Source organism: Buteo buteo, chromosome 6, assembly GCF_964188355.1.
Source record: "Buteo buteo chromosome 6, bButBut1.hap1.1, whole genome shotgun sequence".
Classification (NCBI taxonomy): domain Eukaryota; kingdom Metazoa; phylum Chordata; class Aves; order Accipitriformes; family Accipitridae; genus Buteo; species Buteo buteo.
The window spans coordinates 36,459,794-36,531,882 of record NC_134176.1 but is presented as its reverse complement, the minus strand read 5'-3'; positions in this window follow the sequence as shown (position 1 = coordinate 36,531,882).

Below are 72,089 nucleotides of genomic sequence, written 5' to 3'. Positions count from 1 at the left end.
AACCAGTAGGAGACTGGTTTAAAATAGGTAAAAGGGCAAAAATACTTCTTTACACCATAGTAAACTGCTGGCCACTGCTGTCACAGACAGTTGTGGATACAGAGAGCATTTGCTGGTTCAGCAGGGTTTAGATAAATCTGTGGATGATCAGTCCATATACAGAATATGAGGAGGAGTGCCAGAGGGTTTCTCCCTGCTTTATCTACTCTGGATGTTGGGAGAGTGCAAGGGAAATGCATCTCACAAAATGGCAGGGTCACATCCTTTCTCTACGTATCCTCTCCTTCAGCCACTGCTGGGGACGGACTTCCACACTTGACCCAACAGGGCATTTCTTATGGGCTAGTGGTTTTGACTCCTCTCCTTAACACTTTTCCATTACAATTAATTTGAAAGCTTCAGGTCCATCTTCTGGATTTAAACTTATCAGGGAAGTCAGAGAGAGTATGCACACATGTATCATTGGCAGATTATGTGACAAACTGTCCACACTGAAGCACTGGATTGTGACCAACTGTCACTGCTCTTATATCTTCTCTAGCTGCATACCATGACTGCTAAAGTGACACTTAGAATGACCTGCTGGAGCTCTATTCTGGGTAGGTACTTCAAATCTAACTCTATTCAGATATCTATAATTGCGTGAGGCAAATATTCAAGACGGAGAGCAGATAACAGGGATGGAGGCAGGAAAAAAAAAAAGAGATCAAAGGAGGACTTGAAAACTGCAGCAAAAGTAGAGGCAAAAGGAACAGAGAACATGAAAAGCAGAGTCAGGCAAAATAAGGAGGACCATGAAGCAGGGAATATTCCCCCCACCTCTACCTAAAGCCATGGGAGACCTTTTCTTCCTAATAAGCATCACTTCCCTACATGGTCTGGCTCTGCACAGTGAGAGCTTTAGTCTTTTCTGTCTTTTAACCATGAATCTGTGGGATGCAGGATTAGACAGTGGCCATCACATATGAGCTAAGCAGTCCTGAGATAGGGACAGGACCTATATGCAATCTTTGTTCTTATTATAACCTGTGGCAAGTTAAAAAAGTACACCTTCTTACAATTATTTTACAATAAATTCAATTAAAGTAGAATGAAACCTGAGGAAACAGCTATTCTCTTCTTAAATAAAGGAGAGTTGTTTTTATGGCTTTCAGATAAGAATAATAACTCCACCTAATAATTTTATACAGAGTACAGACAGTGCAACACCCTTTATTTGGGTGTAAATAAGTTTGAGTGTTTGCGGTAAAAAACCACAAACAACAAAACCCCAAAGAAACAGAAAAAATGAAAGCCTTTAAAAGAAGTGTTCTATTTAATATGGACATAGATTTTATCTTATTTAAAACCATTTGACTATCTTGCCTGTCTATTGATTAGACAGAGGAAAATTTGATAGGTTTGTTTTCTTAACTTACTCAGATGAATAAGTGAATCAGTGAACAAGTAATGTGGCTGCTTGCTCCCTCAATCTGTGTTCAATAATACCAAAATGGGCTTACTTTTGGCTGAGGGAAAATATTTGCACAACAAATGAGTGGGCAGCCACTGTGTCCAATACCAGGAGTCAGCCATCTGGATTTAGCATCAGGTGCCCGAAGGAAGAACAGAAAAGCTCTTTGTCCTACATAAATCTCCAGAGAAAAGTTTTGATCCAGATCCTCAGTGGGATGCTGCTTTGGATACCACTAAAAGCTTACCTTCAGTTGTTTATTAGTGTTGTCTGCTTCTGGATTTGCAATGATTCTCCCATTCTGTTCCTATGGTTGGGGTGTTTGTTTTCTCTTCATTTGTCAAATCAATAATGCCAGAGGAAATACTAACCTTCAGTGACCTACAGATATCTTTATATCTTCCCTGTCAAGCCGTACAGAAACTCAGGGAACAAAGAACCCTCTTTCAAGTCCCATTCTTTTGCCAGAATATGTCCATGTTTTCTGGGAGGGACCAGCAAGATATTCAAGGTGAAACTGCCAGATAAGATAAGCTGTCACTTAACACAGATCTTACTGATTCAATCAGGAGGGAAGATTTCTTTTGTGTCAGGCAGAACTGCTACTTTCAGACCAAAAGTTTCGGTTTAAATATCATCAGGAGCTACTGTCCAGGAAGCGTACACTGGGAGATTAAACACCGGATGGGGAGAGCCCACTAAATCATTAAGTCTGCTGGAGTGTCTGGCCATCATTCGACAGACACTGCTGGGCCACATGGTATAATAAAGTTCAAGCATTATAACAGATTCCTTACTGGGACCACAATGCAGAAGGTGGTTGGTTTTTTTCTTTTCTAATAATATATTGCCAGAAATATCTGAGCTGTTATTTTTATCTTTTTTTTTTAAAGCCTCTAAAATTATGCTAAAACCATATGACTTGCAGAGATGTGTCTTCAAGTCTAATTGCTGTCTTTTTCCAAATACAGTTTAGTGAAATTACCAGTATAACTAAGGAACACGTACAGTGCCAGTTCCTCGAGAGGGTGTGAATACATTTTTAAAACTAATTTCTTTCTCTCTTCCTTTTCAGAGAGACAATGCAACATAAGGCAGATAAATAGTGATTAGGAGCCAAGTTTTATGCAAGAACTTCTATTGCTTAAGCAGAGAACAGACATCCAAACGTAGTTTGCACATCTGTGTGCAAATGTAGTTTCAGACCTTAAGATCAAGCTATATACCTCAAGATGTTATATGCAAGGCTCAGACTGGAGCTTTTGTATAGATATATGTGCTTGTATACCTATTATTCCTGTTGTGTCTTCCAAACTGAGAATTTCCTGGAATGTTAATTGATGACACTCTTGCTACTGCAGCCCCAAGATGATCTTGAAATATAATAGATTTTGCATGGTTCTTGTGTATAACCAGCTGCAGAATGCAAGAGATATATCACTGTACTTTCTAAGCCCTGTAGTAAAAGTATCAGATCTTAGAATAATCATAACCATAAAGTTAATAATTTGAATTATTGTGTATAGCTTGAAATCTAGCTGCTTCTCTGGAGCAGGTATATAGCTCTACAAGAAGAAACATCATTTTTCAAGGACAGGGGTTAAATTTTTTGCTTTTTGTATGTGTGATAATTATTTTCATGTTATGTAATACACCTAACATCTCTTTGGCACAGTGCCAATGCATATGCCTCCCTTAAAAAGGCCATCAATCTGAGGATCTGTTAGAAATCTTCTTTCCTGAACTATTTACATTGCTGAACAGTTAATTTTCTTCCTTTAGATGGGTAGCTGCATTTTTAGTGTTTATAAGCATAATTCAGTGCTGATACAATTGAGTTTTCCATAACTAATTATCCAGTAGTATACTAAAAAGCATGCAGTTTACGTAATGACAATATTCTGTAAATGAATCCTGAAATGGAAACTGCAGTCCATCTTTAGAAAGCTATCATATGCTGCCACTGAAGCAAGATAAAATGGTTTTCATGCCAGCTTTGTACTGTAAATCTATTTTATCTCAATTAACTGAGATTTCTTTACCATTCTATTTCCATCTATGGATTGCAGAGCAATCCACTTTTTGTCAGTGAATAACAGAATTATATTAATCTAATAATCCAATTCTATACATACAAAATATCGTTTGATCCCTCATTGCAATGTTCAGTTTCCAAGAGTGCCCAGTAGCAGCAGGTAATCGGTGAAAGATACAAAATAGAAAAGTTCTGTAGTATATTGCTTCACATGGTGATCTCTCAGAAAGATCAAACATGCCAGATGTTAAACAAATATCCATTGAACTATTTTCCTTTTGAGAACACTTAAAAGATTACACTGCAGAGATGTTTTACATTTCCTGTAATATAATTTGCAACATATAAAGTAATGCTAGAAACTCAGTTTGAGGTGAACACCCAGAAGCAAAACTTTATTGCAGTACATTTTCAGGTCAACCGAGGATGAAAGGATAAGGAAAACATGCTACTAGAAATACTGTTCAATACTGGGCAGGTCCCATCTCGTAGCCTTCTTCCCTCAGCCTAACTTAGAAGCAGTTGAGGCAAGTGAGACAGCAGAGGATTGCCTGTGCTTCTTTCTTGAAATTACTGCAGTCTGGTTTGCTACTCCGAGACAAAGATATACTGTCCTTCCTGACCTTCTCCTTTTCTTATAGCTCAGACATTTAGGGGAAGGATGGGCTCTCTGCCATGAGCACTGAGTTGTGAAAACATGACAACACAACATATGACCTGTTAATTTGGGAAATGACTGTCTGTAATAAATTAATATAATTTCTTGTTCTACATGCATTGTCTTGTTCTGTATTCATGCTAGCAAAGTAGACAATGTCAGCCACTGCAGGTGCAGTGGTGCTCTGGAATAACTGTTGACTCACTACATAGATTTTTCTCAGGTATGCAGTTCCCTGAACTCTGTCACTATGTGCCTCATTTGGAGCTTGCTTGCATGGTTGCTTGACAATAACTACTATTGAAAACCATAGGCACAGAAACACACACTTAGTGGGTCAGAATGCATGGAATTTCTTCACTGTGACATAGCTATTTTAGAAAAATTGCGGCATGAATTGTAGTATTTATTTTCTATTTGTTTCTGGCTCCCATTCACTTGTATGCTCAGAGTGATTAAAATACTTGTTCTGGGAAGATGCTAACACACCCTTCTCCTCCCAAATCCCCCAAATCCAAAATATACATGAAGAAGCTGAAAAAAATGCTTCAAAGCCACAGAAAAAGACATTTCAGGCTGCTGAAAATCAAATAGTTTAAAAATATTACCAAAAAATGTCCACAATGTTTCCAAATGCCTATGAGGAAATATTTGGCCATGAGAACTCAGAGGATGTCTCTTTTTTGTGCCTCATGTACCCTCTCAGTTGGGCACAGACAACATGGAGAAGGAAGATGTATGTTACAAAAACCAGAGACAGCTAACCTGGGAAGGGAACAAATAAAGGAGCTTAAGGGATGCATTGCAAGCAAAGGCTGGTAATGTCTTAGCAGGAAACCAACGCCTGGGTAGTAGCTGGCCAAGAAGTCTGGACCTGTGAATTATTGGATGAAATGTAGGAATGGACTGACATGGGTCCTGGAAACTGGAACTGACTGGGCAAAAACACCAGGGTAAGGCAAAGAAAATGGGAGAAAAAGAGGGCAAAACAAATGAAGGTCAGAACTGAGTCACGGGAATAAATGTTATTGATGGGGTTGACAAGGCAGGCATGTATTGGTTATAAATCTCTATTTGTTTTATAATCTAATGGTGGACTGTTTTTCTCTCCTGAGAAATTATTATATAAATTTGAGTTGTGCTATGCTGAGAAAAGCCTCAGAAATATAGTTTCTGGTTTTCACGTAAGCATCCTAGTCATCATAGCGTTTTAGAGAATATGAGCACTACCCTGTAGGTTAGGTGTTTGCTCAGTAGGACAAGTCAAGCAGTCAAATAGGGTTCTGGGATATGAATCCCAGTCTTGGGGAGCCGCCTCATCCAGAAAGGAAAGGAGTGCAGACCAACCCCTCAGTTCAGTGCTTCCTAATGACTTATTTCCATTCTGTCTGGTGTTGTGACACCTGCTCACAGCTGTCTCAGGCTCCCCACTCTACAGGGACTGGAGGGAAAATAGGGACGTAACTTAGATTTTCTCTCCTGAAGCCACATGCCTAACTTACAGTCTTTTCAGTGTCAGTGGTAACATCTAAATCTCATCGGTACCTTAGTGCTTGGATATAAATGTTACTCAGCAATCCTTTGGCAGAGGCAGGGATAGAAACCCGTTCTCCTGGGGAACACGTAACTCCCTCAGTCACGGGACCTTCTTTTGCTAATCTCAACACTTCTGGCTTCTTCCTCTGTGCACCTTCTCGTTGATGAAAAATGATGCAGAGGTCTCTGTGTATGAGATGCCTTCACCTGTGACACTTTGATTCACCTCTCCCCCTGCAAAAAGAAACCAGGATTCTTCTACAGGCAAAAGATACAGGAGGAAAAAAATGTGTGATCTTGCAAGTAAAATCTGAATCAATACATGGGATCAAATTGAAATTGTACGGGCAGATTTTTAATTTTTAATTTTTTAAATTATAATTTCATAACATGAATTATGTTATCTTAACCTTTTTTAATGTGTGTTATGTATAATGCTTGTGAATATTTATGTTGGTTTTTATATTGGACTAACTTTCTACCACCTCCCTTTCTCCCCATTCACTTGTAAACACTATGACAAACAGGCATATAGTATAAATGCTTTTGGGGGAATTTCTTCTGAAATAAATTCCATTTGGATTTAAGTAATTCATTCTATACTAAAAAGACCAGAGAAAAATCACTCATACAGAATATAGCCCTGTCATTTTTTCTCACGTCTTCAAAAAACCATCAGTGTAGCATCTTTATTTGCTTATTTCATTTGAAAAACACTGAAAATGCTGTCCAATGAAGACAGGAGGTGATGGGATTGTTAGGTGTATTTTTCTGGTTTTACTTGTAAATTCTTTATATCACTGGGATTTTAGGAGAAGTAATTAAAAAGTAACTCTAATGTGGCCAGACTACATGCTGCTTGTGTCACAATTTTTTATGTCAGTGTGTGTTTCACCTACATAGAAGTGATTTATCAGCCTTGCTAGCCATACGTCTAAAAAAAAAAAAGTGTCCTAAACCTAAACACCTCCTCACTTGTACTGATGATAACTGGTCTTGTATACTTTTAAAGAGGCATTTATGTTGTAAAGAAACATACGTGCTAAAGAGGAATAATCCAGCTAGCAGTTGTCAGATTTGCATGCCATTTGTGACCTTTTCTAAATCATGCTCTTCCTAGGAAGCACACCACGTTTGCCACAGTTTCCTTGGAATGAGACCACACGTGCTTTAAATTGATACAAGAAGATTATTTGAGAAGGTCAGTTGTAGCTGTCACAGAGAACCAAAAATAGGTTCTTCAAACAGAAAGCCTGTTCCTTCCAAGAGATTTTGCTAAGCAGATGTGGCTTCGACCACAGTTTGAATTTACATCTCACCTTCAAAATTCAGGAAAGTTTCAAAACCGTTTTGCCATAACTCCTCTCCAGTTATGTCTTGTGGTTGCCATTCAAAAGATAATCAGTCTCTGTTGGTATTTTAATGGTATTCATCAGAGAGAGGGACTGAGGAGCCTGCTAAATCTCACTAATTTCTCTACCACGAAGGCAAAGCTGTATGCAGCAGAGCCACCACGACACAGGTGGCAGAGCTCAGGTCTGGAGCCTGTTCCCAGCTCAGCTACCAGTCCTCTGGCTGGTCCTTGGCAGCTGGTTTCCACAGCCCTGGGCATCTGGTTTTGCACCTGCAAGGCACTAAAAGTCCTGACTTCCATTATGCATAGTGTTATTTCTAATATTGTTATTTTCTATATCCATGCTTGGCTATTGGTGTCTATTCCTACATGTGGAAGCTTTTGTGTGTTCTTGAAGAGCATCAGCTGTTGCGACTGAGGTCTTTGGGGTGTCATACATACTTACGGTAACAACACCATGCATAAGACAATGAGACTTTGTATGTGTTTGGTGTCCTCGCTTGGGTGGATACCTGTTGATCATGTCCTAACTCATGGGGCAGTCTCGTTGTGTAAGAGCTACAGGAGAAGACACTATCTCAAGATGCCATTTTCTTTGTCAAGGAAGATTATGGGAAAAAGACAGTAGAAAACACTAGTGGTTTTTAAAATAGTGTTCTTTGCACTTGTGTTTGGCAAAAAGGCTGAGATTTGGAGAGAAGCTACAAGAGGCTGACACCAACCTTACTACAGAGTTAATATTGAATCTAAATGCTCATGTCCATTTATAAGTAAAATTGTGCCCTTGTTGTTAGAATGAGCATAGGAAACTTCAAAACCAAGCAGCAACCTCGATTATGTAAAAATTACTAGTCACCCAAAATTTCCTTCAGCATTTTACTGCAGACTACTATGTCCCTAATCCTACAAACCAGTCTCCTCTGGTAAGGCTCATCTGGTGTTCATAGTGAAAAATGGCAAAATGGAAAGTGTAAAAAGATATGCATTGCACCTACCAATGCACAGTTCAGAACTATGTGCAAACAAGTAACTGTTCACAGAAAAATGGCTCATTGTGAACAGTAAAGTTTTAATTCTGTGAACTTTTTTTCTATGTTTTGATGTTATTTATATTCCTTTAAAAATATTTTTATTACCCAGAATTGTTTTCTTTATAATGTATTATCTTTTCCATAAAAAAACCCCAATGTTAAAACAAACATGCTGTTTGTCATCCAGTTTGTAGTGCAACTTGGAAAATACAGGAAGGATATTGCAGTGTTTTCACACATGTCCCTTTCTCATTTTCCTACAGCATATTGGAAATCTGTGTCACAGTCTGTCTCTTTGGCTGACCTTCAGGAAGACTCCATTAATATGTTCTGGTAAGGAAAGATCAAATATATATGTGAGATGAATGAAGCAGTAGTGAGGCAAAAACCTGAATGCTTAGAAAGGAAGTGAAAGACATTTATTCTATCTGAGACTGTAAGACATCTTCTAATAGTTTTGATGCTTGAATTATATGAACATTAGAGAGTTGCAAATATTCTGACTACTTTAATTATTTGAATTTAAGTGCTCTACACACCAGACAGCGAGCACCCATGTTTCATAGTGCAGACTATATTAACATCTCAAATGCATCTTCTGTTTGCAAAGGCTCTGAATGCACAGTGTGTTCTTCAGAGTTCAATTAAAGAGCTTGCCTGTAAATCAAGAACAAAACCAACACAAAAAGCACAACTCAAGTTCTGTGGAGGTATGATGTTGCCAGCAATAAATGTGGAAAAAGCCATTAAAATGGTTATGGAGTCAAATAAAGGCTCAGGATTATTGGACTGTTTGCACTGGCTGTACATACAGTTTCAACAAAATCAACACCTACATCAAACATATGGCAATTACACTTCAAAGAACGTTTGATTACAAAATAGGTGAAAAACCTGTAAATTTTGGTGCACTGCTATTAGTGTGCATTTTCAATTTCTTTGCTTGGAAAGGTGAAGTTTGTATAGTTTCTGACTGAATTGTGGCTGATTTATTTTAACTCTTGAAAATCAAGTTTTAATTCTGAATACACATTTAGAGGCTATTTTTTTGTAAACACTTGTTCAAATAGACTTACACTACTTGTTTTCCCTGTCAATAAAAAGCTTAGTTATAATGCTGTGCAAAATTCACCATGATTAGGATGCACACAAAGCAAGCAGAGTCTGGAATTAAATTTCTAATGAACCTTCATATAATATTGTACTAGTGTGACCTGTGATACACTCCTAGTGATATACTAGAGGCAGGAAACAGCTGATGTGGAGACTGTGCCTCAATTTTATTGAAGAAACATACTGTCAACAGAAGTGTAGCCGATTACAGCCACAAAACTCCAGGGGTCTCTTGCAACATCTTGCTTGTCTGTGGAAAGGTGAGTATTCCACTTCTTGCCCACAGTTTTCACATCCCAGCCACTACTCATGCTCCTGCTGGAGCACCTGACTTTAATTAGCAGCCTTCATCACATCCTTTTTGTGTTCATTATTGTACAGGACTTGTAGTGCTCATGAGTAGTAGCTGCTGCATTTCATGCCCTCCCAAATGTAATATATTACAATGGTAGATAAAGGCAGGGGAGGCAGTACAAGGAAACAAGACAATGTAAGAAGGATTCAGTTGCCTAAATGAAGGTGTCCAGTGTCATTTAGGATGCCCTCCACCACCCAAGATAACTGCAGAGGGCTGACACAGGACTTAGGGGGACTCCGGCATCTCTCTGCAGCAGCAGCAGAAAGTGCGCAATACCTAAAATGACACTGTTTGGGTAAGCAAACCTCACACTGTCAGTCCTATCAATGTGCAGTCCTTAGAGCTGGCACCTTAAAACTTGTCAAGTTTTTCATAGGCTTCACACTGGTTAAAAACTGAGGGATTGAAGGATGGTAGTAACACAGCTTTGCAGGTTAGTACGGGACAATCCCCAAAGCAGAATGGAAGAAAACAGAAAGGGTGCTTGCTTCAAATGCTAGACTATAATATAAATGATCATCTGGGGTGGCTGATGGAAGGACCTGACCCCTTATTTTCAATACTGAATGAGGGACAGCAGATGGACATGGCACTTAATGGCTGGTGAAATTCAAAGAGAAGTATGGTATGACCAAAAGAGCAGATTAGGAAGCTTCTCTGTGTAGGAGCATTCAGAAGAGGCTTAATGAGGAAAAGCCTGCATGTATAAAGGAGAAAGAAAAGGATGCTTTTTTCCTCCAGACAGAAAATTAGGAGAAGCCAAACGATGAAAATGTCAAAGGCTTTGAGATGCTGTGCAAGAACAAGTGTAATATTTAGACACTGATTGAACGTAGGGTCTTGACTGAGATCTGAGTCAAAGAAGCTGTCCAGGACTCTGGGCAGGCATAGGCAGACTGGCAGCATTCCCCTCCAGGAATGAGAAGATGGGGAAGTATGCCAAACGCTGCTTAGCAAATCCCTAAACAGTCCCTTCAGTGACAAATTCCTGAAGATGAAATGCATTGACATTGCTAGCCACTTGCAGCCCTTTCATTTTGCAACAATTTTATTGGACTGTTACAGGTTTGTGACAACCTTCAGCAGGGTTTTACGTGGCAGCTGTGCCTAAACTGTAATCCTAAGTTTCTACTCAATTCTGCAAGACCTTTTGTAGCTTCAGTAGCACATTGAGCTCAGGTTTCTAGCAGACATAACAAGGAGGTAGAAAAAAAAGAAAAAGGTTATTTGAGACAAACCCCAGTTGATTTACCTCAAAAGGTTTTCTCTTCTCCAGGAGATAGCACATCTAAGATAGAATGACATGAGTGCTGAGTCAACCTGATGGTTTTCCAGTTCAGCACAGGCTTTTATTGATGCTGTAACACTGCTGCTGCTTAGAATGGTCTTTTGGATACCTCAAGAGTTTAAGACACTTGTCAGCTGCATTTTGCAGATCCTATTTGTAACACAGGACTCTTCTGATTCAAAAGCTTTACACATTAGCCTTTTGGCTTCAGACAGAAGCTCACTATTGCATTCTTTTGCCCTGAATAGAGGCTTTTACAATGTAAATGTGCCCTTATCTAATTCCTAGGGTTACTTCCAGCCAGCCAACACAACTGCACATAACTGTGCAGTTGTTAAGAGGCTATTTTATTTCATCTTGAGCAGGTTGGGTTTTTTTTCTTTATTTTTGTCTCCCGTCAGGGTAAGATGAAGAAAGGCTGGAGGTATGGGGCATGTACAAACTCACTTTATTTAGGTCTGTCTTTGATATGAATCCCTACATCACTGAAGTTATTGCATTAGATCTTCCCATAATATCTTTGTTGCTGATTCTGGCCTGACTTCTTTGCTAGTGATTGATTATACCTTTCCATTACATTATAGCTTTCATTCAGAAAGATTGCAATGCATTCTTTTATTTGTGTAAAACCTCTCAATTTAAGCACCCAGTTGAATGAAGCCTTTTCCTGAATGCTGTGGTTATTCCAAAGCACCAAATTCCCTATTCCCTTTGCTTCCCTGCTCCTTCCGCTGTGCCCAGGCATATAGGACACCTTCTCACTTCTGCCAGCTCTGGCTTTCACTGGGTGCCCAGTGAAAAGCTAATTCATAGCTTAAAATAAAGCTTCTGAAGTGACACAAAACTCATCCAGCAAAAGAATGAACATTTTTCAGCTGGTTTTATGAGCTGAACTGGCTCACCAGTAAGTCAGAGCTGGCACAAGGAATAGGGCAGGACACTGCACCTGCAAACAGGTCCTAACCCGATGGAGCCAGAGCAGGGAGGCAAAGAAGTTGAACCACCCCTCTGGGAGGTGTTTTGATTGCATAAGTGTTTTAGATGAGCTCAGCTGTCTAACTGCAGACAGAGGTTAATTAATGGCAATTGTCTGAGCTGGACTAGTCTTGGACCAGAGTTCAAACAGAGACATGTGCCCTTTAATGCAAGCGGCCACATGTGCAGCTTCTGCTGTCCTTGACAGTAAGGCAGGTTCACTAACACTGCTTCTTGTTAAAGTCTCCAGTCCAGTTTAACACCTTGGCTCAAATGAGAAGTTATCAACAACATCCCCTCCTGCAGCAGTCTAGTTAAAAAAGAAATTAAAAATCTTCCATGTTGTTACTGACAAATCTATCATTAAGATGTGCTGAGAAAGCAGCTCCATGTGATATAGCTGTAAGTAGTATATTATATTGCTTGTATTTTTGAGACTCCATCTGAACTGAAAGATCCGCAAGAATGCCACCTGGACAGAGTAGTGAATCACTCAAATAGTGAGCTCTGCCCTTGCTATTGAGGTATTTCTCCTGTGTAGAGAGCAATGTAAACAGAGAGAAATAAAGCACTAAGAGGAGAGTATTTCTGTAGGCTAGTGGTTAGGCTACTCATCTGAGAGCCCTGGGCACTGGTTCTTGCTCTCTGGTCTGCTGATACAAATGGATATCGAATATCAGCTGCAGATGAAGTCTCAGGCACTGAGGCTAGGACACAGAACTCCCCAGCCTTGTCAGTGGCTGGACTGGATTGCTGATTCTTCATTCTTGGCTGCCTACAAGCACAAGTTCATTAGTGTTTTTGGAGAGTCCTCAGTTTCCCCAACCCAGCCCAGCCTACTGTCTGGTGATGAGCACACTATCCAGGCAGCGTAGGCTTGCATGCCCTTGGGCAAAAGATTCCAGTGCTTGCCACCTGGGTTGTGGCAAGTCAGTGAACAGTATTTGGGACAAAGTGGATTCAGTGCAAATGTCTCTGACAAGGATGGTGCAGCAATCTGCTTCTTCCTGGCACCCCTGTCTTCTCATCCATCCGTGATTCCCTAGCTGTCCTCTTTGCTGGTCTGAGACTTTTGTGACAATCATTGTGAGAATATATTGCCTAAAACACATTCAGAAGAGACACACTGTTATGATTGGCCTGATCTCTACAGTTGCTGCGTATATGATGATCAATTCTGGGATAAGGATAGTGGGACATCTTGGGGGGGGGGGGGGGGGATCAGTGTGCCACTCTTCATGGGTTGGGAGGAATGGAAAGTGATAGGCCAAGACAGCAAGGAGCCCCCAGCACTTCTAGGAGTGCTGGTAAATCAGCACAGGGGCTCATTTGGGGACATGAGCAGTGGGTGTGAGACAGCATGAAACTTTAGTGTACTGCTGGGCCAGATCTGGGCAGGGAACAGAACAAATCCATGCAGGGAAGCCAGCAACACTCAGCTGAGTCAAATGCCCTTCCTCCTTCCCAAAACATGGGGATATTTCCTTCTCTGCGTAATGAATTTAACAGCAACCCTTCTACCTCACCTTTTTTTACAGTTAGTATAGCTACACACTGATATACCTGCAACCTATATAGCTCAGTGGTTACAGACCTTCTCATGGGAGATCTAGAGATAGAAACAGAGCACTCTTAGTTGAGACAATTTATCTCCAGAGAAGAAAATTCTGGACTCAGAGGCACGGTAAGGTCACTGTGGCATAAGAAGTTAGTGCATGCTAAATTCGGTTCTGTAGCTGTTGGTATCTGTCTCTGTGAATGCTCTCAGCCAACCTCTCACATGTCAGACCCTACATGAGAAAGGCTTAAGCTGTGGTACATCATGCTACTGCCAAAGTTGGCTAAGTTTCTGAACAGGGATAATTGTTCTGCCTTACCTCACAGATGGCAACTTGATAATCTACAGTCTAGGCCCTGACCCAGGAACTCTTGCAGCATTCTACAAGACCTACCTTTTTGATAAATTTCTAGGCTTTGAAAGGCTGTGTGTTCATAGCATCTTGTGACCAGCTTGTCTTAGAAATTAAGGAGCATTTTTCTTCTGAACATAAACATGAATGTAGTGTAATTCAATGAACTTCACTGAAGTACTTCTGGATTTACTTTGGTATAGTTGACAGCAGAATTTGGCTCTATATGTGTTGGCATGCACTCTATGGGACATTGTGAGAAAAAACAACAAAGTTATCCTTCTTAAACCATGTTTCAGCTTGCTGGTGGATCTAAGCTTCAAACACTATACTCTAGTCTAATGCCAGAAATTTTACCTACTTTCAGATCTCCCCATTGTAAACTGTCTGCCAAGGCTTGAAGACTGTAGGTGTAAAATACAGTTAAGGAGTTTTACGCTCTGAGACTTGCCAAGCGAAGTAGAGTCCATGTCTCTCCTGTATTAATGACTTATATTATAGCATGTCTGGAAAACTAAGGCTTTAATTAGCAAAAAATAGAAAATACTTTAAAACATAGCCAATTTTAGTACATTAGTGCTACTTCTTAGAATATAAGTTTAAAAAGATTTTCATTTACTCTTACCAAAGGAAAAAAAAGTGAAGGTAGTATCATGCTGCAAGTTTTGATTCCTACTGCTTAGCCAGAGAACAGGTATATGCACAAGGAAGATTTCACATGATGTAACTGCACATAAGTATCTTACCTAGATTTAGCCTTTGTGAGCAAGAGGTTTGTCCTGTTTATTGACTGAAGGCTAACCACATACTGGCCTGTATCAATAGGAGCATAGCCATAGGAATTGATTATACTCCTGTAGCCAACACTCATTAGCTCACGTCTGAAACAGTACATCCAGTTATGGGCCTGCAATACAATAAAGACATTGACAAGCTGCAGCAAGTTCAGCAGAGAGCCACCAAGATGGCTGGAGGCTGGAGCATTTACCCAGTGAGGAGAAGCTGAGGGAACAGGGCTGGATGAGCCTGCACACGAGACAGCTTTTAATAGCAGTCTTCTAATACCTGCAAGGAGGTCACTGTGAAGGCAGAGCAAGGCTGAGCTGCACAGTGGGAGAATGAGAAACAATGACAATAAATTGAAACAGGGAGATTCCAACTAGATAGAAGGAAAAATTGCCTCCATGGGGATAACCTGTCATTGGAACTGGTAAATTAGAGAGGCTGTGGAACTGAACAACCTGATTTGAATCCAGTGTTGACCCTGCTTTGAGCAGGAGGCTGCCCTAGAGACGTCTCTGAGGTCCCTCCCAACCTGAGTGAGTCTGTGATGTTGTGATCTTACAGAGACATTTGCATCAGTGAAAGTGAATGTAGCAAGCTACCAAAACAAAATAGAAGTTTATTTTGTCTGGATGCAAATTCTGATACATTGTGCAATTTAAAGCGATAACAAATGACTAGGCATCATCTTGACTTAGCTTTCTCTGCTCTGTACCTATGGAGTTTGTCATGAAGTTAGTAATGTAAAGCCAAATTAAATGAGAGTAGACTTAGTCCATTAAGTTACTTCTGATTTACTAAGCAAAGTAAATAGCTGTATGAGCTTAAACAAAATTATACTGTCAACTGAAGGAAAAGTGTAAAAAAAACCCAAATGCATAAGAATGAAGAGAGCAAAAAAGATCAAAAATGAAGGGCCAAGTTGTCTTTATTATTTTCCATGATGTTTCAATATATTTTGGACATTTAAATTAGTAGTTTACTCCTCTATTCTTTGGGTCACATTTGAACTTCACTAGTTGTGTCTACCCCATAGCTGCAGTATGAATTTCAGGATGCTTGACAGACCTATAACCTGGTGTCAGGGACACCAGTCTGCATTTAGCTTCAGCTCAGATTGTCTAAAATTTAGGTTGTGTCAGAATTTAGAATGGACTCCAAGTATTCTGCAGGGCAAAACCATCCTTAGCATTTCTGCTTGAGCTTATCATTGCAAAGGCTGATGGGATAGCTGGAAGCCTTGATTTGGTGGGGCTGCAGTTCAGTGTGAATTTGAGGTTTTCCTATATTCTCTCTGCAATAAAAGTGTGGCCTACTGTGAGAAAGGCAAGTATCATACAGACATTTATTTTGGTTTCTCATCCACCCATTGGGACAGTTTACAAAGCGATGCAGATGCAGGAGTTTAAACAGCAGTCAATGTTCAATATTCTTGTGACAAAGTCTTCTGTCTTGTGGTATTAATATGTAATGAGTCAGTTGTATATGAAGATGCATATTCGATTCACAGTTGCATTCACATTTAATTGCCAAAACTAGTCTGATATACTTTTAAAGTTTGCTTATTATGGATTCATATGCCATTATTCTTATTGGTCTAAGTATAAAGCACCACAGAGAAATCTGACCAAGAATTAAAAACTGATCCCGATATCTCCAGTTGTGTACAAGTGTTGTACATGGATACCACTGCTGATTTTGAGGGGGAAAAATAGCTATGACTCACTGTTGATCTTGTTAAGAACAGCAATGGATAAATGGTTGGGTTAACATAGATTTCTAAGAGGGAACTTTCGTTTTACTTGGCTTATGCTGCAATTATTTTAAAAACAGCTAGATAAAAAGACCCATTAATCTACTTTCCTTCAGTGTTTTCAAACATGCTGCAACATAAAATGCCTGATAAAATTATTAAGATTATTTATTTCACAGTCTCAGTGCCTTTACATGTCTGAATGGCACCCAGCCAGCAGTCTACTCAGAGTAGTGTTTGGTGTGCGCATGCAAAACAAACAAAAAAAATCTATTTTTTTAAAGTAACTTGCTAGAGTATTCTGGTTTGTACTTTAAGCATTCTCACAAAAGGTAAATTCACTCACATTTCCAGACAATTCAATGAGTAAGAAGCACAAAATACTTTAAGAAAATCCAGGACTCTTTTCTTTTTGATTTTGTAAAATCTTGATAGGTAATGTTTTTATTTAGGTACTCCCTGCTATCATCTTGTAATCTAAAGATACAGAAAAGAAGTCGGGGAAACTGACTTTAAAACATAGGTATTTTGGTGAAAGGTAGCAGTCCTGGATCAAAACACAAACAAACTGCTTATGTTCCCCAAAATACGATCTGCTATAGCCAACAATTAACTGACTCACATAGCGTAAATCTGGTTAGCCAAGATTTTACTTCTTTCACTTAGTAGGTCTTTATGAGTCTCTTTTTGCTGCTCTGGCTCAAACTGAGCTGTACCTTACTCCTCAAGGCATGCCTTTGATTCTAGTTGCTCTATCTAGATTCTACTCAGGATGACTAAAACTTCCAGAATCTGGTTTCATGTGTTATATTTAATATTTTAAAGATAACTTCAGGCTCGATTTTGATTGCCAAGACTTTGTAGCAAGTAAATTCTGTAACCAAAAACACAGAAGATAAACCACAGATACAACCACAACAATTTCTTAATTAACAGAAGCCACCCTCAAGTTGTGTTTTTAAACTGAAAAGTGTTCTCTTTCTTCCCATTTTCACCATTGTGGCTGCTTTAAATCTCCATGCTCTGGTTACCATAGGATATATGGCCACAAACACACAGATCAGTCTCGGCATTGGTGCTAGTAAATAAATCATAGTATAGGGTGTGATTCTACAAGCCTTGTGTTGTGAATCCAGGTACCCAGGCTATAATACAGTAGGAGTGATTTAATTATTTTGGTTTAGGATACCAGGGGCTAGGGTACATTCTGTATAGTTTCTCAGAGACCTTCAATATTATGAAACTTAGAGGTCTGGTTCTAAAGAGGCCTGATGTTATAAAATTTAGAGGTCTACATTGCTCTGTAAGAACTATAGCACATCCTCCAAATGCGAGTCATAGTAGCCAGCAACTTAAGTGGGAGTGGCTTATAATAGTCAATAGGAGATGCTGAAGAGAAGAATATATCTTAACTCATTGAATCATATAGTAGTTTACATTGGAATTTCCCTCTGAAGGTCAACTAGTCCAACCTGCTTCTCAAAGCAACTTAGAACTTGTTAGGGCAGGTTGTCCAGTGCCATATACGGTTGAACTTCGAATGTATGCAAGGATGGAGATTCCACAACCTCTCTGAGCAACCTGTTTCAGTGGTTTATCACCTTCCTGTGAAGACTTTTTTTTCCTTGTATCTATACAGAATTTCCTGTGCTGCAATTTGTGTTCATTGCATCTCATTTTTCCATTGTATACACCTCTGAGAAAAATTTGGCTCCATCTTCTCTATAACTCCTTCCATTCCCCTGCAAGTTGAAGACAACAATCAGATTCCCCTTTGATCTCTTCTTCAGGCTGAACAAAAGTTATCTCTACTTCTCTCTTTACTTCCCAGATCCTCTGATAATCTTGATGGTCTTGCACTGGACTTGGATCACAACTGTACATAGCACTCCAAACACAATTTCACAAGTGCCAAACAGAGGGGAATAATCACTTTTCCTGAATGTTGCACACTCTTGCTAATATACTCCAGGATGCTGTTGATCTGCTGCTAGCTCCTGTTCACCTTGCCATCCATGATGCCTGGTGGTCTGACCAGGTTTCCATCCACTTTATACTTTATTCATCCAATCTGTATCTCTCTAAAGGGGAACTATGGGAGACTGACTGTCTGTAAAGCCTTGCTAGTATCATCCACCTTACACATACCCAAAATAGAGCTCGGCCAAGTGTTCCCCATTCACTCCTAACATGCCTGCCTGGTTTCTTGCACAATGGTATGAATTGCTCTTGTGCTTTCAGGAGGTTGTCTTTGAAAGCCAGCCAGCTTTTCTAGGCCCCTTTGCTCTTCAGGAAACCCTGAATAAACTGAAATCAGATCTCTTGGAGCCTAGGTTCATTATTCTGCTATTTGTTGTCCTTATTTCCCCCAGGATATTAAGCTCTACCGTGTCATTGTCATTGCAGCCAATGCAGCCATAAACCTTCATATCAACTCTTCCTTATTTGTGAACAGTGGGTCCCCCTAGCTGGTTGGTCCAACATCACCACCACAACATTTTCCTTGCACTCCAAATATCTCCCAGATTCCTTGTGCCTCCTGATGTTGCCTTTCCAACAGATGTCATGGTGGATAGATTTCCCTATGGGAACCAGGTCCTGTCATCATAAGGCTTGTTCCAGTGGTTTATAAATGACTTTATACAATTCCTCCTGTAGCAGACACCCACTGCAATGCTCCCTTTGTTGGTCTTCTTCCTTTTAATGATGTATGTGACTAAATGTCATGGAAACACTCATGTCAGAATGGGACTCAGCCTGAAACAGTCTCCTGGATTAAGATGCTTGCAGGCATGTCTCAGTAGAGTGCTAACCCATCTTAGCAGGTTCACACCTGGACCTGATTCATCACCTACCACCTGTGGATATCCACATCCCCCCATATAGATATGTCCTTGATCATGTGCTCTCAACTTACGGCAGCCTCTAAAGATGTGTGCGGAACTGGGTTCAGCTTCTTCCTCTCCCTGCCACCTCTTCATCAGCTACGGTGTTTTAAAAATCATGATGGTACTGATTTATGTCATTTTACATACAAGGGATTTACCTCATTTACATACAATAATCTGAGAATTGTCAACCAGCACTAAGCTTTGTCATAATGTCTTATGTTCCAGGCACACAACCTACAGCCCTTGACTAGCAAAAACCTGGACTTCTGTAGACCATGGATACCCATGGGGCTAGGCAGAGTTTTTGACAATTTCACTCTTAGATTCAGTGCCTCTGTTCTATAGAAACTCCACTTTAGGCACTCTGTGGATTTTAACCCTGGCTTTTAATCCTTCGAAATATTAAATGAAGACACTGGATTTTTTCAGGGACAATATATTTATTATAGTAATATGGTTCTACACAAGGATGGCATTGTGAGGCAGCATCTGCGAATATTCTCTCTTGAATCTTTAAATCAGTTAGGCTAAATTAACTTTAGCTCAAGATTACTCTTCTGCCTTGAAAATCCAACTTAAGATCTCCTTTCTGTGGATCAATACCAGTGCTAATGGTGACAAATATAAGACACTTGAGGTGACTTCTCTGCCATCCTACTGCTTTTAGTAATTGTGCCTTAAATTCAAACATGGACCAACAAGAATAAAATTAGTTATCTCTGCATTAGCTCTGCAGTGCTAATAGAAACTAAATGTAGTCAGATACTATTTTTGTCTGGGAACTAAGCAGCTCAGATGCCGAATGCAGACAGAGAACTCTTCTGCTGACTAAGAAGCTGCTTTTTATATACAGTCATGTCTCATAGATGAGATAGATACACTTAAAGCAGTAGTGTTTGTATCAATGGTTGACACTGAATTAGGAGAAAATTCAGTATGTCTCATCATGTGTGGTGATGAGATAGTCGTGCACCTACTTTTGTCAGTGTTGTGGTGTTGCATTTTTGGACATGACTCACCTATGTAACCCTCTTTCTGGAATAAAGTTGCTAGATTAGTTTGTAATTTTCATTATAAGTGGAGATGCAACATATGATTCTGTGAAATCATGAGGGTTTTTTTTCACCATAACAGTATATTTTTGACATTTTTGGTTTTATATGCTGTGTGAAGGAGACACAACAGTAATTTCTGGCAGGTTCTTGTATTTGCAGGCACTCTTGGTGTAGCTATTTGTGGTAGGTTGACCCTGGCTGGGTGCCAGGTGCCCACCAAAGCCGCTTTATCACTCCCTCTCCTCAGATGGACAGGGGAGAGAAAATATAACAAAAAGCTCGTGGGTCAAGATAAGGACAGTTTAATAAAGTGAAAGCAAAGGTCACGTGCGAAAGCAAAGTAAAACAAACGATGTTATTCTCTACTTCCCATCAGCAGGCGATGTCTGGCCACTTCCTGGGAAGCAGAGCTTCGGTACGTGTAGTGGTTGCTCTGGAAGATGAAAATGCCCCCCGTCCATCTCCCTTTACTTAGCTTTTATATCTGAGCTGACATCATATGGTATGGAATATCTGTTTGGTTAGTTTAGGTCAGCTGTCCTGGTTACGTCCCCTCCCAAGATCTTGCCCAGCCCCAGCCTGCCATTGAGGGGGGCAAAACTGTTGGAGAGCCAGCCTTGCTGCTGTGCCAGCACTGCTCAGCAGTAGCCAAAACACTGGTGTGTTATCAACACCTTTCTAGCTACCAATGCAGAGCACACCACTACAAGGGCTGCTCTGGGGAGAATTAACTCCATCTCGGCCAGACCCAATACACTATTATAGTCAAGAATTTAAGCAAGACAAGATTTGAAGGTAGTGATAATATCTCTAATAAGAGAAACTAATATAGCTGGAAAGATTAGGCACACAAGAAGTCACTCTTCTGGTCCAAACAGAAGTAGCAGATGTCAAAGCTAAATGCAAGCTGAGCACAGGGTTTAACTAAATAAGTATCAATGAGGCAATTGTGGAGAGACAGGTAGTTTTACCTTCCAGATGGTAACTGCCTACCCCTTTTTCTCCTCTTCTTCACATAACCATGACCTTGTTCTGCAGGATAAAGCTCTGGAGAGAGGAAAATTGACAATTTTCATATTAAAATTTGATGAATTTTAATTGTCTCATATTACAGACCTAAGTCAAACATCCCTGAGGAGAAAGCCACACAATGAACTGTAGAGAAACACAATGAATGTAGAGCAAGTCAAAGATATTCCAGCGACAGGCAGAAATCAGAAATTCTCTTTCAAAGCACAGAAGATACCAAACAGAGACTTAGAGCACAACATTCTTATACTTTCTTGATAAATTAAACCCACCTAGAGAGCACACTAAATACATTACCTGTCTTCCCTGTTGTTTATAGCAACCCTGGGGTCGGTCGCGCAGGGCATTTTTTATCTAGAAATAAGACTGTGTGAGGCAGTCTTTCCACAACAGATACCAATTTGCCATTGCATGGTTGAAATTGTCTTCTGTTGACTGGGAGCATTTTGAAGACAACTCTTAACAGCTTAATAATCTTATTTTACTTAGCTAAAAAGAAAGCTTAAGACACGTGGATTGTTGATGAAAAAATCAGCATCTCTGCCATTACCTAATGACAGCCATTTGGCAGCCTTTTGAAAGAGAAAAACAGGTAAAGAAATGGTGAATAGTACACTTGTCATTAATTTGTCAAGTCAACATATTAATGTGATTTAGGTCAAGTTAGTGGTTGCTCAAGCCAAGCATTCATGGCTTCACTAAACCCTGGGAGTAGTAGGAGAATTTGGGGAAGCCTGTAAGAAAGTTTAGTTTGGCAAAGAAGTGAAGAGCCAAATAAAGAACTCCAGGGGGAGACCTTCTCCATCAGCTTATATGACAGGGAGGGTGAGCAGGGGAGTTAGGTTATGGCAAGTCAGGAAATCGGCAAGGGGCAATAGTTAGCCCCAGTAGGAGAGCTCTGAGGCAGGAAACAGGAAAGACTGTGAGTCTGTTGACCTGTTTTCAGAGTTCTTCTTTCATGAGCTCATAGGCCAATATCCTCATAGGTCTGCTAATGGCGAAAGACAGAAGTGTTTGTTTCGCAGGTTAGGGGCTCTAGTTTCTTTCATGTGGGTTCAACATTTTTATCGGCCTTAATGAAAGTTTCATTCATGTGAGATGAAGAGAGCTGGCTCTCCCTCAAGTTTCCCGTGTAATCAGAAAGATATAACTCTGTGTTTATGTTAAGGACAGAGGGACAGAGCACTAAGTGTTGTGTCTTAGTGCCTGCTCAGTCCATTCCTTTTCCAGTAATTTGAAGGGATTAAACATGAACAAGAAAAGAAACGACTACAAAAGGCAGTGAGTGTACTGCAGCACTGATATCAGTCAGTTCAGTAATGACCATCAGTGTTCTTCTCTAGACACATTTCAGAAGTACAGCACATAAAATTTCTACTCTTCATGAGTAATAGATTTTAGGTAGTGATGGAATACAGGTGGATTCTGCTAGCATGCCCTTGGGTATTTCTATTAATCCTATTCCCTTTAGGCTATCAGAAAGAGCATGCTAAACACTGAGATCCCACACCCTGCCCTCAAACTTGTCCCCTACAATAATAGTGAAAAAGCAAGTCTTCTGCTTGCTGAAAACAGTATCCTGGTACTATGTACTGAGAAGTATCATAGTTTCAACATTGTTTAATGTTAATTGAGCAATTCATTCGATCAGAATGGAGTTATTTACTGCATTTCCACCTTCCTGCTAGCCTTCAGGTACACTGAGGTTATTAAAGAGCTAATTTATATAGGAGCTTCCTAAAACGTGATCTGCTTGTGTAGACGTAGGTAGAGCTTTCACACACAACTGAATGCATTAATAAATTTTGCAGGAGAAATTTAAAGCACTCTGTTTAATGTCAACTGTAAAATATATATGCAGTAAATATCTAGTCCTAGTTCTTTTCAGCTATGGCAAAACTAAAAACAAAAGATGAGTGTCCGAAATGTGCAATATGGTCCTGCAGAACTTGTGCCAGTCACACTGAAATAGAATATTAATTTCATGGTTTCAACTCTAAACTGAAAAGTTCTTTCTTTTTTTTTCTTTTTTCCCCCTCTTTTCTTTTCTTTCAAACTAACAGTCAAAGCTTATAATGGTGGTGCACCAGATTTCGTTAATAGGTAATTTAGCATGCATTACTGTTTACCTTTATGGAAAATACCGTTCACAAGCATCTTTTTTCCCCCTCGCTTAAAAGTGCTTTTTCTCTCATAGGTCCTTAGCAACTTGAACTACCAGAAGTGACTTCCAAGGCATAGGAAAACAGACAAAGTAACAGGTCTGTTTTCTTTTCCAAACATTTTTTTCTTCCTGTTCAACCTGAAGCTGACAGAAGTGAAGCCTTTACTTCCATGGAAAATGTTGTCAGTGCAAAACCTTAGACAGCATAGGCTTTGTGGTTCTGATTTTGTACAGAATGCAAATTGGATGGACAGTTAACCATCCAGACAGAAATCTTTCTCTCTGGTGCAGCAGTAAGCATCTATCATCTCACTGTGGCTGACAAGGCACGTATCACTTGAAAATGGGGGGTGTCTTCTTTGTAGATATGCCTGTAGGCAATTAGATAAGGGAAGATGCTGTTCTTTTTCAGAACAGCAAAGAAACAAGCTTCAAAAGGCATGCCCAGGCCTGCCCCTTCTAATTAAACCTTGCCTCTCAAGATTCCTACAGCAGAGGAAATCTTCGCCTTTATGGAGGCCAGTCTTTATGGAGCCAGCTATCTATTTTTATTGTGGCTGGTAACAATGTCATTATGAAATGTTTTTCCATAAAAGGTAAATTGTCCATCTGTACAGAAGGTGTTTCATTAAGGTGAGGAACTGGAGACTGCAAATCATGGAGGATGTTACTACATTTCTTTGCCTACAAATGCAGCAAACACCTTGCCAACTGTACTACTGTCTTCTCATTAGCTTTTATGACTTGTATTACATTACTTCCTAGCCTCATTGTGCCAGCTGATACAGAAGCAAAGAATAAAATCCAGCCCCTTTGTAGCTGAGCCCCCTTAATATTTCTTGGAGGGGCAGTCTCAAACCTGTGAGAAACATTTGCATAAGGAGAAAGATTCCTGTATTTCTTTGACAACAATCTGAGCTGCAAAGAAAAATTATTTTAGCCTGAGCTAGGAGTGGGTTTGCCTTAGATGACTTCAACATCCAACAGTCTGAGTCAGCAAGAAAACTGCTTCCGAGTCCTCGAGCATACTAGAACAATGATTGCAAGTTAATCTCCAAAGAAATATTATAATAAGGCCATTCCCCTCTATGAACCCTCGTAAATTCTGGCAGAAATTCTGCTCCCACTGAAGTTTAGTAGGATTTTCCCATTGACTTCTGAGAAACCAATATTTCACTATCAATTCTCAGAGCTATTCCTGTCCTGCCATTTCCCTCTCTGGAGTGAATGGAGAACACCTGTGCTATTATTGCTGTTTAGAACAGACACATTTGATAAAATATGCAAGAGATTTTAATTCTATTCTAGTCAGAAAATTTGGTGGCAGCTTTTGTAGTTTTTTTTTTTTTTTTTTAAACATTGACTGTAGCATAGAAGACATGCCTGTATGCTGGGTATTTTTTCAGTAACTTGGTAATATTACTGCTACCTTTTTCTATTTTTAGTCCTTATATTCTATCTGCTGCTATTGCTACTATAACAGCAGAGAAGCTAGAGTTAAAAAAAAAACCCACAGGGTTCTGATTTTCAAAGTATAGTACCCAAATATTTTGACTTTATGTCAGCTGAAATTTCATGCTCAATACTTGACAAAATACCCTGTCAATACTAGAAAGTATAGATCTGACACTTGAGCTATTGTAGATAACAGCTTTCCTTGATGTCACTGCAAAAAAAGAAAATTTCCTCAAAGGGAGAGAGAAGAATAAGAGAAATGAATGAGAGGCAGAGAGGCAGACAGAGAGAGGGAGAGGGAGCTGGATGATCCTCTTCTTACCTAAGGAAAATTATACCATCCCTGCCTTTTCAGAATCACCAGGTTAACATCAGAGAGAAAAGAACCAAGCAATATTGTTACTATAAGCATATGATTCCCACTCTTTGTAGTCAAAATCTATAGATTCATTAATCCTTCCCAATTTTATTTTAATAGCAACCTTATTGGATATTATATGTCTTCCCATTGCTTCAAAAATTCAGTCAACTGTACTAGTGATAGATACTCCACAAGAAGCAACGAAATGAGATTGAAGCAATACCAGAAAAGAACCCATCTGTGTGCATACCTGTACACATACATGCACGCACACACATACAGAGGAGTCACAAATTCAGGCTAATTCTCCCGAGCCTGTTTAGGAATAGATATCCTATTTATGATGATGGCAAGCATGATTTCTGATTAATGCCAGTGCTGGTATTCTAGGCTTTAAAATAAGTATGAAAACAATCCTTCAGGGAAGATGTCAGCTTCTTTTAACTTCCCTTTAATCTCCACTGCTCCAAGAAACTCCACGTGTTCACACCTTTTCTCTCTTTAGTGTATAGAAAATATATTATGAAAAAGACTGTATTAAAAAATAAAAGTCAGTTAGGCTAAGCCTTACAATCATAACTTTCAGGTCTTTTTGAAATCTCAGAAAAGGAACATGTGTATCAGCTTGTAATCTGAAACATTTAAGTGATACAGAGCATTGTGTGGTGTTCAGGCAGATCCTGAAGCCCTTCTCCCCGTGATTCCTACTGAACACAGTCCTCAGAAGTATAGAATGCCTTCAACTGCCCTGGAAAAAGTGATTCAGTTTTATCCAGGAATAATGTAGCTTGAGAAAAGATTGCATCAAGCAAATATCAGCAACTCAATGTTTATGAGAACTCCACTGTTCAGGAACAAAACCTGGGGATATAGATTTCTGGTGTTTCATTGTTAGAAAAGTAAAGAAAAGGAGATGAATATGGCTGAAGATGTTGTCACAGTTTGCTAATCAGTAGGTAGACAGAGGAAGTGCAATTTCTGGGATACTGACTCTTCTGAGAATTTGTGGTTTTATCCAGCTGAATGTCTGGCCTAAACTTGGCTACATGTTAAAAAAAGCAGATCTAATTTTTTGGCCTACAGTATCTAAGAAATTGTTCAGCAGAAACATGAAAGCCTGCATGAGCTGAACTGGAAAGCAAGAGGACATTGTGTAATAAATAGGAGTCAAGAAGGTGACTGGGGAATAACATTTTCCATTACACCAATCCAAAGCAGAAAACCCAACCACGAGTTTCTTTTTCCTCACTGTATGTTCTCCTTCTCAGATTCTCAGAAAGGCACTCACTATATTCAGATGTAGATTCATTTTTCATTCCTTATGCAAATATTAGCAAACTGAACCATGAGGCTAAGTTCATCATGTTCAGCACTTTCAAAAGAACACACAACTGCCAAGAGTTCATGGTGGTTCAGGGTCTTTGCTTTTACAGACTTCTGCGGAGATTAAAAGTTAGCTCCAATACAAACAGCTCTTTCATTAGGCTCTCACTGATTGTGACAATGAAATCAATTTTTCAGAAAGCACACCATTAATGAGTAAACTTTCCTTGCTCCCAAGAGGGCTATCTATGTTAAATAAGATGGATGCTAATTTTAGATACTACAAAAGAGAAGTGATTGAGGAATAATCTTTTTAGTAGACAAGGCAGAAGACAGTTTGCTTTCTTCTACTGATGATTCAGAGGATGTGTTCCTGCATAGTAACCTGTTTCTAGAGAAGAGGAATATTTCTGTTTGATGATAGTCTTTGGAAACTGACCCTTTTTTCTGTTTCTATTTCTGTGCCCCCGCAGTAATTGCCATAGCCAGCCTCTGATATTGGCTGTATAGCCCTGGATGTAGATTAGCTTTTGAAATCTACACAAAAAAGAAGGTTATAACTAGCAACTCTCACAAGGCACAGAAGTGGACTTCAATACCGAGCCACTTTACTGAAAATGCCTACAAGAATGCCAGTCAGTGGGAAATTTGTGTGCAAGATGTGCATCTAACAGTTCACAGAAGAACTGACATCACAAAGCTATTGGCAATAAACTGAAAACTTAAAAAAAATATTCTACTCCCAAAATAACTAGGCTTCCAGGTCACAGATGCAGCTACTGCTTTTTTGGAAATGCAGTTTTACTTACTCCAAGCCAAGACATACTCTTTTAATACGACAGTATTCTTCTCCTTGCATGGAAGAGCCTTTAAAGCTCACTCATTTAGCTCCTGATCCCCTTCCTAACTGGAATTTCCTTGCCTTGTACTGTCCTCATTGGTTTTTATAAATTCTGGATTACCTTGACAAAATCAGTTTCTATTATTTTTTTAATGTAACTTTTGCAAATTCATTCATCATTAAATTAATGGTGAGAGAACAGTTTGTTTTTTGTTTTTTTTAATAAAAAAACACTTTTACAAGGCTACTAAAGAGCACATTTCATCATGACATAATATACTACTGCTCAGATTCCCTGGCCTAGGCAGAATTCGCTAGACCAAGAATTAGAGTCTGTATGACCACAAAGCTGCCATGCTTTGAGGGCGGGAGCTAGCATTGCACTGTGCAGGGTGCTTGGAGGTAATCTGGATATCTCAAATGTGACACCGCTTTACGTCTCTAATATATAGAGATGTAATAATTATATATATGTATTATAAATATATATTATACTCTAATTCCCATTTTCAATAATCTAGGCACTTAAGTTTTTTAGTCTTCTTGAAAGTGGAGTAAAGCTTTTGTGACAGTGAGTCTTAGTGCATCAAATCATCTACAGGATTACAAAACTGTCAGTGTGAAGGTTCATCTTCTCCGAAAGATCAGGTAATGTTTAGTCCTGTAATTCTTTTGAGGGCCCAGTTTTGTGCCCTCTGCAGGACTAAACCTGTTGATTTACAGAATAAAGTAGAATGGGAGCTTGACCCAGCTGTAGCTGTCTCCCACGCTGTTACGATGTTCTTTCAGTACATGCACTGCTCTCTTCTGGAAGGTTGTTGCATGCATGTGTGGTGTGAGAGAGCCACCAGTACCTCTCTATCAACATGCAATACCATTCACTCTTGCTTATGTATTTATGCCAGCAAACTGGGTCTTACAAGAGGGTGGTAAGTAAGATCACGCCTTGTTAATCTTTCTTCATCTACATCAGCTTCTGGTCTTTTGTCTAGACCATGTTTCTCATCTGCTGCAAGAGTAGACGGCAAAAGGTTCCCTGAGCAATGTTCATGAGACCGCTTTTCATTGTTTTGTCCATGAACAAGGCAGTTTAACTTCAGAGCATATTGCTTTTTTTCTGATCCTCTTTGACCTCGTATGGGTACCTCAGCATTTTCCTTCAGCTTAAAAAGTTTATGGCATGTTGCTTCTGTGGAGTAAATGACCAAACTCCTAATATTTTTAACAAACACAAGCTGATTCCTAGTGGCGCTGCCAGGTTAAAGATCTGTTTCTTTTCTAAATGGTACAGTGTCAACTCAAGCCTTGGCAGTGGCAATCTTGGTGAGGTGCTGCCAGTGTGGGTAGATGCACTGCTGCTGGGCATTCCTCAAGCATTGCTCTGTCTCTTGAGGCCGTGAAAATGGTTTCCAGCTGGGACGCATGAGCAGACAATGGGTTAAAGTTGCTCTACAAGAGGAGAGGAGATGTGAGAATGGAAACTGAAGTGATTTAGTTGCTCACAGTCCTGGAAACAGGACAAAACCATGCCCAGAGCATGGCTTCTGCTGACTATTTCATTCTGTTATTTAACAACTAACGTTTTGAAACACTTGAACTCCTTCTCTGTAGATTCTGATAAACTTTAGCCACTTAATAATTTTAACTATTTTTAAGTGTAGAAAATAATGCATAAAATAACTTTCTATTTGTTACTGGCTGGCTTCAGGAACTACTAGTGGACACATTGAATAGAATTAGCCAAACTGACACTACATGCGCTCAGTAGTTGAAAGCTTTCTTTGTCTCAGGGCCACGTGACCTGTGCAAACCAAACCGAATTTCTCAGTTGAGTTGCTGTTGGGTAGGGGATTGTGGCATCAGCAGACCTGACGCCATGGAGAGAAGACAAGAAGTTTCTGGACAGGGTGAGACAACAATCGTCTCATTAGTATAGCTTGCTCATCCTGATCAAAGTAGAAGTTCACAAGGGGAATAATCATTATGTGACCATTGCCTTTGGTCACAAACCATGGATTCCCTTTTCCACAAATTAAAAATTATTCGAGTTAGCTTTTCTGCATTGACTTTATATTGCACAATGTAAAGAGGTCTGAAAGTCTCTGAAAGTTGAAGTATTACTCAATCAGTTTGCTGACAAGTGCTGAAAATATGTACAAGGACTATTGTTCATACTGAATTAAGCACTAATGTAACAAGTTAACCAAGTAAATTCCATTTCAACAACATCATAAGGAAAAAGGGTTACATTAAGCCTGAATAAACTCTGCTTTTTGAAGAGCTGAAAGAGTGATCTTATAAAAATGTATTCTTGAATTTGCCGTGCAAAATGATACATGAGTATAAAGGCTCTGTTTAGTGGGTGTATGTGTATATGCAAGTATGTATGTATAAAAATTGTCATTTCAGAACTAATGTTGATAATATTAAAATGCTATTTATACAAATATATCTTGAAGTAGTAGGAAATGTCACACTTGTATCTTTGTATGAATACAAGTAATGTTCAGTGCTATCGCTAGTCCAGCTGTCTCTGGCAGTAATTTTAAAACCTTTACTGCTTCTGGAATTGCATCAAAAGTAATTTCTTTTATGGAAATGTTTGTCACAGTGCAAAGGATGTGGACAGTCTTACGAATATGTGTATTTGCACATGTCCAGCCCCTCACCTGCTCATTCCTGTAGGACATCCTTGTCCTTCTTCCTTGATGAAACTCACGCCTCCAATGATGTGTTAAGTTGTGTTCAGCAGTCACTTGGAGTATTCACAAACACAGCAAATCCAGAAAATTTGTACCAAGCTATTTCTAGGGGATGAAAAAAATAGTGATTTCCAGAAAAGCCATAAAATTTTAAGTACCTTTTGTATGCGTTGTAGATTGGACTGGTGGCACCATCTATTAAAATTGCCCAGAAGTTCCATTACAAAATCATTTTTCTGTTGCTTATAACTTTGCCAAACTTTAACTATTTGGCCTGAAATTTTGCATACTGGGTATCTGCCTGAGGCTGAACCTTTCTGGAAAAGTTCAGTCAAAATGACTATTTCCAAGAACAAAATTAGGGGAAAATACATCATTCTGTCCATATCAAAATATTCTGGTTACCTCTTTTGTGTGAAATTTTAATGATTTGAAACAGAAACATAAAATTTGGCAGGGGTAACTGAGGTGTCCAGCCTGTGCTCTTTGTTGTTGACATGGAACTGCATCTTGAATAAATTAAGAATCTTTCAAGAGAAAACAAAAATTAAAAAAAAAAAAGAAGAAAATGTCCTAGTCTGCAAATGCTGAGTAGAGGATTGCTAGGCTTCTGAAGTCACAGCTCTGAAAGACTCCTATGTGTACTGATCAAGGTATCAGCTTGTAGAGCTGGGGTTTTTTTGCAGTAGATCAAGTCAGGGACTGGTACCAAAAGTGCATGCAGTGAGACCACAGCATTCTCCCTGCCTAGTCTCCTTGCTCAGGCAGTGTAAAGGACAAAGCTTTCTGTTTCCACTACAAAGATGACCAGAGGTGATTGCAGGAGGAGTGTGTTAGGACAAGGAGCTTGGTGGACAAGACTGAGACTCGAAGCATCTGTCTGTAAGGAGGGAAATGGAGATCACAGGAATTGGGATATAGGAAAATAGGGCTGTGGGGTGACTGGACTGGTGCTGAGTCCTGGGGAAGTCTAATTTTTTGGACTGGAGATTGAACGCCAAAGGACCATGAAGGGAACTTGAAGGCAGGAGTCTGGTGGAAATAGTACTGTGCAGTCCTGTAACTAAATATTGTCATAATGCACATACTCAGCAGTGCTGCATTACAAATATGATTTTGACATTTACTAATATGTGAATGGTTATTACTGGAACTGTTTTTATATTTTAAATGCTGTATTTTAGTGGTCAATGTAAATGAATGCTGTGGTTTCCAGTGTTAGGCTCTCATGACCTTCTAGAATTGGAAAACCGAACTTTATAACTCACTGGAAAACTGGTAGGCTTTCCTTCTGATTTATATATTGCTCACATCGTAACCCATTTGAGTGGCAAAATATCAGACTTTATCTTCTCACTTATGACACAAAGTGCCACCCTGGGCTTGAAACTTCAGATTAATCTTGTTTCCAAAGACAAAAGCTAATGAAATGTTTCAATTCTTTTTTCCTTAGAGTGAAGGGCATTTATCTAGGCTAGAGTAGTGTCTTGCTCTGGTGAAAGAAGCACTTCACTAGCATGAGAAGGACTCATGTTGGAAGCATGGAATTAGAAGTGCTGAGACACATGATTTATAAACCACTCCTGTGTGCAGCAAGTTAGAACTGGACTGAAAAACTAAGTCAGGGCTAGTGCAATTCAGCTGCTGACATTGGTTCCTTCATAGCCTGTGCTGTACTGAGCAGAAAAGAGTCTAAACTAACTTTTACTTCAACAACTGAATACACTTATGAAATAGTTTAGGTTAGAATGGACCTTGGAGGTCATCTGGTCCAAACCCCTGCTCAAAGCATGTGTTAATAGAAACTCAAGAAACCAAATTAGACCCTTATGCAGAAAACAAAACAAAACTTTTTTAAGACATTTTAACTGAATACTGTTTTTCTTATAAGAAATTACTCCCTTTGCAAGAAAAACACATTTTTGAGGTTGATAGATCTGTTTATATCTTATGTCACATGAGAACAAACAATGAGGGAGGAATTAGTAAAATTCTTAATACAAGAAACACAAAGTGTGAGATTCTTGAAAACAGCTGTTCTGCTATTAACATTCCTCAGACGCTGAACAATTTTCAAAGTGGCTTTAAACCTTGCCAAGTTAATTGCCATTGTAGCTGGGTTGGTTAGGGCAAAGACTATTGGAAATGGGGTCTTATTATTGTTCACATGGGTCAAATGAGGGCAAGACTTAGCTGATCTCTGAACTGCGAGGTTAAATGTTTGACCTGATCAGATTGTCAGGAAGGCAAAGAGGGCAATACAGACAGAAAGAGCTGCTGGGTTAAGCAGCAGTAGTTCAACCATACTGTCTTCCACACAGTTGCACAAATATAAACAATATAAAGAAGGGGAGAACTCGGTTCTAAGGTATCATAAAATAACATCTGAGGAAAAGCTATTTAACAGACACAGGCCCTGTCTCTGAGAAGCTGATCACATCAGTTTTATGCTCTGTATATAGAGATGCCTTTGCGCAACTTAAAAATCCTTCACTAATATTTGCTTCTGATTTGTGTTTAATGAGAATGTTTGCAGCAGTATGTAAAGCATCAAGTAATGTAATATAAATATCATAGCATATGAGCTTTCAAAAACTGTTAACAGTGTTTAATAAACAAATTTCTGATATGACTGACCAGCTGGTCCATTTAACAAAAACAAAGGGACAGCTTAAAACCAGGCTACCTTTATGCTAACCATACTTTTTAAAAAAAAATGCAGATACAGTATGCTTGAAAGCAGAAATAAACATGAAAGTTTATGCTTGGAATTACCCCAGCTACTTTCATATTGGTTGGATACAAATAAAACTGTGTGGCCCATGTTTTTAACCATGGCTGATTTTTTGGACCATAATGGGTCTGAATGTATCCTGTTCTGCTGCAAAGACTCAGCAGTTTATAAAGTGGGAAACTGGGGCTGTGTTATCAGTGAGTGCTTTGAACAGTGGATGTTGGACTGCTATGATGGGATTAATCTCATCTAACTTTAGCTATCCAAGATGTATCCATTGAGCCTAGGATAATCCTTTTAGCACTCTCTACAGTCAGGCAAGAGACATACACAGCTTCAAAGAGCAAGTCCTTCAAAGAACCTCTGAGTAGGTTTCTGGTGGTCCCCACTGAGTTCAAATGAGTAGCTGAGACCATGGCCCTTATTTTTAGACTTCTAAAACTATGTGAAATGAAACTAACTCTGAATCGATAAGAATTTTTTTTTCCTTTGGATACACAGAAACTTACAGAACAATGCCGCAAACTTGATAATCTGTTTTGCTTTTACAAAAGAATGTAATCTTACATATAAATATAGTCTGCTAAAAAGATCCTAGAGTCCATAGCTTGGGTCCAAAACCTGGTCCATAAAAGCCATTGGTCTTGGTCAAAGTACTGTCTGTAGAAAGGAGATGAAGAATGCATGTGATTGGAAGGATTAATGAAAGGTTGAGAAAAGGTGGAAATTCTGTACAGATGAAATCTTTCAGGGTGGAAAAATGTAATGACCTCCCTGTTGGCCATGAAATGTCACTTGTTCCACAGCACTAAGTTAATTTCTACTGAAATTGATAATACATTGTTGATTTCCTGCTCCATATTGGGACTTCAGGATTTAGTTTAAAATTTTTGCTTGTACCCTAAAACTGTCACCATAAACTTTCATTTTACAGATTTTTAGCAGTGTTTCGTCCTTTCCCAGACAATTCTATGAAAGAAGTAGACTCCCTATGTTAATTGATGTTCATAATTAGTAGTTCCATTGCACAGGAGGCAACAATAAAATAAAATTTGGAGCTAAATATTTTGTTAGTCTGTTAACCCTCAATGCTATATTACAGAATACTGTTTTGCAATTGTATCTTGAGCAATTTTATTCTCAAACTATCTACCTAGTACAGTGTCCTGGTTTCAGCTGGGATAGAGTTAACTGTCTTCCTAGTAGCTGGTGCGGTGCTATGTTTTGAGTTCAGTATGTGAAGAATGTTGATAACACTGACGTTTTCAGTTGTTGCTCAGTAGTGTTTAGACTATAGTCAAGGATTTTTCAGCTTCTCATGCCCAGCCAGGGCACCTGACCCAAACTGGCCAACAGTGTATTCCATACCATGTGACGTCCCATCCAGTTTAGGAACTGGGAAGGGGGGGGCAGGGAATCACCGCTCGGGGACTGGCTGGGTGTCAGTCGGCGGGTGGTGAGCAATTGCCCTGTGCATCATTTGTACATTTCAATTCTTTTATTACTACTGTTGTCATTTTATTAGTGTTTCATTATCATTATCAGTTTCTTCTTTTCTGTTCTATTAAACCGTTCTTATCTCAACCCAGGAGTTTTACTTCTTTTCCTGATTTTCTCCCCCATCCCACTGGATGGGGGGGAAGTGAGTGAGTGGCTGCGTGGTGCTTAGTTGCTGGCTGGGGTTAAACCACGACATACAGACACCTGAAAAGTTCAGTTAAATTACAGGGCGAGAATGACAAATGTTCAGATTTGTGGTTCTTTTGGATTTGTTTAGGGCATATTTGACACTTTGATTTATTTCAATTTTGTATTGGTCCATACCATAGCAGTGGTTTTCATGAATAGCCTCCGTAGCCAGGACAGGTCTTAGTTAACCATTGCTAGAAAAAAAAGCGAACGTTTAATTATAATAAATCATCAGCCTAATCAGAGCTGCAAACATATGTTTATTTGTGAAAGACAAGCAGTGATTTTTATTTAATAGGATATAGTCTGTATTATAAACTGAGAGCACCTCGAGTAAAAAGGTGTAAGCACTTCGTTCAACAAACTCTTGTCTAATAATGCGCTCTTCTGTCTCATTGCAAACATCACATTACTGACAGTCTGAGACCAATAAGCATTTTGTTCCCTTGTGACTGCCAGAGAGCTTTTTAAAAACAGCTCCATCTTATCGATGCCTTAGGACAAGGACCCTCAAAACAACTGTTTGTTATCAAGGAAATTTCTACTGATCACGTAGCCTTAGGACTATATTATTAATCCCTCATCCTCTTTCTTGTTTTCTTTTTCTGTTTACCAGTCTGAACTCATGTGCAAAACTGTCATTTTTGGAGCTTGTATCAGCCTAAATCATTTCAACCAATAATCAAACATGCAAACTAAAATAATACTGTTCCATCAACAGGAAAATAGTTACTATTACTAAGGAAAATATTATTCACCCTGATTAACTTCAAGATGAGCCTTAGATGGCTTCAGTTTGACCCACTTTCTCTTTCATTGGATTTATTGCTCAGACATCAACATTTTGTGAGTTTTGGATTGTTTTTAATTGTCATTAAAAAACAACACAGTAAGCCAGCATTGGTTTTTATTTGTTTATTTTCTTGATCTGTGAGTAAAAGCCAAGGGCACATTTTTAGATTAGAAGTATTAGTTCAAGAATTATGAAGTAAGGAAAAGCAGATATCTGCTGCCAGTTATTAATGTAAAGCAGAAGACTGGAAGTGTTTCGTATTTTTCCTTATGGTTGATCAAGATATAGAAATAGGCTTAATTTCTAGAGTAAGATTCCCCCCCCCCCCCCCCCCCAAGTGTTTTTAATCAGAGCTTGTTGGGAATAATTTTCTTGTCCTGCAGCATTTTCAACTGTTCAGAAATATGCATGGTTCCATACCCAGGTAAAAAGGAAAGAGGGAATTAAAAAAAAAAAAGCATGTTTCACCCATTTATAAACCAATGCTATCCAAGCCACTGAAGTACTCCCTAACAGGACAAACCCCACTAAATTTCAAGTTCCTGATCCAAAAGACTATACTGGGACTGTGCGGCCTGGGCAGACCCTGCTTGCCATGGGTCCTGCCCCTCCACGGTCCAGCCTGGGGAGCAGACCAGAGTGCACCACAGCTCCTTTTGAGCCAGTACGTACAGGTCTCACCCAGGGCACACACCTGAAGTGCTGCTAAGGGCTGGAAGGCATCCCTAGCTCTGCTCTTCCACCTGGGTCTGCCCAGGGATGCCTCCCTCGGTGTGGCCATGTGAAGCAGTTCCATTTTGTAGGACTGATTAAACTCTCTTGGAAGCAGGGGATTGACCCCATAGGTGTCCAACCAGCAAAATCATCTGTTTGGTCTTGCAGAAATAGTGACATTTGCCAGGGTGGGAATTAACAACTCTTGCAAATCTCAAACAAGCTGCTGCCAAGAGTATTGGATGAAAGTCCATTTTGTATATTCCTTTGTTGGAAGTGGTTCACCCGACTGCTTGACATCTGCACACCTATTCATCATCTTAGCTTGCTTAGAAAACGATGGAACATGTGGTGCTGAGTGGAGATGAAGTGCACTGCTCTCCAAGGGAAACAGGTTCATCAGGTGGGATGTGTTTGGGTCTACCATGTGACATGCTAGCCTAAAGTTAAGACTCCTGGTACCACTGCAGACTGACAGCCTGAATGACCATTTTCAACATGAAAAGAAAATGCATTTTCACACCTACCTCCCTTTACGTTTGTGTGAGCAGCCAGCCTGATTCTGAAGGACAGGCTGCATCCTCAGAGTTGTGTGCCTTACTGTTTCCTGCATCCCAGGGCCATCCAAATATCACTATCCAATTTCTGTACCGATCCATTAGTCCAGAACAAAACAGTCACAAATGCTCTGTTTACACAAATGAACTACTTGCTACACGTTGCTTTTTATATACGAAGGCCTAGTCATGAAAATATCATACTGGATACTACATAAGCATGAAACAAAAGGAGAAAACATACACCTGAGAGATTTTTGAATCTAATTGTGAGTCATAAAGCAACAAACCTAAAGAAAGGGGAATGGAACATAAACTATAGATCAACAGCACAAGCAAGGGGCCAAGCACATAAGCAGCAAAGCATTGCCAAACTTTCTTCTGAGTAAGGTGGCCCAGAAGAGCCCTGGAAGCAGCCTGGAGGAAAATAATGTGAGACCCTTGCAAGTACAAGGGGTTACCTTGAGAAAAATCTTGCATATGCTTCTTTGGAAACATAGCAGCATTCAATCATGAACAGAGATAGCAACCAGGACCCAAAAAATACAGTGAATGAGGAGTCTTGCAGTTTAATGTGATGCAGAAGGGAGGAATTGCAGAGGGAGCCAAAGAGATGGGTGATACAGGTGACATAGATGGGTGAGAGGATAACCTTTGCAGTAGGGAAACTACTGCATTTTCAAGTTCCAAGAGAAAGACAACAAACTCATGAGGTTGAAAGAGTCTGAGTGAAAGTTACAGGTGTGCAGATGTAAAAGAAAGATTATCTTAGTAGTAGCATGGGGGAGGAAACTTAGACATGGTCTGAATGTGAGAGCTCGGAGTGAGCTTAAAAGGGTGAGATTTTGCATTGTGTGTGAACCTGTGATAATTTGTTTGGAGAGTAATTTCTGGACAGAAATTTGTCAGGTTTTGTTTACTGTTACTACCAGGGCAGCCATTATCAATTGGAGGATGATATTTGTAGTGCATTTGAAAGCAGAAACATGCTGTGTTGGGAAATAATTTAGAAGAACATTAGGGCCCATGTGTAAGTGCATGACAGAATGTTTTCAAGCCTTGACAAGACAATTTTTTTTGCAAATAGACAGTTATAAGTAAAAGGTGTGGATGATATTTTTGGTCACATATTCATTCATTACTAAAGTCTTTGAAATTACAGTATTTTTAAAGGCTGGTAACAATACGTCTACCTGTGTCACCTTATGTAGACCTGCTCAGATTTGGACATAAATTCACTGACAAAATTGTCTGGAGTCATATTATCTCTGCTGCCAGAACAGATGCAAAGTAGTGCCTAAATTTCCCTACCTGGAAAGCCAGTTGACTTTCTCAGTTAGAGAGCAAATAAAAGCCAACTTGCAGTCAGATCTGATGATTAAGAAATTTGGGCTCAAGTGTAAGTTCAAACCTCAGGCTAAGATGACGGCACAGATGCAGCCAGAGCTAGCAGCTGATCTCAGAACTCTCTTCATTAACTTGCCACATACTGGGTGTTTTCTTTGCTTAGTCCACTCTATGGTTTGGTCTACCGCTGCATTACCACGTTTACAAAATCAGTGGGACTTAGTGAAAAAGTTGGAATAACACAGCAAGGAGCAGGATGCTCTTATCTTTGGATGTTGCCCGTTACAAATTTTTCATCTGTCTGATTGCTGATAATAAAATCTATGTCAATGCAAAATGTGCTCCAAGGCTGGGGAACTCCCTGGAATGCCTGTGAGATGCACAAGACATCAAAGCAATAGGATACTGCGTAGCAGAGGTACTGCTATGGTATTGTCAGTCTTTTAAAGTGTCAGGGATGTTAACTGGTCTGCAAATGGGTAATTCCATACCCTTAGTGAAGGTGGGATTTAATTATGTTTCTCAGCTTCTAGGCTATAACTACTACATGGCATTGACTCTCAGTATTTCTTTGAATTTTTAACAGCAGTCTGGTTTCTCTAGGAGAAGTTGTCTGTCTGTGTAATGATAGCAAGAAAATGGTATCCTTTGCTGGCAGTACAGTTCCCCCCAAAACCCTCTTCTCATACATCTCCCAAAGATAAGGTTACTTTTTAGGGAGGAAGAAAAAGATAGTGATGTAGTTATAGGCTGTGTACAAGAAAGTTTTGACATATGTAGGATTTGACTCAGTTAAATTTTAAATCATAAACAAAATTCCAACTTTTTAATCATGTGTACGGTCCCTTTTATTTTAATATTAGCACTTCAAAGTGAACTGTCTGTAACAGTCTTTGGAAAAAGATTGCACAGCTTAAGATTTACATGTTATCTGAATAAGCTCTAAAGCATGACAGTCATTTGTAATGCTGTATTACTTATAGCAGCATTTTACATTTTTTCATTAAATATTAACCCAAATTTATTGATTTTCTAAACAAGAAGCAGCCTAAAGAATGTTAATATTAGGGACACTGTTTCGACTGCTGTTATAATCCATAATTTCCCAGTGCAAATTCTAGAGGCACCAACTGGTGCAATGCTCAACTTTTCCTGCTGCTCAAAAAAGGGAAGAACTGGTGACAAATGCAGTCAGAGAGGGCAGCTTGGGCAGCAGCAACCATGACATGACTGAGTCCGGGGTCTGGATGAAGGCTGGGAAGGGAAGCAGCAGACTAGGAGAGCAGAATTTGGCTTATGCAGGGAATTGCTAGGCAGAATGGTGCCATGAGGGGAAAAGGTGCCCAAGAGAACTGACTGATTTTTAAAGAAGACTCTTTGAGAGCTCAGGAACAAACTATCCTGTTGCACAGGAAGATGGGGAAATTCAGCTAAAGACCTGCTTGGCTAAGCAAGGGCTTCTTGAGCTCCTCAGTGAAAGGGATCTAAACGCAGCCAACAGCTACGTGAAGGGGAGTTAGGAAAATGTCAGTCAAACTCTTCTCGATAGTGGTAGTCAGCATAAGAAGAGGAAGACGGTGCAAACTGCAGCCTGAGAGGTAGCACAGCCTTGGAACAGGTACCCAGAGAAAATGTGGCAAACTCTGCCCCTGGAGATTTTCAAGATTTGACTAAACACAGCCACAGCTGATCTGAGCTAGGTGTGCTGTGAGGAGGTTGGAATAGTCAGCATTTCTATGATTCTAGAAACATCCTTGCACAAGTAAAGAACCCATTTCTCCAGCTACCTTGGTTGGCTCTTGAACCTATCGGGAATTGAGCTGTTGAAGAGGGAATGGGAACGTCCTTCTGCCTCCTTGGTCCTGAAGGAGCTTCAGCATGGTGTGTGAGATGCAGAGGGCAGCTCCCTACTGACTTGCTGCCCAAGCGGAGGCTGTGCTGAGCATGCAGAGAAGCAGACCATGGGACACCATGGGGAACTTCATGGGTAGATTCTTTTTTTGTGGAATAGTCACATAGGGGTTTGGGGCTCTGTTTTGTCAAAATCCCCGTAGATGCCGAAGTGTTTTGGTGCATCTAGGCCAAAGCTCCTGCAAGGGACAGGGGAATGACTGCAGTTCTGTATCTCACTCGTTAGAGCTAGAAGTCTGAATCCTCTGAGAAAAAATCCCACAGTAAAACAACCAACAGCAACAACTATGTATTTACTTATTACCAAAATTTTTAAAGGTTAAATGTTTCACAGAAGTTTAACATTAAAACTGTTCTGTATGTTGCCTTTTGAAAACTCCATTGTAAATAGAGCTTCTCTCACCTGACAGCTCAAGATTTTTCTCCATTTGGTCTCTGATTTCTGAGTGTACATTCCTTCATTATTTGCAGTACTTGCTAATTAAGTGCTATCTGCAAACTTGGAAGCCTTTGCTTTCCACATCGCTGTCTACGTTATATTTGTGTAAATATTTCAAATCTGGACCTCTAACACTGACTCCTGTCATCTTCTACTACTGACATTTTAGTTTGAATACTTTCCATTTATGACTACAGTAGATTTCCTACTAATGCAGCCAAATTTATGTTTAAGCATGCCAGTTTTCTTCCTTTCCTATGACTACAGCAGAGGAGCTTAGTAGCAAGAATCAGCTACATTTCATGCATTTTTTTAAATTAATCAAAATCGATTTTTGAAGAAAGCTATGTGCTCCTTTACCTTTGCTACAGGTACTGTTTGCCTCCAAAAGATTTAAAACTGAATTTGTCTCACCTGAAATGCATTGCCTTTAATAATTTTTCTCATCTAGTTCACTATTCTAAAAATGTTTGGTGATACTTCTTTATGCTTAAGATCATATTTCCTTTTACATCTAGGCATCCATAACTGTATATGCCTCTGACTGTATATGCATACATACACAAGCACATATTCAGGATTTAATAATATTATTTGGAGGAAATCAAACTTTTTTTCCTTGGAAGTTTTCTATCCTTTAAATATATGTCTTGAAAATTTTGAATTATGAAAATAATCCTACTTCCACTAAAACTCTTTACAGTGCAGGTGTGCTCATGTATGTGCCAGCAGATCCATCAGCCTTCCTTTCAAACTACTTCAAGAATCTCCACATCCCTAAGGATCTGTGGTCTCCCAGAAAAGGTGCAGTTTTACAGATGGAGCTTCTTCATGGCCTTGTTTCACATGAAATATCCTTGTCTTGTTTATGCTGCTTCTTCATTGTTTGCCTCTAAATATACTTTTCTTGGCTACACTTTAACAGTGTGTTTCTATATTTACATTACTGATGATTTATTTTATATACCAAAGTTAATTTTCTTATTTGAAGCAGTATACCTGGTTTTCACCATGTAGGGATCTAAACTTAATTCTTTAGTAGTACAGAGCAGTTAGTAATTTGCTACAAACAAAAATGGAAATCACTACTGTTTTGAAGAAAAATAATTATTTTTTATGAAAGATTGCCAAATACAGCACTTCACAGGCTATCCTGAAGAGTGCATGAAACTTACCACTAAAAAAATTTCTGGGATGTAAGTATACATGCATGCTTTACATATTGACAGAAATACTTTGGCACATAAAAGACAAAAGATAACAGGGTATTTTTACACAGCATTTTGAAAGAAGTGTTGGACACAAAGTTCATTTAGAGTATTTAACAAGTGCAGTCCATGTTAAACATGAAGCATTCTGGCAAGCAAAAGTGACAAATTAAACAATTATTTTCATTAAAATATCTTTTAACAAACCAAAACCATGTTCCTGGAACTGCCTTAATATATAATAAGAATATACTATACAGAGAAACTAGATTTAATTGCTCCTTCTTTTTTTTTTCCCATAACAGAATCATTTGCACATAATTCAAAAGCCAGTGTCTTGTAGCATTCTTGCTAACTCACTTCAGCCAAATTTATATTCTTATGAAGAAAGGAGGTTTTGTTTGTTATGTGATTGTCAAGTATGGCCATTTCATCAGCTAGCTGCCAGGTTATCTCAAAAGTTAAAAGGTGATTCTTCAAATAAAGAAGTTATAAGCCCTGGAAGATGGGGGATCTTCACTTCCCACCTCATAGTATGTGAATTAATTAGAAGCTGTATGAAATATGCTTGCTGCATGAATATCCTTTTGTATCTGTACTTTAGCAGAGCAATATAGTACAGCAGTACTTCACACTTCAGATGTTACCATTGACTACATGGGATATAGTTACCAGATGATGACACTGGGGCTCTGCTTACATGCAATTGATGTTCTCAAGTATTTTTGACATTAAAAAATAAATAAATCAATCCCCTATGCTAAATTAAAACTGCAAAAAAGAGTCGGCTTTTAGACAAATCAGTGAGCTTATCTGACCCACCACAGCAGTACAACTGCTGGAGGGCTCCCAGTGAGGAGAGTTAAAAGATGAGGCTGGGCACATGGAAACAATGTGATGACCTCTTCAGTAACAGCACATAACCACAAACTGACTCTGAAGCCTCAACTTGAATGTCTAATCATGTCTTACATCTAGATAAGGCTTTTGACTATAATCCAAGTCTGCTCTCAGGGGCCTATCAGGGAAGCATGGGTCTTGCATGTTTCAGCCACTTCCAGTTAATACGAGGAGCATGTCTTCTGCTACCTGAGTATTAGCTGCAGAAATATCCTACAAAAGGGTGTGTGTGGGATAGCACACCTTACCCTATTGTTCTCCAGTCTGCTTATCTGGTTTATACAGCTGTACGCAGTGGCTTTGGCAGGCAGAATTCCCATGGCTGTTATCTATCAATAAGCAACATCACTTGTTGCAATTACACGAGAACCCGCTGTCATGGGGAGTTGTGGGACAGCTGTCCCCTAAGGCTATGCCCTAAGGCTATAGAGAGGTTACATTTCTATACAGCTCCCGTATGATTAATTTAATAATGTATTACATGCCATGCTTCCTGAACGTTCCATTGTGCTCTCTTTTTTCCCTATCAAAGAGCTATTCAAAGTAAACAGTGACCTCATCAATACTGTCTGAAACTTACAGTAAATGGAAATCTTCCAAAACCATAATAGAAACCATATTTCAACAGATGTAAAAAGCAAGATGAGGAGTGAGAATTAATTTGGATGAGAATGTTACAGTACTTGATACTTGACTTGGCTTTGCTCAACTTCATCTTTTTGCTAAGTACAGTGTGCTTTTTTCATGTGAGAATCTAGTTTAAAAAAAGATAAACAAGAAAATCACCAGTGCAGATTTTACTGCAACATTCACGGCTTGGTGAAGAAGATAAAGTAATTTTACCCACAGAAGGTAAAAAACAAAGCAGAAAAAAGTTGGCCTGCAGGAGAGAGGAGCATGAGTACTGTCATGATTGAGATTTTTCAAAGCTGCATAGGTGTTTAAACAAACACAATTTTTTTATAAAGGTATTCATTAACCTATTCATCCATGACCTTTAAAATGCCAACCTTTCAAAAAGCATGCAAGTATCGCTAGAACAGGAACAAAGGTGCTATTCAGGCATTTTTAGATTGATCACAGCCCACAAGCCAACTAAAATAAGAGATCCTATCAGAACATCTTTGTATTTCAGACAGCATTAAGCTGCAGGTGCTTGATTTCCATACAACTTGGAGAAACACTTGTCTTTGCCTTGTTGATATATCTGGATTCTCTTCATCCCTGAAACTCTTAGGAAATTGCCCAATCTACAATAATTTTTCTTTTCTAGATGAAGAGAGAAACATTGACTTGATTTGAAGGAAATACGGCAGAGGGTTACACTCTGATTCAGGATCTGCATGTTCAGCAAGTGTTCAAAAAGCAGCACTTGCTTAAATAGTAAGCCTTTAGTGACTTGGAATTCCTACTGAATGTCTTTTTTTTTGTTGTTTGTTTGTTTGTTTTTTTTTATCAGTAGAGTAGCATCTCATATAATAAATTCTAAGGCTAGCTGCATTTTCTCTTGCAGTATTAATGTGTTAACATTAATGCGATTTCTATCACATTAGTAGAAATCTCTCATCAGAGTTGTTCTTCACAGGTGCAATTTCCTGTCAGGGATGTATGCTGTTATGTAATGTAACAGTGCTTACACCCATTGGGAAAAAAATGTCAATTAAAAAGCCTTATAAAATATACTAATCATGTGGTGCACTCATAGTGAAGCCCTCATTTCCAGCATTTTGACTAACACCCAGATTTTCCTTATCTAATTTTAAAATCCAGAAGCTAAAAACAATTGAGCTGTAGAAAATCATATATAAACTTTATAAAGGCATGGTCTAATATACAGTCAAAAGCGTATTTATGATATTTACATATATTACTATATTCATATTTCAAACGTATGTTTTATATCTAGAAGCCACAGACATTCTAGGTAGGTGACATTTATCCCTCAGAGTGTGAAGGATGTCTAAGTATGCAACAGGTTTACCACATTTCTGGAAAATGTGTGGCACCTTAAGAAAATTGTGATCATTTATAGCATTGGAAGAGTAGTATTTTGTTTGGTTTTCTTTTAAATAGTCACTAAAAACTGAAGAAATCTCATTAGAACTCAAGTGTTTTAGTGTCAACTCATGGTCTTCTTGCTGATTTTTTATCACATCTACAAGCCATAATCTTTTGTGGACACTCACCCCGCTAGGTGCTGTACCCTCAAAGAAGATGCTAGCTGTGGTCCCAGTGACCTTTTAATTTTAGAAGAATATAAGAAACAGGAGTTCAGATGGCTAGAGATGGGTATACAAGAAAGCAAGCTTGAACAGCTTGATAAATAATTAGATCTGCACAGTTGGCAACCATCCTGGCAAAGAAGCCTAACAGTGCTTGTGTGTAAATCTGTGTGTGTGTGTGTGTGTCTGTCTGTCTATTTGTTGGCATTACTCACCAGAATCAATAGTATATAGTCTTCTAAACATTAATTTTCTTGATAGCCTGAAAAAATACTATTATGCTAAGTAGCAAGATCCCAATTCAATGGAAGTGCAGTTATTTTAAAGCTCTGTAAGTTCACATAACTGTCCTCAGATATATTTTTTTGGAGGATGGGGAGAATTTCATTACTTTATATAGGCCTCAGAGCACAAAGCCAAAGCTTTTTCTTGGAAGAAATCCAAAATGGTTTAAGTATGTGGTACTTTATGTCCCCATTCCATGTTTTTTTCTGTATTTTTCTCCCCCCATCCCCAGCTATATATCACAGGATAAGTGCTCTTCTCCTATGTATAGGGGGTCTGGAGGGGAGACATATGCCAAGCTGGAATTCGACTTGACGGGTTTCAGTAAATAAACATTTCTTACTTTTCCATTTTAGAGTCTGCATTGGTTTGTCCTCTGGGGTGGCTTTTTCCTCCCACTCCACATTGCTAAGAAATTGTATAGAAAGTTTCCCTTTCTTCAACCCTCTCATCATTACTTGCTTTCAACAGAATGACTCACTGTTGCTCTGGATTCCCTATGCATGCTATCACAGTTCTGTGAACAAACTTGCTCTCATGTTAGCCTGACATCATCTTTATTACATTTTTATTGTCACTGATATTAAACAGGATGGGCCAGAGGAGACTACCTGTGTCTCGTCAGTTCAGCAGCACTTAGACATTATATTTAGCACACTTTCTACCATATTTCTCCTTTGACGTCATTCCTCTTCTGGGAAAACAATATAGTAAGTCAAGCATTTCATAGCTATAAGCTTTTTCAGCTAGCTCCTGTTAGGATTTATATCCATCACATTTCAGCTCAGATGATCTCAGGGCACAGAGGCAATGTATTTGCACTTCTGTTAACTTCTGTGGAAGAAAACATCTCGTTTAAGTAATGCAATTCACAGTTAAACATCTCTCACCTAATAAGGAGGACTGCTTTTACTCACTTCTGTCATCCCTGCTGGTCTGGAGTCCCACGAGGTGCTATCTCATGAGCAGAAACCACCAGTTACTCCAGTGTATTTTACTGTATGGCAAGGAACCTCACTTATCTTTCAGCTTCATCAGGGCTGCACTGGGATGCAAAATGCTTCACAAAACCTCCTCAGTGGTTCTTTCCTGTGAACTTCTACAGTGTAGTGTGTTAGTCCTGTAATGATCCTATGCTGGACACAACCACTAGTCCTATGGTGACTGTCACTCTTGAGGTTACAGCCCATTTCAAGCAGCTGACAGGAAAGTTAATGAAAAACAGCAAGGTGAGCACATAAAAGAACTAAAAACTCATAAAGAATCTAAAGAACAACTGGCTATGAAAGGTGTAGCAAAGCATTGAAACTACCAGCTTGGGTGAAAGGCAGAGCATGGGATTTACTCTCCTTCCACCAAAGCCCAAACTCACACCATCACCACCTCCACCACATCTACAGACACCTCAGTGCTTTGTGAGGTGGTTTGACATGACATAAAAGAGGAGCTGAATTGTTCTTAGCCATATTGTCTTCATTCATCTCAGGTATGTAATAAGGTTTGCTTAGGACGTGAGTGTCTGAACTCCATAGAAAGTGCTCAGAGCCTTCCCCAAAGTCTTACGCCATTTCTTCTATTAATATCTTGAACACAGCTCCATGAAGCAGCTCCATAACTTAGTCAGTCTTACAAGGGAGTAGATGCACTTTCTTTGGTAAGAGGACATAGCTGCTGTGTGAAAAGCAGTGGATAGGACAGATAGCTGCTCTTCACTGGGCAAGAATGGGAGAGATCACACCATATGTGCCCACAAAAGAGAAATAAAGCTGCTGTTATGTGTGTGCCTGGAGGAAAGATGGCTAAACTGGTAAAACTTTGTCTTTGGTACAACTTCAGTAGTGTAGCTCTATCAAATCTAGGCCCTTACTTGAAAGCCACAGTCTGCTCCAGATGTCTGTTGACATTACTCTGGCAAACAGCTTTGCCTATTCTGCTCTCAGTTTGTTTTTCTGGGTGGGGTGCTGTTCCCTCCTCACCCCCCCCCCCCATCACTGCACTTAGAAAGAGACAAGTGTGGCCTAGGGGGACAACTATGTAAGTACATGTGAGGACCACTGAGTTCTGATCATGGCCAAGCAAGTTCTGATCAAGCATATGTGAGCAATTGCAAGCTAATGAGGCACTATTTTTGTTAGTTTATCTCAGTCTCTTGCAACTCTGACCAATGTCCCACACTGAGAAGTCTGAAGTACAAGCAGAAATATGTTTCCATTGTGACCTTATATGTATTGGCCAACTCAGCAAGGGATTATTCTGTAACCTGTTGTGGTAGACAACAAATTAATGCCATGTGCATTTTGGGAGAGCAGGTTCTGCACCATCCTGCACTAAGATGGGTTGTGCCTTTGATATAGAGTATCTTCTAGTGCTCCCTGTTTCGTGACTGGCTGTTTTGCTCCCAATATACATCTTATATACATCTTATATTACAAACACCATACATTAGCTTGGGTAAGGCCTATGCACTAGAAAAGCTTTTTCTTTTTTTTTTTAATTAAAATATGTGACTTTCTATTCAGAAAAAGAAAAAAAAAACAACACCCCCCCCCCCCCCAAACATAACAAAAACACCAAACAGTCCCCAAACTAAAAATAAAAACTGTATTCCTGGAAAAAGACAAAAGATTTCAAGAGAAGGAGGCACTTTTCACTGCCACATTTATTTGATCAAGAATCTAATCTTCTATTTTTACAAGTTTCATCTCACTATTTTTCACTTTTTAACAGAAAACAAAAAAAGAAAAGGATTCCATTAGGCTGTCCATGAGGAATTTTGCTGGGTATCCCAAAGATCTGTGTACTTCATAGTCTATTGTTCTTTCTCTATGCAATGTATCAACAGCAATGAAACAAAAGGTTAAAAAGAACATGGAAGGAACTGCATGGCTCTAACGGCCGTCTGGCTTGTGTGTTTTCAGTCTGCATCCTGCTGGGCCATGCCAGTTTTCTAGTTTGTGAGGAGAAAGAACAAATTCAAGTGTTCATAACCATCACTCTTAAATAACAATATACTGGCATTTACAGGTTTGTGAAGATGTGAGCATTAGTTTCACAAAAGTTGTATTTAATTATTCTTGGTGCACTGAAACAGTTCTCCTTCACTACCACAAGAGAGAAATTTCTGTCATATGTTATACAAACTGCTCCGCATGACCAGGATTCAGCTGCTGCCTACCTGCTCTGGTCCAGGCCATTCTCATTACTGCTCCTGCTGCAGACTGAGGCCCTTTCTGATGCGGTTTCTTCTCAGAATCCTGTGCCGGCGTGGAAGAGGTTATAAGCATTTTTAACCTTTATTTAAGTTATGGGAAGGAATTCTAAAGCAAGAGGAATTTTGTTTGGTGCTTTATATGGTTCGAAATTGGGATGGAGAGGACCAGGAACCCCCCGCCACGCACGCTTTTGTAATACCCAAATGACAGCACTGTTGCTGTTACCCAGGGGTGTGCTCCACACAGCACAGTAATCTCCTTTACAGTAAACCCCAAGCCTTTAATTACAAATGGAACAGACTGGAAAAGTTCTGACAGAACATTTTCTGGTAGGACTTTGCCGGTTCAGATGGATTGAAATGTGTGGCTGAAACCCTGGCGCTTTGCCCTGGTGCCCCCAGAAGGCAGGCAGCCGGGGAGCTGCACTGGGGCTGGGGCTCTGGCAGCCGAAGGGTGCAGCTCCGGAGCAGCTCCGTCTGGAGCTGCCGTCCAGGGCAACCCCCTTCCTACCCTGGCTCAAGAGAGCTCAGTGCTCACAGGCCCAATGCTTTGGGGAAGCCTAGGGGATGACCTGCTCCCACACTGAAGCTTTATTGCCTTTCGCAGATAATTATGAAATGTTTGGCTTTTGTTCCAAACTGGAACAGACCCAGATTTCGAAATATCAAAATCCTGTGTGAAAGTCAATTAGTTCTCTCTGCAAAGCTGAAACTATGACCACATACTTCCCACGTGTAGCACCTGCATGAAGATGTCAGTGCTGGAAAACTGGCAGTGCTAATGAGGTTGTATTCAGCATTTTGGAGACCAACGTCTTGAGTATAGTGTGGTTCTTTTCCTATTAGAGGTACAGGTCCCACAGAGCTCCCTAGTGCTAGAAAGAATAAACAAGGATGACACTAGATATTAGATGATATTTAATACTATGACTTGGAATTTTCTTGCATTTTTTAAGATGTGGCTATGTTGCAAACATTGATAGTCTCAGTGCCTTCAGAAAATAATGATCATGTGTGGAATACAGAGAGAAAGTATTTTTTGACATTTTCAATATATAAACTTCTAACAAGAGATTCTTATCTCTTCTCATATGAAATGGCTCATTATAAGAAGTATCCTGTGTCAAAAGGATTATTAATTTTCCCTAATATATATATTTTTTTACAATTTGAGGATAAACTTTCATTTATCACCCTCCAATGGGCAGCGTAAAATGAATTACTAGTGAATAATTTAATTGACATGAATTAAATTCTTGTTTCTCAATGTTCAGGTCAATTTATGACATATATTCTCAATCTGCTGTTCCCATGAAACTGAACACAGCTACATCATTTAAACACTCTTTTTCTTTATCCTACAGATGGCTGTGTTATGACACAGAAAGCTCCTAATAATCTTCTTCCAAGCCAAGTGTTGAATGTAGAAGGGGAAGGCAAGCAGAAATATTGCAATTCTCTTCAATGACATAGTGAACTTTACACTTCTGTAGCCTCCTTATATGTGCAAATACATCTGAGTTGAAAAATCTGCAAATACGCAGTGGTGCAGTTTTAAGAAAGGAGCTACATCTCATACCTTTTTAGTTACTGTCAATCTGAATTTGGGAAAGAACAGCTGCAGATATAGCACTGGTGGCCTCGGTTGGTGGCCACTGCGTGGTGATGGAGGTATCCGTACTTTGGCTTGTCACGAACAAGCTGTTTTCAACAGATTGCATATCAGCTGATGCATCTGCAAATGCCCTAAATAGATACATGGAGTCTTGCAGCATGTAAAGGAACATAAATTTATAGAAAAATTTTCTTAAAATCACTCTATCAAATGTAGGAGAAATTCCCTATGATTTAATTTATTAAAATTTAATTTTGTGGTACAGTTCATTGAAACCTGTAGGAGGAAGATCACTCTGCACTAAATACTTGTTCCCAATAGTTTCGAACTTAGTCAACTCAACTTCAGTTTCTAAATGAGGGTCTTTGTTCCTGACTATATCTGGTCTGAGTTTGAAGAGTACCACGCCTTAAGAGTAGTTCAAGTTCATTAAGGGGACTTTTGTTTTGTTACTTAGTGTTGCATCTTTGTACATCTGTGAAGCCTCAGGCCAATGCCCTGTGCTCCATGTATCTTTGCGTATGAAAGGACTTATGAGACATTCTTACCTACAAAGCCCATGGGAATATGATAAAACAAGCAAATCTCTTTTCTTGCTAATTCAACAAAGCTGCTGTACAATTACGCTGAGATGTATCAATTTTCATAGCATTGTCTGGATGGAGAGATGTTTTATGTAACTAAAACATATGTATCTAAACAATACTACGTTGTAACAGCAGCCCATGAACTTTTGTCCATTCACTTTTTGGGATACTCAGAAACTTTCTGGTTCCCAGAATCATTTCTTTCCATAGTCACATTAATACTTTCTGTTCAGGCGCTCCCAATTACTGCCTCATTTCTATTTTAAATTAAAGGTGTATGATACAGTTAAAAATAGGAGTTGGTGGAAGACTCCAGGTAAATATATTCTCCATTATTCTGTGTCACTTCTCTTCAAAAGGCTTTTGTGGTATAGATTTAATTTTTTTTCCTGAAGATAACTTTGGGCTGAAATGCATGTTCTCTTACCAGATTTCAAAACAGCAAAGCAGGACATTAGTACAGAAGTTGTTTTTATATATCTGAGTAGTAGTAGACTTATACTGATGTTACAGTGATTAACCTCATTACTCAATCAGTGACCCCTTGTATTGAGCCTAGAGAGAAGAATTAGGAGTTCATGCAGCACAGTAACACTTCTGAAATGTATGGAAAGCTCTAATTCCAGCCAGTAAGGAAGTCGGAATACTGTATTATACTCTGTAGGAATATGAAGCTATATTTTGTTGTAGAAAGATCAGAATCCTGAATGCAATTTAACCTACTAAATTTTGATATGCTATTTGAACCCCACCCTCATAAAGCTACCCGTCGGAAAAAGTGAACCCTAGAGGAAGTATACTGAACACACACGGAATTTGTTTTTCTAGGGTGAATAAACAGCAACATTGTTACAAGGTTATTTTCATGTTTCCTTCTTATATGACTAAGTTTAATGATTTTTATTATTATTATTATTGAATGGGGCTTTCATATTTCTCAAGCTATTCAAGAACCTCCCACCCTCACAGTCCTCAGAGATTTGCAGCCAGCCTTATTCAGAGGACATTCCAGACCTGTCACTGCACAGCTGCTCTTGGCAGCCAGCCCTCCATGCAAGGGCTTTGCCAAAGCATCGCTTGGACCCCCCAACCACTCTGCTGAAACAATAGTTAATAGTATGACATTTGTACAACTGCTAATTTTTTTTTTTTTTTTTTTTTTTTGGCCTTAGAATTAATTTGTTTACTTCAGTTATAAAATGTGCTGTATCTTTGACGTCACTGGACTTACTCCTACAGCCTGCTGTGGAAACTGCCATTGATCTCTTCTATTCCATATATGGGCTGATAGGTAGCATAAGCTTAAAAGTCTGAGATGGTGATAAATACGATTCATTAAATTTCTTTAGTTGTGTACTTGCTCTTTGCTCAGAGAGTTATCTACTGGGGAGATTCTTCACTTTCTAAATCTTTGAAGTGTTTTCTTCAAATATGAACCATTTAAAGAAACAAAATTTTAAATCTTACCTAGAAGAGGCTTCTTTCCTTTTCCTTCTATACTGAATTTCACTCTGGTAATTTCATGTGCCTGGTCCCAAAGTATTTGATTCCAGACAGTGAAAGGCAGAAAGATGTGTATTTCTTTTGTCCTTTCTAGACTTCATAGAATCATAGAATGGTTTGGGTTGGAAGGGACCTTTGAAGATCATCTGGCTCAACCGCCCCTGCTGTGGGCAGGGACATCTTTCACTAAATCAGGTTGCTCAAAGCCCCATCTAACCTGACCTTGAACACTTGAATTTACAAACTCCCCATTCTGTGTGAATGCCAGGAAGTTTGATGCAGATTCTTAGGAATCATTTTAAAAAAGACAAATTGAAAATTATCTTAGAAAAAGCTATGTTACATCTTGGAGGTCTTGAGCATTTCCCACAGCTATTCTTTGTAATTTTGTTATCCTCTAAGGCTGGAGCATTTGGAACCAAAGCACTAGGGATTCTCCCTCTATGAAGAAAAAATGCATTGTAAAAAAAGTGGCAATTAAACATTAAGAAATGCTTAGAGAATTTTCAACATAGTTTAATTATAAAATTTATGATAGATTCTGCCTCTTATAATACAGGACAAAATAACTTTCTGGTTTAACATCTTTATTTTGTTTTAAAGTGAATGTGGTGCTGGTGAAACATGCCAGAAAGACCTCAGAAATCCTTTCTGCATCTAGCAAAAGGAGCACAAGGCAATAGCAGTGAAAACTTGCCCCCTACCAGTATGGTGTCAAGGGATCATACTTGGCCCTAATGGAGTAACATCCCTCAATGTTCATTTTAACTATGAGGATATGCTTAAACATTGAGAGGGAATCCCACCCTGCCCCTTTGTACTTTGTTTCAGCTGTATTTTTCTCCACCATAGGTTTCATCCATGTTCTGTATTGTGGAACTGGAATATGTTTTTTTAAGGCCAAACTCAAGCTAACCTTTTTAGGAAGAGAGCAATTTTTATTGTGTAAGGATTTTTTATCAATACTGATTTAAACAGTTGTTCTTAGGGATGTCTTAGTCAATTTTGGTTAGTGTGCAGATTGCTTTGATTAGGTAAATGTTTTTAATGGCAATTACTGGAATGTATGTGAGCCTCTGAAGCTGGAAGCTAAAGTTCAAATTCTTCACCACTGCAAAGAGGTTGCATTAGACCTTTTTCTCAATTACTGTCATACCATCTTCTTTACTTGATCTTTGTACCTTTGTACCTTGTTTACAGTTATTTTAATTTCATGAACTATGAAATGTAGTGAGATTCTAAATCTGATTAATTTTTCAAACATAAATATACTATTTAATAGAATTTTCATTTTTAGGCATGAACTTGATAAGATTTACCTTCCAGTAATACTCTGCCTGTGTCATTTGGATCTTACCTAATCAGTTTTTGAACTTTCCTGTTGTAGTAGTAAGATCAGAAACCTGGCATAAAGAAAGTGATTAATTTTATTATTTCCTTTGCTCAGATTGCAAGTGCTATAAGTTTATTCCCTAACTATCTCCAAATTGTGAGAGCTCTAGGGCCAATCCAAATGGAAAACCCTGATATGAAAAATGAAGAGACAAACAATTACAAAGCACAAATTTCTCCAAAACAAAGTTCAGTTCGCTTAGAACAGGATGACTCAACCTTCCCTGCTAGAAAGTTAGTGACTCTTTCACTGGGGAATTGGAAAACTCTCAGAATGTTCTTTTATGCCACCTCCTGTAATGTAGGATTTTTCTTTCCTTATGCAACTGGTCCTGTTTGTCACTCACAACTTCTCAACCTGTGATTAAACATGCAATCGTTACCTATTTATTGACTCAGCTAGAAAGGAATCCATGGGCCTGCTATTTAAGTGACATTTTACAGCTGTGTTGATGTCTTTGTGGTTCTGACTTCAAGTCCAAAATGCAACAGATGTTTACTAGGATTCCTCTTGAGAAGATTTTATTATTATTATTATTATTATTTTGTCATTTATGTCTATGAAGACATTGAATGAAATGGCACTCTAAGTCTCAGCAGACTGGAGAGTTATCTGAAGTGTTGTAAACTGTTTTTCATTCTTTATGGAAAAAAACACTGGCTAAGGTTATTTTCTCTATATTCCAAATCTTAAGAGACTCCTTTAGACTTTCAAGTATGTGCAGTTGGTTTCTCTTTTATGTGTTAAAAATCCATAAAATTCCACGCATCATTGACACATTAGTTCTTACAAGTTTTGTTAGAGAAAAAATGGAAGATTTTTTACCATGTTTTGGCTAGGCTGAGTTCATAGGGACTGTTAAAGGAAACCTTCAGATTAGTAGAACCCTATGAGTTACTTTGCTATCATTAAAATATAGTTGCAGTTACAAAACAAGTGTTCCACTACTAACAGGCAGAATTGGTAGTTCAGCTGCTGACAGACAAGAAGTGGTGAGAGGCATTAGTGATTTAATATTGTCAGTGATTTTGTTTTTTATGGCAACAACAAACAATTTATTAATAAAATCCACAGGGGGCTCATGACTAACAGAAAGTAACCAGCCCTCAACTTTCCCATACAAGGCTTACTAGTTAAAAATAAATACATGTAAGCTGAACTGCTGTGGCCTGCATTGAATGCCTAATCAAGTGGGGTGGGATAAAGTTCAACCAAATAAAAGAAAATGAAAAATTAATTTGTATTAATCAATCACAGAATGACTAAATCTCCAGGAAATAAAGTCAAATGTCTAGGCAATCTTAGGATGTAGTAGGAGAGGCATTTTCAAGAGAATCTGTTCATGTTTTTGCACACAGCAGTGGGATAACAAATCCAAAATGAAAAATGCATACAGTTCTGCTCCCCCATGTTTGAGGAAACTTAGGGGACTGGAACAAAATTACACAGTTTATAAAATCTAGTGAGACAAAAGTAGAGAAGAATGACCAGGTTTTTTTCTTGAAGCATAGCCAGAATAAGAATCAGTGAGGAAAAAAGAGACATACAATATGAAGAATAAAGCATGAATTTAGACTCCTAAGGTAAAAAGTTTGTGATTCTCAAAGGAGTGAGTTTCTGAAACAACCAGTGGGAACACAAGGAGAATAAATATAACACAGTTGCCTGCACCTCAGTTATATACATTTGGTAAGCTTTTAAACTTTGTATTTGTGTAACATAAACAGAAAGCAAGGAAGAGGTTAAAGATGAAATTTTAAAGGAATGTGCCTTGGAATTTTTCTAAACAGGCATGCTTTATTTCTTAGAAATGAGGAGTAACATGGAAAAGCTTTATGTAAACACGCAGACTTAAACACTAAGCCAGTAGCTATTCCTTTGCTGGAAATCTGAAAAATGACAAAATGAAGATAACTATTATCAGTAGGCAAAGTTTATTAATCTACATTTATACAGCACCTTTTCTCTCAAAGGATCTTTAAAGTCTCTTTAGACCTCACCAAACTAATAGCCTGTGTGAAGACCTAACTATCCAAACTGAACTACACTCGTGTTTAGAAAAGGTGCTGGTGAAGATGCTGGTTTCTGTCCCTGCATAGACAACAACCACTCTGAATCTGTGCAGTCTATAAACTTTAAAGATCAGTTTATCTACTCTTGTCTTCTTTATTAGACTTGCTATAATCCTGCAATCTCCGTTTTTGAGATGGAATATGAAGAATTAATCACAATATTTAAGGTGAAGCTGTACCATTACTTTAGACCAGGGAGCTGTATATTTTTCCACATTCATTCCTGTCTCATTCCTTATAAAGTCTGACATCTTATTTGCTTTCTTGTCAGCAGCTGAACGTGAGCAGAAGCTTTCACTGACCATACAGTTAAAGCTTTGAATGCAACTGCACAGACTTGCAGACCAGTGGTTTTCATTGCAGTTTTACTTTTTCCCTTTCCTTTTCACTGCTTGTTTGTAAATGATACAAAACCAATTCCTGTTTATCTTGGCATTCAGATAAGCCACAAAAACTGAGAGGATTCCAGCATGGACCAAGGTTGCCTATCTCTGTAAAATGCTCAATACAAGGCTGCTTAATTTCTCATGCTTCCTGTGTGCTCTGAATTCTAATTTATACCTAACTTATAGGTATTTGAGGGTTCTGAGAAAAACTTTTAAAAATGGCAGCTTTATGTTGCCTCATAATGAAATATAATGTGTGTCATTTATTTTTTTATTTATTTATCCATGTCTTTACCTGTGTTGCAGTGGTCCCTGCGAACACTGGTCAGATGCTAGCCAGTGTATGGAAGTAGAGAATGAGGACAACACCTCAGAAGATAAGGGGTGGGAAAAGAGAGGCAGTTGAAGTGAGACATCGCTGGAGAACTGAAAGGAATCAAGCAGCCAGTGTCAGGACAATGGCTGTTGGCACTATATACCAGTACCTAAACAAGGAAGATCTGATCCATGGCAGAGGACATGAGGGGAGAAGCACTCCTAGGCCAGACAGGGTAGATGCAAAAGCAATGCCATAAACAAAGAAGGAAAGAAATGGATCTTATCTCTCTGAGAGCCAGGCACTTGAAAGAATAAGCTATGGAGAAAATCTGGATAACTAAAATTTTATTAGTCATGGAGCAAGCAGGTAAGATACAGCCAGAGAAGAGTTGACAAGAGAAATGGATAGGTGTAAAGTGAGAAAAGGTGATAAAAGAGATATGGAAGTAGGAACAGGAATGGTGGAGAAGGGAAGATTTCAAAGGAAAAGGGTGAAGACAAACAATGTGAGAAGAAGATAGCAAAAGAAGGGTATGGAAATGGGAACTGAATTTTTGCTGCTGGGAGAAGGCAGCATGATTAAGATAAAAAGCAAGAAACTGACAAGCTTAAACGACACGAAGCATAGGGAGGAGACGGTACTGAAAAGGAGCAGATGGGATCAGTATGGAGAAGGAAGGCAGAGGAGGTCTGTAAAAAAGACTGTTCAAGCGTCAACTGTGGCCAGTGTCACAGGAATATGAGCTCACTATGAAAGTTTTAAAAACTGGGCAGCGTGGTGAAGGTGCTCCTGTGCAGACCTGCTAGGTAGCTGTTTTGTTGAGCATAATATTCTTGTCCATGATTGAATCATATTTTTCCAAGTTGAAGAAAAAAGAACCTGGGATGTTTTCTTGAGAATCTAGCTGATGACAACATATTTACTGAACTTCTCACAAAAATCATCACATAAATATTTGACTCTGATTGTGATTTCAGCAAGTTTATTTCCAAGAGTTTGATTTATAGATAAAATTCCATGTACCGAGTCTCCAAGCAAAACAACAAAGACTGAGAATATAAGAGAGACAAAGTTATTGGGGTTTGTTGTAACATATTATTTTCAGCTACTCTTTTTTATTTTTAGGATATAAATCACAGAAACTAACTGAAGCTGGAGAACATCCTTTCAGTTGTAACAATTTGCATTTCAATATTAACTCCTTCTGCCCCCCAACAAATTCCTTCCTGCAGTTTTTAGATATAAAGTTCTGCAAAGCAATGCAAAATCTGAATATTGCTGAATTAAAACATTAAAGTAATGTAAGACTATTCAAGCTAACGTAAATGTAGAGTACCAGTTATAGTCTGATTTAAGTGATTGCATAATGCTGAGACTTTGTTTATATCAGTGGAGTAAATTCCTGATTTACAAGGGAGACCTGAATCAATTGAAACATTTCTAACTTTTTCCACAGTCATATTTTTAGAGAATGAACTGTTGGCCATAAAGAGGCATGCAAGGAAATGAACAGGTTCCACCTTCCATCATTTCAGAGCTGAGCTGCTGTCTGCTTGACAGCTAAGCTGAGTTTGCTTGCCACTCAGCTTGATGAAAATAAGTGGAAAATCTATTAACTCTTTTGCTCTCTACTTCTTTTGGATCAAACTCTCATTACTTTAAAGTAGCGTTGCTGAAACTTTTTGAAATCATATGCTTGAAGTAAGTGTCCTCGTTACTTGAAATCAGTTCTAATTCTAGCAATAGCTAAAAGAAATGTAATTTCAGGAGTATGAACTGGTGCAGCTTGAGACTATAAACTGGCACTGTTCTTATCCTTTCTAGTGCATGAAAGCCAGTGGAAGTTTTCTCTGGCTAAGGACGTAGTATCCAACATGTCAGGGCCTCATCCTGGCTTTGCTCTTGTTTGTACATTTTGCGCATTCTTTTTATGAGTTGCCATAGAGCATGTATGAGGACACTATTCTTTCCTGAGGACTGAAGAAACCTTTCAAACACTGTTAGCAGGCTATACATTTTCCTACTTCTTCATGGCATCTAATTTTAATATACCCCAGAATTAGGTAGTAAGTCGTATGAAGTAAAGGCTGATGAGCTGTAGTTTTTTCAGCCCTGCCATAAAGGAAGCAGTCAGCTAATACAGGAGACTAAAAGCTTTTACTCTTTTGCTGTATCCTAAAAGAAAAACAAGGTCAGGGAAATTACACTGGACTGTACAATATTTGGGAAGTGAGGTCTGCACAACGTAAATTGAATATACTAATGTACAAGCTTGGTAAAGGAATCCTAACTGTGTATATAAAATATTTCCCTGATGAATAGTCAACGGCTCTGGTTTGTGTTTAAAGTCTACACTCATGCATCTAGGAAACCAGATTGGGAAAGATTCATTTCTGTTATTACCAGATATACTGGAACAAACAGGAACACATTTACTGTGAAGAAACTCTTTCTGAAAGAGGCACTGAAGTTGTCGTGTCAGGTGGGGAAGACATCCTTAGTCTGTCTCATAGACTCCATAGTAAGGCTGGCTGAAAAGGTCAGGACGCACTGAAGAAGCATGACGTTTTGTTTTCCCAGAACATACCACCTGCTTAACATGATAAATCACAACAAGTTTGAATATCAGATGCACGCAAATGGCAACGTTTTATCATTTAGACCTAGGTCTTCATCGACAAACATCCGATACATTTGGCCTGGAAATGTCCGTAAGAGTTATTCCTGCCTTGACGAACCCCGGGGACTGCTGCTCTCTAACAGAGAAAATAAGAGCACAGCATGGCCTTCACTGTGGCCTAACTGCAGTGCCCTGACATGTCTGTCTCATTTTACCAACCTATTTTTAAAAATGAGCAGCGTGTCATTTGAAGAAACTGTTTTCAGCTTCTATTGCTGGGATGTATTTAACAGTCCCTTTTCTCTTTACTAACCAAACAAAGGGGGTGAACTCTGTAAGAAAGGTATCTAAATATATCCATTAATTGATGAACATGCTCACTTTGTTGCTTGCAGGACAATAGACAACTGATCATCAAATAAACGCTAGAGTAAACAGAGGATTTAACTAGGAATTGTTTTTGTGGGAAGCTGGAGTTGTGGTTGTGGCATAAAACAAATTCTTTGAATACGTAGAAAACATTAATCGTTGGCATCTAAAGAGGAAAAAAATGTTAGTGATGTTTATTGAGGGCATCGTTAAATGCCACAGCTTATTATAAAACATGAAAGAAAACAAGCTTCAACAAACCACAGTAAAAGGGAGAGAATTTTTTTCTTACATTACAAACTTTTGGAAGAGCTCAGCTGCTGCTTTTTGAGAGCAAGTATTTCCTACTCCATCTTCAACCTTCCAGTAGGACAAAGGCACTGGAAAAATAAGTTAGATAGGCAGCACTAAAACAGTACACCATTCCCTGACAAATCATAGGAGAAGAAAGAGTGGTAAACTTGGAGGCAGAGGACATGCCACCTCAATGTAACCGGCAGTACAGTCACTAAGAATAGCAGATCTTCTTTTTTGCTGTGCCTACTTTCTAATAAAATAAAATTATAGAAAATAAGATAGACTAAACTAAAAGCATCCAGCTTTTTTGGATTTCTGTATAATGTCACAACTGAGAAGCTTTGCTTCTGAGCTAAGGTGAACAGAGTACAGCATGTATTTCATTCTTTGGTATGAAGAAAATATTAGTAATGAACGGGACCAGCAGCTATTCCAGACTTAGAATAGCAGACCCAGTTTTTAAAAAATATATATCTGTTTATTAACCCTCAAAAATAGCATTTTAATACTCCTTATTTCAGTATCATAGTTATCGTCCTTTGAGTAATAAAGTCACTGTATGTTATTTAAATATTGAAACCAGGTGTTTTTATTAGATGCTGTTTACCATACATTTATAGCGAGATCACCTGCATTTCCAAGAAATAAAGGACAAATGTATGGAAAATTCAAGACAAAACTTTCTTGGCTTCCCTTTATCCTTGCAATTCTATCCATATTTTGTAGCTTTTGAGCAGTTAGAAGGAAAAAGTTTGACTAAACTTCAACTCTGGGCAACTCTGGCAATTTCTGGAGTAAGATCTCATATAAGAGCAGATGTTTTATAGCTTTTTATTATCTTCTTGTAGTGTTGTACCCAATCAACAGTTAAAGGCAATAGCCATTTTACAGATCTGTGTTCCAGACCTTTTTGTTTTTGTCTTTTACTACATGAAGAGAAGCAGCCAAACCTATAAAAGGCCTATAACAAACTACTATTCCATGCCACTGTCTAAGATCATCTGGACTTCTCCCATTATTAGTGTATCCCAAACATTCCTAAACAATGAAAAAGGTTACTGTCCTACCCAAAGTCAGCATAGATTATTTTAATTCTCTCAGCTGGTATAAAAATAATCTATACTGTAGAATGGATAGCTATTTTTATGCATCTGAGGTATCCCTTGTTTTGTTGAAGTAGCCACAACTTATGCTTCATCTGGTACATGGGGAGGCTGATGTTATGTGGTTTGTCTGATATTTTGCCTTTTAACAAACAATAAGAGCTTCTATATTTTTACTGTTGGCTTGGATACTGTTCCTGGACACAGGCTAAGTTGTTTTTTTACCTCCTTACTATACTGTAGCTCAGAAACAACATCACAGAAGTAGCAATTTCGCAATTTCTCAGTTGTTTTGCTTCTCATTAGTATTGTAACACTTAAGTAATGTTCTTGTATTCTCTGGATCCCTTGGCTATGGGGAAAATAATTTACCCTTTAATACTCTTTACAGAACTGCTCTAACATGGAAGCAGTTTTTGGGCCTGATTTAAAGGATGCCTTGCTGATGCTGCCAAAAATACTGTACAATGGGCCTGCTCTGAGCAGTACAATAGACTAGATGAACTCCAGAGATCCTTTCCAACCTACATAGTTCTGTGTTTCTATGTTCATCTTACAGTTACATGCATGAGTATATATGGTATGTGTGTTGCCCTACCTGTAAGAAACCCATACTCTGGATCTACTTTCAAATCTAGAACACTTTCCAGTTTTATTGTTCCTGTAACGACACTTGTTTTCTGTCTCAGTTATACTAAGAATATTAAACAATCCTAAAGCTGCAGCTCTGGAGCTGCTGGACTCTCATATCTTCTCTTTGCTATATTGTTGCTACGACTGAGCCAGCATGCTGGGAGGGTGCAAGCTGGATGGACACGTAGCCAAAACAGCCCAACAAAAACTCTGGCATCTTGTGCAATCATGCAGTTAGCATATGGGTGGATGCAACAGGGTTCTCTCGTTTTCTTTGGCCTGTTCATCAATGTCTTTATGTATATAACAAAGCAGATAACACTCCTTACCAATAGATAGAATTGATAGCCAACCTATATCGATCAGTAGCCAAGAGCAGCTGATTGAGAAAAAGAGTACGAGAAGAATGAGGTACTCAATACATGTTCATATCAGTGCAGACACACACAAAAAGGAATAGACAGTTCTTTCTCTTTCCAAATTATAAGGAGATGGTTATATTTGCAACAGCAAACTATGGTAAACATAAAACCTTGCAACTTGACATCACAAGAAAATGCAAAATGAAGCAGCAATTCTCATGCCTATTTCACTTTATTCAATAAAAAGAATATGTCTGGTGAAATCTTTTCAGTATTCTTTCCATATTTATCAAGAGATAACAGAGGTAGTGATGACACAATTTATTGCTCAGTTACTTTGGTTTCCTGCAGAGTTAGCATGTTCCCTTAGAGTTAGTATACAGATCCTGCAAAATAGCATGTGGTATTTTATCTTTTCAAATCATTACCTTGCATTCTTTTTTTCTACTCTAAAAGTGAAGCCTATTAAAAGAAAATTCATGAAAAGTGTTAAATCAGGATTTGTACTGTTATTTGGTAACAGATGATGACAGAGGCTGCACTCCACTTCAAAGACATATCAGTCTTTTTAATAACATGCCAGTGGTAATCTTTCTGTGAGTTTCCAAACCAGAAAATGAGAAACACGTGAGACTGTTCTGCTATAAAGAATTGTGTTTTAACTCTTCACCATTCTATTAACAAATTATAAACTACATGAATCTCTACCAATGAGAAGAGAGACGGCAAAGATGATGTAACCTGGCTTCTGCTTTCATAATTAAGTAAATAAAAATACCAGTTCCCTAATGCCTCTTTTTGGTCTGTCAAACTAAACAAAAGTTAACAATAAAGGAGCATTTGATTATTTCAGTGGTGCAGTCAGTGAAATTTCAGTCATTCATGGTCTACTGTCCTACTGTCTCAGAGAAAATCCTGTGTAATCAGAAATTTTTGGTAGGAATTATTTCTGGCAAAGATGAGATGTGAAATACATACTTTCATCCCAGCAGTAAGAATCAATTTCCTCAAACCACTAGCCGTACAGAAATTGGAACTGTAATCTTTACAGTCAATATATACATACATATGTATGTGTTTATGTATATTGTATTGTAATGTGATGCTACTGACCAAAAATCAAATGGAGTTTTTTCATTTATATTTGGGCACATAAACACCCTTTGGCTAATATGTGGCTTCCAGTCAAGTTATGAGGAATTGGCAGTGTATTGGACCAGCTAAAATAAAGCTATTATTTAGGTGTCTGGATAAGCATTGAAGTTTTAATCCTAGGTCAGATCTTGGGTCACAGGTTGTATAAGTAAAGAGTATTATATACTGCTTCTATAGTAAAGTAAAAGCCTCTAAAATGTGATTTATCTCCTTTCAGCTATACACATAGAAATATGCACACACTGAAAAATGCATGCATACACTCGCAAACACACATATATGTATAAGCGTAGGAAATAAACTTATGTAAATGTGCATAGGATTTCCATGACAAGAGCTGTACAGCCAGTTTCTTCCCTAGGTAATACCTTTTTTTTGGATTTGAAGAAAACAGCTATTCCAGTTAAACCATTCCAGCTCAATTATAGCAAGGTTTACTGTATCTGTGTCTTCACTAGACATCTGTGGACTCTTTTTTGTGGGTTTTTTTGTGATTCAAAAGCAAGGGAGGAAAGACCTGAATTTGACACCAGCCTAGAAGTTGCAGAGTATAGAGGGAAAATCATCATAGTCTGCAACAGGTAGTTGCAGTAGGTACCCACTTCAGGGAGTACAGCTGTGCTCTGCTATCCTATCCACATATTCCAGCTGTTAAATGCTTAAGTAAAGATGAATTCATGCAGAGATGATGGTGGAGTACTATGCTTTTTTATGCAGAATCTTGTCTTCTCAGGCTTCAGAGTCAATTACCAGACAATAAAAATGATGTAGACTGAATATAAGCCTCCCATCATGGTAAGAAATTATATGCTAGAAGTACATGCCACATACTGAGATGAGAAAGGAGCAATGTATATGTGCCTCACTATCCACTGCCTTTGAGTATGGGCTTAATTCATGAAATCTATCTGTGGATAATGCCAACTCAGAAAAGGACAGAAAAACTGGTTTTGGCCAATAGTTTGTCAAGTTCTGTCTGCATCCTGGGCTGTATGTATACACTACAGTTTACATCATAGCTGCTACAAAAGCTTCAACTTGCAAGGTGGCAAATCCTCAGAGAATTTTGGGGCTTGTTTAGATTTACACATGTAATTAATACCATTGAAGTTAATAGAACTAGTGCCTTTAGGCTGGAGTGCTCAACACTTACAGTAACAAGCCCTGAGCAAGCCAGAGGAACATGCTTTTGTAAGACACTGAAAACTTATTTGGATTTCTTTGAGCACTTTCCTAATACAGCTGTTTATGGGCAGCCTCGAAGTTTTACACCTCTCAGTGACTTAATCTATCCATTTACTAATATAAACATTTCTTCAAAAAAACAAAGTTAAAGATTTTTGTTTCTTTTTTTCCCCATCAAATCATACTCACATTCTGAATGGATTGTGACTTGATCTCAGAAGCAAATCTGTAGTCATTCCTCACTATTGACTGTCCAGCACCATGCACGTACATGAATCAGTCAATCTTGATTATTTTTAACAGCAAGCCAGTAAAAAAAATTGGTCTTTAAACTGATCACTTCTTATCATTCTGATCTGCCATTCTCCCAAGATGACTCTAAGAAGAAATAATTCATCATTGTGACTATTGTTAGATTCAAATATATTACAATTATTTCAGAAATAGATATCTACTACAGTGGGGCTAGAAGACATCATTAGTTTGTATACAAGAAGCAAACAATAAAAATAGATATACAAAAGCTTATCTCTCATTTAAAGGATTTAATATCATTGAAAACAAATCATCATCTACCCACATAAGTAAGAACCATATCTCCATTTTGAAGAGACTCAAATTTCTTTGTTAAAGAAACACATGCAACTGCTACTGTGTGCCTTTAGCCAATAGCTTCCTGCTGAACAAATGCTGAGGGCATTCCTGACATTCCCAGAGGAAGGCTCCTGGCTGAGCAAGCTCTGGCGCCTCTGTCCATCCCAGTTATGTTCTGAGGGCTGAGCTGCACTCACGCAGAGGCTGGCTGGGAGCCTGCGCACACTGGGATTTCCAGGCGTATATGAATACCACCCGTGTGCAAACATGGTGGTCATCTCCCCCGAGCATGAACCAGGACTGGAACGTGCTGAGGTCTCACGTTATAGATTCCCAATGATGTAATCGCATGAATCCAGCACCTAAATTTGGTAGCTACATCACTGAGGTGGAGTGGATGGATTTTTTCTTCCTTTGTTGTTTTGGTTTGGTTGGTTTGGGGTTTTTTTTAATTAAATAAAGTGGAATTTATTCAAAAAATTTCAGAATTTTATTAATTTTTTTTATTTTATTTATTTTTCTTTTGACAGAAATATGGATCTGCAGTACAGTTTCTTTTTCTCAGCAAACTGACTAAAATAATCGTTCATGTTATTTAGCAACTTGAATCTTCTTCCAAATGCTTTATCTTTACAAATCTGACTTAACACATGGAATCAGAAAAATAAAATAAGCCCCAATTTTACATCATCCTCTCTCATGTCTGTGGAAAACTACTGCTTTCACTAAATTTCTGAATAGTCATAAAGGTATATTTATGAATTCTTTCAACTTAGAAAACTGAACATTTCCATTCAGAGAGTCACTGGTAAATTTTCTTCAGGTGGCAGAAATATCAAATGTGCATGAAAAGCTCTTTATCAACAGAGCATTTTTGTCAGCCAATTATAAGTGTGTTGTCACGCTTTTCTTCAACAGTAGTGGCTACCCATTTCTTTCATTCCTTCCCAACAGTTCTGGGTACTCTGAAAGTGTAGTCATGTTACTCTGAATACAGAAGGAATCAAATAACAAAATCCACCACTGTCCCCCCACCACTCCGCTCTACCCCCTTTGCCACCCCAGAGCCAGTGTTGTTCCCAGTGTTGTTCCATTTGTGTATGAGACTTATCTTGTTATTTATGCTCTTTTCCTACCCTGTATTGCCAGTGTTTGTGCTAGCTGTCACTGCCATTTCCTCTGTCTGCTTCCAGGGATTTAACTGTTTCTTAGTGTCTTCAATGACAACTAGTACTGACATTCAATCCAGAGTATATATACATATAAATTGCCAGTCCTTGTCTACATTGTCATGAGATCCCTGGGACCTTGAATTATGTTGCATATGTGGAATAGGCAGCACCAATATGAAGGACCCTAGGTATGGTCTAACATTGAGGGTTACTAGGATGGTTTGCTGATTCAGGTGATCCAGGTTAAAATGTCAAGCAGAGAAAATAAAGTATTCCAGCACGGACTGAGCTTTCTCAAATTGGAATATATGCTACAAATACTAATTGCTCTCAGAGGCATGTTCTGGCACTATTTGCCTCAAGCCATCGTTTATAAGCAGAAGCATCCAGCTGCATTTACATGTAAGCTAAAGGAGAATCAGGGGGTTTACACAGCATACAAAACTTTTGTAAAATACCTATAAAAATGTACCATTAACATGACCCATTTCTTTCTCTGTGATCCTTATGTACGGAGAGTTTATTAGTTTTGGTTAGGAGCACAGCAGAAATATAGCGATAAGGTGTATTTAAAAGATGCTATGAGAATTAGATACAAGTTTCACAGTGAAAGTGCCCAGAAATAGTTCAAATGCCTTTGATGAAATTTGGCTTTGTAACATCAAGCTTTTGTTCCAGCACAATGTATTTAGGAACTGTAATTTAAATTAAAAATAATGAAACAGCTAAAATACACAATAGTGTAAGAATAGGTTATTTTGTCTTCTTGTTCTTATTCAATAAATCCCAATTTATGGACTTTCCCTGCACTTGCCCACAGCCCTAAATTCTGAGGCAGAGATTGTCTTCTTACTGTATGTTTGTTTCGTGCTTAACATAGTGGGCCCATGGGCTAAGATCAGGAGTCCCTAGGAATGCCAGCAGTGCAAACAGTTAGTATTTCAACTAAATAGGGAGAAGAGAGGCAAATGACATAATACTTTTTTTTGTTATATTTTATTCTCTTTGAGCAAGGAGTATTTATGTATGAATTACTGTAATGTCCATTACAAATGGGTATACAAAACATCTACCAAGCTATAACAAAAGAAAGGCCCTTTCACTGAAGTGCTCACTTGTCTAAGCTGGGACAATGTGTATATCTATCTAAGAAAGAGAGAGTGAAAACAGGATAAAAATAAAACTCTTGGATTAACATGGTAATCATAGCATATCCCTTGCTTATTTTTGGTCTGTATGTATTTCTACTAAATGGAGATGAACAAGTCCAACCAGAGATTAAATGAAACCCAGCAGAACATCCAACAATTGCTTTTAAACTACATAGTGTTCTAAAAACTTGAGGCTTCCTGATCAGAAAAATGTCAGGAATTATTCCAAATCAGCTAATGTCCTGGTTACTGTATTTTTTATTATAATATCTCGAGTGACATTAAAACTAAAAAGGTTAGTTTGCTCTGTCAAATGTTCTCTGAAGCCAGAAACCTTAACTTGTTATTTAAGCGTTTCAAAGTACTGTCAATTAAAATTTCATCAAAATGTCTCATCTCATCAAATCCAAGCTTTTTTAGGAGATCAACATTTTCAACATCAATCAGTTTTTTGTGGTAACTTTGGCATTAGGAAAAGGGCCATCAGTGCTGCCTCTCATTCCATTATGTCCAGTATAACTGCTGTGCTGTTTGTAATCTGTTACAATGTCCTGCATGTTTCTACATCGCTGTTTAGCTAATGTATGTATTTTCTGCATATATTTTGGCTTCAGCCAGAGAAGTTTCTTTGAATCTCTAACACATTTTGATTTGTCTCTACCCTCCTGGCACCTTTGCTTGATGGACATTCCTGTGGGTATTCCACAGCTACAGTGTTAAAGAGAGGGCACAATCTTACATTAGTGTTTGCATTTCAACAAACTTTCTTTGGCAAGGCTTCTTAGATTGATGTATTCAAGATCACTGCTGACCTGAAAGAGTTCACCATAAAATCATATGTAGGGCATAAAGAACTGCAAAAGTGAAAAGAAACTCTCGTAAATAAGCATTTACCAGGCATCACTAGGAGGTAAAGGATCCATACCATCCTCCTGGTTTGGAATACAGAATCACATTGAGCAAATGACCCTCCAAGAGAGAGCAGAGGAAAGGGTTGGTTTTTGTTGGACTGGGAAAGAAGCTGTCAGCACATTCTTCAAGAATAAAAAAAAACCCCAACCCTGCCATCTTTCACACAAGCCCTGTGCATAAGAGGGAAAAAATAGGCAACAGGAATATGAGGGTTCCCCCAGTACATATAATAAAAACCAAAATAGATGCCAAAGCACTGCTAGAACAGAGGACCATCCCCGTAGGCAGTAGACTGTAGCTTCCAACCAGGATTTCAGCTGCCGGCTTCCAAGCAGGCTGTTGAGACTAGATCAGTTGAGACTGTCCAGTTAACCTAGTCAAGACAAAAGCAGAAACTTAATTTGAACATAGACCCTGAGAAAGGAAGGAGAATTAAAATAAAGCAGTTCTTAGAAAAACCACCAACTGAAAAATGCTTAGTCCAGCTGAGCACATACAAGGATTTAACGAGCATCCTAAATACAATAGCAGAATAAAGCAAATTCAGATTTGCCAGACTAGAAGGCCTCTAGAGGAAAGAATAGGAGTCAAAGTCTTTCTCCTATTTGCATGACAAAGAAGAGAGTGCACAATAACTTCAGTATTTGTGGGAATTTGCGAGTATTTGTGACTACAACAGTGAAAAGTCATTCGCTTCTCAAACAGGTCAAGGACAGTGCCTTCGTAATGAAAAGTAGTGTGAGGCAAGACACAGCAAAGAGTAACTCTAAGAAATGTGGCTGACATGATTCTAATCCTGGCTGGAAAATGCTGGGGCGTGACCGAGGATCAAAACCAGCCCATTCCACAACCTTCAGGCTGTGAGACAACTGACAAAAATGCCACATCTCCTGAAGAAAGTCCAAGAAGGAACTAGTATTATCTCTTCAGATAGCTCAGAAGCCCACCCTCTTTCATTATTGTATGCTTTTAAACTGCAAACCATGCCTCTCCTCTTCAACAAGCTCATCCCAGAAGTATCCAAGTTGCAAATGCTGAGTGGCAGTGAAGGAATAGTGTTTTGGCTAGAGATGAGAAAGTTACAATAAAAAAATTCTTCCTTGTTCATATTTGTTAATATTGTCATGAATAAAAGGCAGCAGCACCATTTGCTTTTATTTACGGTGCCATACTGAGATTTGTGAGTAATAAGAAAACTGCAACAACCCCACAAAACTTTTCTTAATCCTACAAGTTCCTTAAAGTTTACCCCACCTGTTTATTCACTTCACAATTCCCATCCAGAATATATGTGTTACTTTGTTTAGCCAGAAAAAATGATCTTTCATGAATTAGGTGACCAGCTATACACCACAAAAGAGACTACTGAGCCATCAGGGCAAATAACAGCAGATCAGAAATTCTCCCAGATAATTATCCAGGCATATACTGAAAAATGTCAAAACCATGTGAAGAAATCAAGATCAGCTCGTAAGTGATTTGCTAAACAGCAGGGGAGAGTAATTCACAATAAACACTGATGTCTTTTTTCTGACATCAGCATCACCCCTCTGCTGAGCTCTACCATGTGTTCAGGACCTTGTGAGAGGAGGCAGAAAGAAGGAAGAGAAATCTTGGTAAGCTTTTAATGCCATTTCTTTTGCTTACAGCATACACCGTGTGAGGAAGAAAGCAAAACACCTGCTGCTTGCCAGGATCCCTTTGCAGAGGGGCCCAAAAGAGACAGTGCGGTTGGAATTCACTCATGCTGAGCTTGTCCACACAGTCAGAGAAGGAGCCTGGGTGAGTTCATTGAAACCATGAAGGCTGGTAATGTAAAGTATGCAAAAATGACAGTCTCAAAAGCTGTAATTTTTTTTCACAGAAATATATTGTTGAAAGAATTCCTATTTCATTCTTATGTCAATGGAGGTGCAGCTATATAAAGCTGGACTGTCTGAATAGTTTCCTGTTTTCTTTTGGACTAACAAACACGTGAATAAGTAGCAGAGAGAATCAGTGACTGGCAGGCAAGCAGTTAACACTGTGAACAAACATGGTAATACTTCATCTCTCTTTGTGTCCATAATCAATAAAGGGTCAATAAACTGGGCATGCAAAAGCTGTTATTGTGCTTTTCCTGTATGTCTTTTTCTGTAGCAACTCTACCAAAGAATTAAGGAAGACAAGCAATGAGCTTATAGGTCAAGGCTCTCCAGCAATCTGAAGACTTATGACAGTCCTGAAAGAAGATGACACGAGAGAGATTTTAAATGAATAAAAAAATTATGTGAAATGTTTTACCACCATATTAATCTGATTTAATTCTCTTATCCTATGTCCTCCATAAAAGCAATTTGCCCACAGTTCAGTATGATGTTACTGGTGCAGAACATGGGCAGATTACCTTCAGCAATGGATGTCTTTCTCCCCATCCCCCATTGCATTCTATGGGAAAACTGACAATAGGTAACATGCTGATGGGAAGCTCTTGCAGGGGGTACTGAGGGGTGAATAATGAAAAGTTCCTGCAGGAGGCACCTTCCAATAATGAAATCCATAGAGCGGAAATCCTTTTAGTGATGAGAAGAAACTTCAAAGATACTTCCCCTTAAAGAGTGTGAATCATTTCACAGAATCTGATTCATAGATCCAGATAATGCTTGCTAACAGTACTGAAGATGACCAAAAAAACCTTATACACACCTGATGTTGCCTGTTCTTCTTAAGGTACTATTTTATTTTTTTATCTCTATCCATCTACAGGAATACATTGCTATACTTTTTTCAGGCTCATCTGTGGCTGTGTACATATTTGTTAGGAGACATGGCTGCTTGTCATTAGGCATCTGTCCAGGCTGCAGTGTCTGCAGTGCCTGAGCCAGGCACGCTAATAAGCTCATGGTAATTATTTTATACTAATACCAGACATTTTTACAGAGCAAGATGAAAATAATCCTGTCAGATGTGAGCTGTCTTCCTAGTAGGATTCTGGGGATAAAAAATTTAAAAAAAAAGGCACACTTCTTTTTCAAGAATTGCAATACAGACAGGACTGCTGCTCCGAGGGAAAAATCTGTAGTAGCAAAACTTTGATATGTGTGGCTGAAACTGGAATTGTACCTTTTAAGTAGATTTATTCCCAAGGCTGATGCAACTTTCATTAAAAAAATTCCTTAGATCATATGAAACTCTTTATATTCCATTTTAGAAAGGTAAAACCAGGAAACTTGTGCAAAAAAACTGAGAAAAAATTATTTCAAATACGCATGACTGCAATCTTAAATCAGTCTGTGCTGCAATTTGACAGATCACAGGGTACCTTATGGTTTGTGTAAAATAAGTTTGACTCCAAACCCATGCCAAATGCAGAGTTACTACTAAATTTTTAAGCAAGTCTGAACAGAAGCTGTTTAGACCTGGACAAATCTTTCCTTCTCTCACTGATCTTTAAAAGTTGTTTTTTAATGATATGCATGTAGACAGGTGCATAGTATAGTTTGTCAAAGAAATAAAATCCCCTTGCTGATTTTAAATAGTTAAAATTACTGATTTTAAATAATCACAATCAGCTATGTTTCATATAAAGTAAGTATATAGGGAAGGTCTTTCTTGTTCCAGAAACATCACTAATTCTCATGGCCATCACATTTAAGTAGGAAAAACATTTCTGTGCACCACAGTTCCATTCCTTAAACCATCATCTTCTGCAGCTTACTTTATCTGTCTGTTTGTCGTGGTTTAACCCCAGCCAGCAACTACGCACCACGCAGCCGCTCACTCACTTCCCCCCCATCCAGTGGGATGGGGGAGAAAATCGGGAAAAGAAGTAAGACTCGTGGGTTGAGATAAGAACGGTTTAATAGAACAGAAAAGAAGAAACTAATAATGATAACGATAACACTAATAAAATTACAACAGTAGTAATAAAAGGTTTGAAATGTACAAATGATGCACAGGGCAATTGCTCACCACCTGCAGACCGACACCCAGCCAGTCCCCAAGTGGCGATTCCCTGCCCCCCGCTTCCCAGTTCCTAAACTAGATGGGACGTCACATCATACACACATGGTATGGAATACACTGTTGGCCAGTTTGGGTCAGGTGCCCTGGCTGGGCATGAGAAGCTGAAAAATCCTTGACTATAGTCTAAACACTACTGAGCAACAACTGAAAACGTCAGTGTTATCAACATTCTTCACATACTGAACTCAAAACATAGCACTGTACCAGCTACTAGGAAGACAGTTAACTCTATCCCAGCTGAAACCAGGACACTGTTGAACCAGATATTGCAGAGTGCCAAACAGTGGACAACATCTGTGTGAATAGAGGAGCTTTCTCTTCCCATAACCTACTCTGCACTGGCATTTAGATTCTGTGGATGGAATGTGGAGAGCCAGAAATAATACATCAAAAAGGCAGGTCAATAATCGAGACTAAAGAGCTCTTAAATCTAGTAGTCAAGGGCATATAAAAGCCCAATGGCTGGCAGCTGAAGCAAGGTTCAACTTGGGAATAGGACGGAAGTTTTTAACAGCAAACACAACTGGCCACAGCTCTGTTAACCATCAGCTGGAGTCTTCTATGCAAGATGTCCTGCC